This window comes from Canis lupus, chromosome 23 (genome assembly GCF_003254725.2).
Source record: "Canis lupus dingo isolate Sandy chromosome 23, ASM325472v2, whole genome shotgun sequence".
Taxonomy (NCBI): Eukaryota; Metazoa; Chordata; class Mammalia; order Carnivora; family Canidae; genus Canis; species Canis lupus.
Window position 1 is genome coordinate 47,647,394 of NC_064265.1, and position 72,089 is coordinate 47,719,482.

General features: G+C 37.7%; 1 long non-coding RNA gene across 1 annotated transcript; it reads left to right on the forward strand.

Annotated features, from left to right (window-relative positions):
- The first annotated feature begins 22,026 nt into the window (after positions 1 to 22,026).
- LOC118352089 (uncharacterized) lies at positions 22,027 to 29,874 on the forward strand. Its single transcript, XR_004808615.2, has 2 exons — positions 22,027 to 22,186; positions 27,849 to 29,874. It is a non-coding gene; the product is annotated as an uncharacterized LOC118352089 (long non-coding RNA).
- Positions 29,875 to 72,089: the final 42,215 nt, after the last annotated feature.

Here is a 72,089-nt window from a genome sequence, read left to right on the forward strand (position 1 = left end):
TAAGTTTGATTCTCAATAAATGTTGGTTGAATATTAAGTAGACGAAGGAGACCAAGCGTTTTAATAAAATGCTGGGGAGAAAGAGAAATCTTAAATGTCAGGTGGTCTTCAGTGAACTAAAACTAAAACCAGTGAACATATTGATTCCCACGGACCACCAATATGGGAAGTTCTTATTTGAGGAAAGAGGCAGATCCGATAGCGCAGGGGAGAAGTATTAAGTTTAGAAAAAACGAGGTGAATTCTTACTTATTGAGGCCCCTTCACCTATCAGTGTGGATTTATTTATTATGCTAGTTTGATGTCCCAAGTCAAGGGAGCACAGATACGATGAAGGAAGGGAGAAGCAGGACAGTAACGGAGCAGGATACTTAGCAGGCAAGAGCAAAATGTGGAGAAGAAAAATTGCTGAAAATAATTCTGCACTTGGTAAACTTGCCTGAGGGTAAAAACACTCAAATCCCAGCCATTCTGGGTCTTTGGAACATAGGAACAAAACCTTCCCTTTTTTTTTACTATCTCTTTCCTCAATGACAATAAATGCTAGTAAGCTAATAAAATTTTTGAGAACACTTCTTGCGTTATGCAGTACATTTAAAAAACTTGGGGGGAGAAAAATCCCAAACAAATTTTGATTAGTTTAAAGTTAAAATATCCGTTTAACTTCAGATTGTCTTGGTTCTCCTTTGAGTTGACTTCTCTTAAAAGCCAAACCTAGTTTGTGTCATGTTGGGTTAGAAACTGCGTTAACACCTCCTATTTAAAAGAATCCAGAGCCTGAATGAAATTAGGACTGTAATGGGATCTAGGGCATTATCAGTAACGTTTGAATAGCTTTTCTTCAGCAGACCTGCCACATAGTTTAAATAAATTCCTGCAGAAGGTATGGCAGGGTCTTTCTGGTTAAGTGCACTAAAATCCAGTTAAGTATTCCATGCTGAGCCTTTTTTTTTTTAAAAACAAATAGAAGCAGAGAGGCCAGATTCCAGCACTAGCGCCATGGCCCACTTTTGAATTCCTGGCAACTGAAGATTGTGTGATAAGCATCTTCAGCCCAAGTTACAAATTCAAAGTTTTCTTCAATGAGAGTGAAAAACAGGCACAAGGGTTTATCTTCTATCAGATGGCACAGCTGCTATCTTCAGGGCTGCTGGAGTCCATGGAGATTAGGAGAAAGGCAGGTATTTAGATAAAGAAGAGTTTATCAGAGGGGGAGCCTTACCATTGGATATTCAATCTAGCTCTTAAAAATCCCCCAAGAACCAGTTTAATCGGCCTTTCCCGGGATTACTCTGTGGTCTGGTGAGGGCGCTGCATGTGGTAATGACGTACTGCAATATTCTGTAGGTCAAGATCAAAGGGAAAACTTTGAAATTGATTAATTAAGGCAATGAAATTTCCTTTGATCGGTATCTCCCATTTTTCTGTCTATATTAAATAAATTCTTTTTCCTAATCTTTTTTTTTTTTTTTTTTTTTTTTTTTTTTAATGGTGATGGCTTCTCCTGTCATGTAACTCTACATAGGGTTTTGGTTCTCCTTCGAGTTGACTTCTCAAAAGCCAAACCTATTTGTGTCATGTTGGTTTAGAAACTGCGTTAACACCTACTATTGAAAAGAATCCAGAGCCTGAATGAAATTAGAACTGTAATGGGATCTAGGGCAAGATGACATGCCTATTTTCAGTCATATTTTTTTTTAAAAAAGGACATATTACAAGGACTATTGTAAAAAAAACTCTAGATCCCCATACCTAAAAAGACGGGTGACTTAATGCATTTCCTTTGCTCTTTCTTTTCCTTAACAATTTAATTCCTATATAATTTTTCCATTACAGTTGATATGTCAGTTTTATTTTTATTTATAGAACACTACTTCATATATCTAAAGTGTGCATATTTTAATTGTTTAAAGTTACATTGTAATCCAGAGAAATAATATGATATAATTTGTTAAGATGTTTCTAATTGCAGAAATGGGCAGATAGAACAATAAGGATAATTCTGTGTACGTTAAATTATCAAGGAGTCTGTATAACCTGACACAATCATAGGAAATATTATTTTTTTCTTTGTAAAAAAGTAACTCAGAAGCACAAGATATGGTGCAATTATGCTATTGTAGTTTCGATTAATTTTCTTCACTCCTGTGCTAATTAACCCAGCTTGTAAATTTTAAGAGTATACAAAGAAAACACAGGAAGATATAACTCATCACACATCTTTAATTTGTTAACAATTATAAGTAGGCCACTGGAGACAAGTTATGATGGAACTTCACCTCATCTTTTTCAAGAAACTGGGTTTGGCAGGATGCTCTGACCCTATGCCCACTGCCAACTTTTTTTTTTCCCTTATGACCAAAAAACAACTTATTCTGTAACAATGTTTGCTCACTCTGTATCTAAGTCAGGTGGCTGGCATCTTCTAACTACTACTATGAGGGTCATACATATTTATTAGGTTGAAAGGACTGTCTCATACAAAAAACTAATTATATATATTTGTTGTATGGGAGGAAAAAGTACTGAGACATTTCGTAGCAACTAATGGAGTTTTCTGAAGTCTTCATTTTTAAATCTCCTCTGACTATCCAGCAGTAATGATTCCTCTAGGGATCCGGGCCTGCTACTTCCTCGTTCCTGTACATACAGAATAACAAACAGTTAAATAGCAAGTTGTACAGCAAAGTGCTGTGGTAGGCACTTTATGCATATTAATAATTTAATCTTTCCAACAACACTGAGGCAAGGGTACTATGAATAGCTCCATCTTATAGTAATGAAAATGAGGTGTAGAGAGGTTAGATAACTTGGTCAAGGTTACTGCTGATCATGTTGAGTCCAGGGTTCCTGCATGGGTGGTCTTGCTCCAGAGCCCGTGGTCTGCACCATTGTGTTTTTTTCCTAGATGCCAGGCATCTTCCAGGCCAAGGAAGGAAGTGGTAATGCACAATGCAACATGCTCTCTTTCAGTATTAAGTAAGAGAGAGAAGATTAATAAAAGATTAACATTCATCATCTTGAAATGAGAAAGTGAACAAAAAATTGGGGAGACAAATTAGTCCTATGTGATCACTTACTCATTCAAGAGTCAGTAGTTGGGCTCTTTCCTCTTGCAATTACAGCTTGCGCTGGCTCTGCATGGAATCTCACTATCTCATCTTTAAAAATTTCCCTGAGAATATGCCTTCTTCCTGTTAGGGATAGTATGAATACCTTAGACTTGGACGTTTGCAGACTTGTTTACGGACTATATAGTTTTGCAATTCCTTAGACCATGTTTAGCCTTTGGAGGAGGGGGGTCATAAGTCTGAAGGTCACTTCAAAAGCAGCCAGCTGTCAAATGTTGGAATATGACAGATTAGCTACTGCAAGGAAGGGCAGATGAGGAGAGAGATCTGGAGCTAGAGGGCCCCAGGGGGCTGATATGAGCTGGAAAAAAGTTCCATCTAACCAGTAGATTCCGGGAACACAGGAGCATGCAATGTTGTGAAGTGAAGAGAGCATGGGATTCAGAGCCAGGAGGCCTGGGTCTAAGCGCTGGTATAAAAAATGCTAACTCTATGAGCTCATGTGAGTTATCTAACGTCTCAGATTTCTGGATTTTTTTGAGGCTCTTCGGATTAAATAAGAGAATAGATGTAAATATACTCTGTGAACTACTCATTACTAAATATACTTGAGCTAATTAAAAAAGAGAGAGAGAGTGACATGGATAGTGGGCACTATGTTAGGCAAACAAGCTGAGTCTGAATCCCTGATGTGGTATGGTGGTGTACTAGCTAGTGGTCAAGCTCCAGGGTGAATAACCCAGATCCAAGCAAGAGTTGGAATCTCAGGTCTCAAGAACATCTGTGAGCAGTTACGAGAACTCTAGCCACTGGGCTAGGATTCAGGCAGAAAGCCTCAGTTTTAAATGTTAAGATGCTAGGCAAAACTTTGGTTATTTACATAAGAAGAAACAAGGCCAGTGGCCAGATACTGGGTCATAATATTATCTGGGAGAACAGCAAAGATTCTTGAGTCTGCATCCCAATATTTGGGCTACAGGGTCTAAATAAACCCTTTTTGACTAAAAGGTAGAGTTGAGTCCATAGACAGGGCACTGGCCATGGGATATAACAGCTGCCAAGGCCAGGAACCTGATACTAGTCTCTGAAACTAATGGGCCACGCATGATTCTTACAAATTACATTCTCTCCATTACAAAAATGGAGATGGCTTCAAGGGGTTGGAAAATGAGGACTCAAAGGTGACTTTGTAGTTTTCAGCCAGAGTTGCTGGGGCCACAGATATCTCATTTACAAAGTTGCAAGGTAGGGGCCAAAGGTAAGAAAGAAGGGACATGGGAGAAGAGTAATATTCTGAAAAGGCAGGATCATGGTTGGGGAGTCATGAGGTGCTATTGATATGGTAGGCCTAGAACACAGAAGGAAAATTAGGACCAGAGATAGGAGTTTGAGAAACTGTTCACAGAATCCTTGTCTCTAAGCCCTTGGAAAGTGTTTAGTTTCCTGGGGCTGCTAGAACAAAGTACCACAAATTGGGTGGCTTAAACAAGAGAAATTTATTGTCTACAAGTTGTGGAGACTAGACATCTGAAATTAAGGTATCAGCAGGGTAGGTTTCTTTTTGAGAGCTTTAAGGGAGAATCTATTACATTCCTCTCTTCTGGCTTCTGGTAACTTCAGGTGTTCTTTGGCTTCTAGATTGCATTCTCTTTGTGTGTTCACATGGTATTCCCTCGTCATGTCTGTGTGTGTATCTAAATTTCTCCCTTTTATAAGGACATAGCTATACTGGATTAGGACCTGCCCAACTGACCTCACCTTAACTGGATTATTTGCAAATAAGCTCACATTCACAGATACAGGGGTTTAAGACTTTAACATGTTTTGGGAGGACACAATTCAGCCCAGAAGAGAGAAGAAAGATGGTATTCGAAGTCTGTAGAACAAGCAAAGACAGAGGCTAAAGTAATACCTTTGAAGGTGAGAGCATGAAGAGAGGCACAGAAGACTGAAGAAAGAGCTGCAACCATCTCTTGGAAATAAGAAGAGAACCAAGAAAAATGTAGTAGCCAAGGGAAGAAGAGTTTCTCAGAGAAAGAATATGAACTGAAATACTAGATAAAAAGTTAGGCAATAGAATGAGGACTGAGAAAAGATAACTGGATTTGGTAATCAGGAAGCCACAGATGTCCATGATCAGAGGTGTCCATGATATAATGTTTCTGGGACAACCCCATGGGCTCTGTCTTAGTCGTTTTAGGCTGCTGTAACAAAGCACCATAGATTGGGTGGCTTATAAACAACAGAAATTTATTTCTCAAATTCTGGAAGCTGGAAGTTCAAGATCAGTGTGCCAGCACCATAGGGTTCTGGTGAGAGCCCTATTCCAGGTCATAGATTGTTAAATTCACATTATAGCCTCGCGTTGTAGAGAGCAGAGAGATCGGGATGCAAGCTCTCTTATAACTCTTATAAGGGCATTAATCCCATTCATGAGGGCCCCACCCTCATGATTTTATCTAATCCTAACTGCTTCCCAAAGGCCCCTTTCCTAAAACCATCACAATAAGGGGTAGACTTGTAAACATATGAATTTGGTGGGGGTGGGGGGGGGGACAAAAGCATTCAGTACATCAGAGACTCAAATCTAAGCTCATTCAGGGGCGCCTGGGTGGTTCCTTTGGTTAAGCATCTGCCTTTGACTCAAATCATGATCTCAGGGTCCTGGGATGCAGCTCTACGTTGGGGTCTCCGCTTAGTGAGGAAGCCTGCTTTTCTCTCTCTCCCCCTGTGTGCGCTCTCTCTCTCTCTCTCTCTCTCTCTCTCAAATAAATAAATAAAATCTTTTAAAAAAATCTAAGCTTAGTCATTACCATGGGATGTTGGTACATTACTTAAATCTCCTATGTCTCAATATCCTTACATGCAAAATGTGGATAATAATAATAGTACCTATCTCATAGAATTATGAGGATTAAATAAGTTGTGATTAAAATAGTATCATGTTACTTTTATACACCAAAGGGCACTATCAACAGAATGAAAGGCAACCCATGGGAGAAAATATTTACAATCATATATATGCTGAGAACATTTATAAAGAACACATATATAAAGAGCTCCTACAACTCAACATCAACTTGACTAAATGACTTGATTAAATGACTCGATTAAAAAATGGGCAAAAGGCTTGAATAGACATTTCTTCAAAGAAGACAACTGAATGGCCAATAAGCACATAAAAAGATACTCAATATCATTAAATCAAAACCAGGATGAAATACCACTCATACTCATTAGGGTGGCTATTATAAAAAAAAAAAATAACAAGTGCTGGTGAGGATGTGGAGAAATTGGAATCCTTGCATAATGGTGGTGGGTATGTAAAATGAGTAGCTGCTGTAGGAAACACTAGGGTGATTACTCAAAAATGAAAAATTGAATTACCTTAATGAGCCAGCAATTCAACTTCTGACCATATACCCAAAGGAAGTGAAAACAAGGACCTGAATGGATATTTGTACACCCATGTTCATAGTAGCATTGTTTGTAATAGCCAAAAAGTAGAAGAGACAGATGAATGAATCAACAAATTACGGTACATACATACAGTAGAATATCGTTCAGCCTTAAAAAGTAAGTAGATTCTGACACATGGTGCAACATGGATAAAACTCAAAAACACTAAACCAGACACAAAAGGACACATATTGTATGATTTCACTGACGTGAAGTACCCAGATTAGTCAAATTGATAGAGCCAAATTCATAGAAAGTAGATGCGTGGATTCGAGGGGTTGGGGGTGTGTGTGGAGGGGGTGCGGGAAATAGAGAAGATGGGGAATTACCATTTCATGGGTACAAAGTTTCAGTTGAAGGAGATGAAAAAGTTCCAGGGATGGATGGTAGTGATGGTTGCACAGCAATAAGAATGTACTTAATGCCACAAAACTGTACGTGTAAAATTGTTTTCTTCTTTTAAAAGATATATTTATTTTATTATTTTTATTTTATTTCATTTTAAGATTTTTTTTATTTATCATGAGAGACACAGAGAGAGAAAGAGAGAGGCAGAGACACAGGCAGAGGGAGAAGCAGGCTCCATTCAGGGAGCCCGATGTGGGACTCGACCCTGGTATTCCAGGATCACACCCTGAGCTGGAAGGTAGATGCTTAACTGCTGCGCCACCCAGGCGTCCCAAAGATATATTTATTTTAGAGGGATGAGGGTTCCATCTCATGATCCATGAGATCACGACCTGAGCAAAACCAAAAGTTGGTCCTCAACTGACTGAGCCACCCAGGCAGCCCTAAAATTTTCATGTTATATATATTTTACCACAGTGAAAAAATATACCAAACTGATGAAAAAACAGTGTCATGGAGGTATTATCTCATGTAAAGTCTATTACAGAGGGTTTAAAGAATAAATGGGGGGTGTCTGCATGGCTCAGTTACTTAGGCGCCTGCCTTCAGCTCAGGTCATGATCCCAGGGTCCCGGGCTGGAGCCCCGGGTCGGTATCCCAGCTCAGCAGGGAGTCTGCTTCTCCCTCTCCCACCCTCCATGCTCATGCTCTCTGCCATATACATAAACAAAATCTTTTTAAAAAGAAGAAGAAGAAATGAGAGACATGGAAAATCAAGTAGCGACTGAAACTACCACTCAGCAAGTGCTTGGGGACAGAACATTGGATGTAGTCCTCTAAGAAAGGGGCTTGGAGACAGGAAGAAGGAGTTTGGGTACAGACATGTATTAACTTTTATAGTCTCTTACTACTTAGGGGATCTGAAAGACAGTTTTTGAAACTTCCAATTCTTGAAACTTTATTTCAAGGAGAGCAAATACTAAAGATATCATTAAAAAAATGCATCATTTAAGTTATTTCTCTTTTCCTGAAAGAGATAAAAGACATGAACCTAGCTTCACATGAACACTATTTTGTGCCAAGGTTTTTTTTTTTTTTTTCTTTTCCTTTTACGTGGTATACTAACAGTCTTGTCTTGCCTTGCCTTTTCTTTTCTTTTCTTTTCTTTTCTTTTCTTTTCTTTTCTTTTCTTTTCTTTCTTTTTCTTTTCTTTTCTTTTCTTTTTTAAAGATTTATTTATTTGAGAGAGAGAGAGCACAAGTGGGGACAGGGAGGGGCAGAGTGAGAGGGAGAGCCACACGGGGCTCCACCCCAGGACCCTGAGATCACCACCTGAGTCAAAGTTTGATGCTTAACTGACTGAGCCACCCAGAGGCCGCTGCATACTCACAGTCTCAACTGTAATAAAGTTAGATCATGGGTTGCCTAACTTAGGTGGTAACTCTATTCATTTATTTAGATTTTAGCAAGTTGCTTCCTTAATATTGACTTTGGAAATAACTGGAGTAGGTTTTACTAATTGCATCCAAATGAGTAGCATTAAAGGCTCTTAAACTCCAATATCAAAAATATTCCAAGTAATAAGGAAATTAATGTTTAAATTTAGAAATATTCCTGGCTGAAAACAGAAATATAAAAACAGTTATCATATGTAATTACTTCCAAATTTAAGCCTTTGACAGAGTTATTTTGAAATTGAATCTAAAGAATTAAAATAACCAAATGGGGAAAAGAAATAAAAGATCTAGAGCTTTAATTATTTGCACACTCTCATAATTTTGCTAAAATATCTTTTAATTGGAGAGTTAAAGATATATTCAGCTTCTTAGCCAACTCAAGCTAAGTAAGTACAGTCCTGCCTTTTTCATCATTTCAGTCGTATGTTTACTGAACTGTAATGTTAAGGTTAAACCCTCAAATTAGTTTTCAGAACACTTCACAGTTGTGGAAATAGGGTGAAACAATGTTAAGCATTGTATTTTTAGGTATAATGGGCCATCATGTATTTAAATGTTGATACAGGTGAAATAAATTTTATTGGTTGATTCCTATTTAAAAGAAAACATTTTACATTGATGTGTTTAAAAAATTAGTTTCCCTAAAATTTATCATCTCGTGATTTTTTTCATTTAGTAGGAAAATCATGTTCCTTACTTACTCTCTCATTCTACCCTTCCTAGGATTAAGATCCTGGACGACCATGCCAGATTTTAAGTCCTAGCTCGTATAGATGGAAATTCAGATTTTCAGATGAGATTCGCAATTAGACTTATATTTTCTTTATATAACATGCTAGTAGCTTGAATAATGGCTTCCAAAGATATCACAATCTAATCTCTGGAACTTTTTATTTAGAAAAAGGGCCTTTAAACATGTAATTATGTTAGCAATTTTGAGCCGGAGAGATTATCCTGTATCGTCTATATGAGCCCTACATGCCATCACATGTATCTTTCTAGAAAAAATTCAGAGGAAGCTGAAAAACAGAGGAGAAAAATATCAGGAGATAGAGGCAGAGATGGGATTGAAGGGGGCACAAGCCAAAGAAAGTCTGCAGGCACTGGAAGCTGAAGAGGCAAGGATTTCTCCCTAAGTTCTCCAAGGGAGGGCAGACCCTGATGACACCTTAATTTTTTTTTTTTGACACCTTAATTTTAGCTCAGTGATTTTTGCTTTGGACTTCTGGCCTTCCAGAACTGTAAGAGAATACATTTTTGTTGTTTTAAGCCACCCACGTGTGGTAATATGTTTCAGCAGCCATAGGAATCTAAAACAAATATAAGCTTTTCCAGGGACAAATTTTCACACAATCACTTTAATGTTGTAGGTAATTCTGATGCTTTCACAAAACTCTGGGGTCGGGGGGGTGGGGGTAGTCCTATGAATTAAACTCCATTGATTCCATATTTAGGGAGCCATAAAGAACATTCTAGAAAAAGAATGTTGCTGACATGCTGAATCACTGTAAATGATACTCAACTGCATAAAATATTTCATTACACTGCATAGTGTTACTATGTAAGCCTAGGAAGAAATTTCACAAATGTCAGCGAAATCAACATTATTTGAGTATTTTAATCTTTCCTCCTACTCATTTACTTAAAAAATTATTTTTCAAATTATAAAAATAGCATATTCACATTGAATAACTTTTGCAAAACAGAAGAAATTCAAAATCCTCAATATAGCTATTATATTATTTTGCTATAATCACATTCACTTTCTTTTTATAATGGAAGTAATCACTCAACACCTACACATTTGCATATTGATTTTTTCACTTAATAAACATGCAACTCTTGCTATTGTTATTTAGTCTTTATGACTATTATAGTAAAAGGTAGCTTAAATCACTATCAAGCAGGTACACTGTAATTCAAGTATTCTCTTGTCAGACGTTGTACAGACTACCTTCCATTTTTTAAGGAACCCATAGATGTCATCTTTGAAAAACCCCCTTATTTAACATTAAAGAACTCAAGACCTACTGACTAGAGTTTCTGAATCTCAGCACTATTAACATTTTGGGCCAGATAATTCTTTGTTGTTGGGGACTGTCTTATACATTGTAGAATATTTGGCAACATCTCTGGTTTCTACCCAACTAGATGGTAGTACCTTCCCTCTCGTGCAGGTGTGGCAACCAAAAATGTTTCCAGACATTGCCAAACATCACCTGGCAGGCAAAAGAGCTCCTCGTTGATAATCATTGCCATAGAAGCTAAGTTCAAGTTCAGTAAATGGACAATCCAATATTAAAATCCAATTTCAGCGCTTTTTAGTCCACCTTCAATGGTCTTACTCCACCATTTCAATAAGAACTTTAGGACTCCTGGTGGTAAGCTGGTCCCTGCATCCCAGGTACCACATATACATTCCTGGCAGGATGATGAGAGGCTGACGGGTAATGATATGCAAGAACACTATTCTTAAAGAGGTTGTCTTTCTATCGAGAAGGAATGTTGTCACCAGTAATTGTACCTACGCATTATAACCCCCAAAAGTGTGTTACATGGCTGCCTCTAGTCACAAAGGGAGGGAGGAGTTCAAATTCTTAGCTTTCACAGCCTCTATAATGAAGTCAGGGAGAAGGGTTATTCTGAATGGTTTTTGAATAGTCCATTCACTACATTGGCTAAAATTTCCCATCCTAGTTCAGCCACTTCCCTGCGGCGGATGAGATGGGCAGGAATTTGGAAGCTCCTAAAAATGTTGTCTCATATACGTGTGAAGTTTTAGTGTGCTATGATTTATTATCTACAAAGTACTTCATAAAATCCTTTCTAGCTGATGGATTTGGTGATTTCTTTATTCTGTTTTCTCTAAAGCAGGAGAGTGTATTCACGTACAAGTAGGGTCATTGAAAAGACTCAATTAATTTCAGCGAGAAAGGTCACTACTTAAACCAGCAGTGCTTTTACCAGTGGTAATAAATGTGCCTATCAATTCATATCATTCTCAGGCTAAAGTTTAGAAGACTCGAGCTTGATTTCATTTCCCACCCAGCAATATTCAGCAGCGATCCAAAGAGCTAGGAGCATCTGAAGATGTAAAGGACATGGACACATCAGACATACATTAAAGGCACGACGAGCAGCAGCATGATTCACTAGCTAAAATTCTTTGTTCCCTTATTTACTAAGTCACCGAGAAATTTTATTTAATTATGCACTTTTTTTGTTTTTCTATTCAAAGAAATGTTCCCTTCCCCAAGTGTTTGGATTAAATTGTCTCTCTCAAAAAGAAATATTGAAGTCCTAATCCTAGGTACCAGTGACCTGATCTGGAAATAGGGTCTTTGTGGATGAAACTAGTAAAAAGGAGGTCACTAGGGTGGGCTCTCCATTATGGCTGGTGCCCCCCTAAGAGACCTAGAGACATGCAAGCTGAACACCATGTGACTACAGAGGCAGGGATTGTACTGATGCATTGATAAGCCAAGAAACACCAAGGGTTTCTGCAACATGAAAAGCTAAGAGAAAAGCATGAAACTTCAGAGAGAGGACGGCTCCTTGATTCCAGACTTCTAGCCTCCAGAACTATCATAGAATAAATTTGTCATTCAACACCACTCCTTTGCAGTGCTTTGTCACACAGCCCTAGGACTCTAATACACTAAGTATGGGAAAATAACTACTTGCTGATTGGAAAAATCAGTAGTACCTTTTATTAGGCTTTTCAAGAGATAGTTTTAGACAAGTTCTTCTATTCTGCGTGTAAATCCTCTTTCCTTCTATTTGAGCAATTCCCTTTCCTTTGCATTTATCAAACAAGATCCTTTCTTTTCTTCTTTTAAAGATTGTATTTATTTATTTGAAAGATGGAGCAAAGCAAGAGAGAGAGAGAGAGCATGAGTCTGGGAGAAGGGTGGAGGGAGAGGGAGAAGCAGGCTCCCCACTGAGCAGTAAGCCTGATGAGACCGACTGGGATCGGGACCTGAGCTGCAGATAGACACTTAATTGACGCAGCTGACCAGGGACGCCAAACAAGATGTTTTCCAAATCAAGTCTCCCTCAGGAGGAAGGAAAGACTTAGCCCTGGCATTCAGTACCAAGAGAGTGGTACTGCTGGGGGATGGAGAATCTTTCCTTCATTGTGTGATTGTGGAGGGTTTGGATGCTTGTGAGAAAGACTTCACCCAGCAGCTCAATGGAATGGAATCTCAGAATGGTGTTGTAGTTGGCTGTGTTAGTTGGGGTCCTCTGAGCAGACATCAAGTCAGGACTGGATGTGCAAGAAATGTTTCAGGAGATATGCAAGAGAAAGATAAAGGGAAGGATAAAGAGAAAGATCTGGAGAAGGCAAGGAAGACCTCCAGATCACAATGCCGGTCTGACTCCTGAGAAGGAGACAGAAAAGGAAAGAAGTGGATATGAAGAGTTTCAGACTTCAGCCCACTTCCATGAAATAAACATTGAGCCAGGTCAATGATAGGATAGAGAGGAGGATCAATTGATATTTTTGAATCCAAGATTAAATTGGTATAAAATACACCATATTTGTTCGGAAAGTCTCATAAGAGTTCTAAACACCAGGCACTTTCAATAAGCAGAACCAAGTTATCCAATGTTTATGCAACAAATATTTACAAAATCCCTATGTGGCAGGCATTGTGCTAAGAGCTGGGCGTACAATAACTGATAAAAACAGAAGTGAGCCTTATTCCCATGGAATTTTCCAGTCCAGTCTAATTCATTCAATTATTTAATCAATTCCTAAATACAAAGTACACTGGCTCAGTTTTTTGCTTTGTGCTTGATATTCAAGGGAAAGAAAAAAAAGAGAGAGAGAGAGAGAGAGAGAGAGGTCACTACCTAGTAAAAAAAGAGAGAAATGCAATCATTAACAAAGATGAGATATAAATTAAGTGCTATCAAAATATTAGTGGGTGATTCATTCAGCCTAAGTCAGCCTGAAGGCTTCACAGATATTTGACCTGAGGTCAAGTATCTTAACTCCTCAGAAGCCCTGACACTAGGTGTAAAGTGTTGTGTGTATATATGCAGATATGTTCATTAGTTTCCCATGTGGGACCTGTGTTATTTTTCTAATGACGGATATGGTAAATTCTTAAATGTATGGGCCACGATATATAGACTATTCTATGCATCAAAAACATTTAGAAAATACACTGATGCTGATGATGAGTTGATATTACAGTATTCTAGATGCTAACAAGTATTCCAAATTATTTTCTCTACAAAATATGTTAGCAAATACTAGATTAAGCCATTATGATTTTTTTTCCTTTGCCGTATATTTTGGTCTTTATTTAATATGTTCCTTGGTTTTATGAATCCTGAAGAGTTAACAAGGCATGGAGCTTTTACCAAATTCCTTGACCACAGAGTTTTTGGGGTATTTTTGTCTGTTTGTTTATCATGACACATTTTGAAGGACTAGAAATATATATATATATATTAAATGAAAATATTATATATTCAATATATAAATATATTCAATATATATGAAATATAAATAATATAAATATAAATATAAATATAAATATATATATATATATATGAAATGTTGGAGAAAATATCTACTCTTCCCAGGAGTGGTTTTCATTTCTATGGGAAATTCTAGAAGACCCAAAAGGGCTTCATGACCTAAACAGGTGACACTCTAATGGTAGCTTTTCAGGCATTGAGACAGTCAATGAAGCCAGGAACAGGAGGAGAGACTATTTTGGCAGGAGTCTGATGTATCCTCCCACTGACCTCATGGAAGCTCACATGAAGAGCGCCAATTCTGCAGCACGCTGTTCTGATTTGGATTCAAACCGAATTGTCCTATTATTCATAGACTGCATGTTATCACTTGTCCCTCCTCTCCCCCTCTTCAGAACTGAGCTCCTTTCTTGTGAAACTTCTTGTTGAGCCTCGAAAAGCAGTCAGAGAAATCGCAAGCCTCCTGCATCCTCAGAAATGACATCCTTTGTTTTTAGCCTAAATTCAGGATCTTCTCTCAAGAGATGTGACATTGCCTGTCTGGTTGGGAACACTTCAAGGTTATCGAATCAATATCCATTGAGCAACCAAAATGTGCAAAGTCCTATGCTTTATATTTGCCTAATGTCCTGTTTTCTCTGCCCATTAGAGGCAGTCCAAATCAATGGAATGAAGCTAATCTTGGTAGTCTGATTATTTAACATTTAACCAAATGCCATGGAATTATTTTGAATGCAAATGGAATTATTTTGAATGCAAATAGGAAGCCAAGAAAGATCTTTGTTAAGGTTTCCACCAGAACTATTTTCTCTTTGAGTCGTGGGTATAATTGTGTCGTGATCTGTCCCTAAAACCTTTCTGCTTCAGAAGATTATTATGTAGTCAGTTATTAAAAACTCTCTTCAAAGATGTGAGAGTTTCTCATCGAACATACACACTTAACTATTAGACTGTGGTCATTAGTTTTTTATGGATTACCCACAGTCAGTAAATGTTAATAAATGTGACTGATACATTCTTTTTAAATAATCAATATTAAAGAAATTTCATGGATGGCTATTCCTTATCTCAACTTTTCTTTTGAAGACATTATTATTACTATTAATGCAATTCCCCCTTTCCCAGGGCTCAGTAATGCTGTATAGACATTATTTCACTAATATTGCTTTGTTGTACATTTTTCCAGATACAGGGCAGATGCAATTATCAATATTTAATGACAAACAGAAGAGGAATAATTAAGATTTCTTTCTATACATTCATAACAGGCAAACTTATTAATTGGGCCTTGGCAAAAAAAAGCTTATTGTCTTTTTATTTTTTCCTTAGCGTAGTAAGTTGATAGCACTGAGCTGAGATTGGACTTACCACACTGCAGTGCCTTTTAAAATTTATTTTGAGGGGGCCCCTGGGAGACTCAGTTCATTAAGCCCTGACTCTTGGTTCTGGCTCAGCTCATGATCTCATGGGTCCTGGGATGGGCTCCACATGCAGTAGGGAGTCTGCTTGTTTCTCTCTCCCTCTGCCCCACCCTCCCCAAATGCCTGGGTACTCTCTCTCTCTCTTTCTCTTTCCCCCCCCCTCTCTCAAAATAAATAAATCTTTTAAAAAAATAAAATTTATCTTGAGTATCTTGGCTTAGGTGTGTCTTGGGGAAGGAGGACCTGTGAAGTAGAGGTCAACGTGTGGGCAGCTGGAGTGGGGCTGGTGAACGTTGGAGAGGACAGTATGGTGTCATTCTCTACCGAGCTGGGGACTATGTCTGAGGCCTGTGGAAAGAAAGGAAGCAGCTGAAGCTGCTGTCCTAACCCAAGACCTGGTGAGGGACTAGGAAGCGGTTCCATGGCTTGTAAGTTCTGGGTGAAAAAGGAACCATATATCTGTTGACTCTTGGTCCTGGTTTGCCTGGGACAGGCCCAGTTTAGTCTGTCTTGGGGTAACTTATTCATTAGAGGCCCATTCCATTCTTAAAGCTATTCAAGTTAAAGTAAATGATCTATTCATCTTTAACCTACAGGGAGGTAGGAGAGATTCGCTCCTCAGTGAATGGGGAAGGTACTGAGCACCTCTGAGTTTAGAGGGCTGATCAGAAAGCAGAGACATTTGGGCACCTCATAGATGGTGCTCACTGGTGCTCAGTGTCCTCCAAATGGCTTTCTGAATGGCAGGCATCATGAAGAGACCGCCATGGAAGAAAATGAGTTGGTTTTGTATGTGTGTGTGTGTGTGTTAGGGGCGGGGGTGGGGATGGACACATGGACAGTTGCCCCGAGGACTACCCGAAATATTGGGGAGAGGCCTCTGTTAGCAGGGAATTTTTGTTATGAGACCTCACTATCTCCAGGCTGGTGGGGCAGGAGGAACTTAATACATGGGCTGGCAGGAATTATATGTGGAAAATGAGAGCACATATTAGTTCTAAGAATTTGTTTAATGGATTCAGCAAGTTTTTTGAAATGGGTGAGACTCAGTCATACAGTTCATCTTATGTAGTTTCCCCAAGTTAAATGGATCAAAATAATGCCAAACTCTTTATCAAATAGTAGAGTTTAGCCATTTATCAGTCTGAATCTTGGTATTTTGAAATCCTGTGGCTCCTGTCTTCAGTCACTCAAAGATTCTCATAGTGATGACAAGATGGGGGTGATGACTAAGTTTGCTTCCAGGTGCAGAGCCAGTTTGAAAATAACTATAGTGCATTTTTGACTGATTAGCTCATGCTCTCACTTTAATATTATCATGTCTGTCTGATTTATTTTTATTATGTTATATAACCAAAACCTTTTCCAACACAGAAATAAAAATAGAAAGAACTGCCATAAGTAGTTATGCATTATTTGTTCTATGGATGGTTTCACATTTTGTTAGTGCTCAGAGAAATGCCTTAAATTTACCTGTGCTTCATCAGAAGGGTTAAAGACAAACTACTCTCTTCATTTTTTGTTTTGATGACTTGACTTTTGGATTGAAAAGCGCCTTTGCAGGAGTGCCCTGAATAAGTTAAATTCCAGAAAAACTCAACTGATCCCAAAGAAATGATGCACCTCCCCGGGGTGAATAATGGATTCCCTTTCCTCCCCCATCCTTCAACGTTATATTGGTATGGATAGGCTGTTTCCTTATAAAACATTAAGTGTGCTTAATTCTGCCTTTTTGCATTTGTGTGTGTGTGCGCGTGTGCACATAGCGCGCTCGTATGCGTGCATAGGATTCACTCTCCTAAACAAAGGCACTGAGTTATTTTAGATGTTTTATTCTCCACAGCACAATAACAAATACAGATGACTATGAATGACCTTTGTACTGATATATTATAATTTTATATTGTAATTTTGTTTCTGGGGGCACTGACTCTGAATATTCTGAATTATTCTACTTCTGAATAATCTGCTTGTTTTATTTTCCTAATATTTTAATAGGTTTAGTTTTCCCATATATGTGCATTTTATATTTATATTACCCTTTTCATTTCATTATGTCCTAATTGGAAGGAACTATTTTTATTATTGGACTTTTCCATTGTAATCTGAGCCTACCCCCACCCCCTCAGTTTTATTGAGAAATAATTGGCATTCATCACTGTGTGAGTTTAGGGCATGCAGCATGATGGGCTGATTCACATATATTGTGAAAGGATTACCACAACAGGTTCAGCTAATATCCATCATCTCATAAAAATACAGTAAAAGGTAAAGAAATACGAAAAAAGAAGAAAAGTTTCCTTGTGACGAGAACTCTCAGGATCAGTATACTCTCTTGAAACTTTCCTACATATCCTCCAGCAGCGTTAGCTGTAGTCACCGTGCTGCACGTTATATCCTAGTACTTATTTATCTTACAACTGGAAATTTGTACCTTTTAAAAATATATTTTATTTTTAAATAATCTCTACACCCAACACAGGGCTCAAACTTACAACCCCAAGGTCAAGAGTTGCATGCTCTACCAACTGAGATAGCCAGGCACCCTGGAAGCTTGCCTCTGACCACCTTCCTCTAGCTTCCTTGCCTTCCACCCTCTACCGTTTGAAAGCATAAGTCTGATATGAGGTCTTCTGTTTTTTAGATTCCACATATAAGCGACATCATATAGAATTTGTCTTTTTCTGAGATTATTTTGCTTAGCATAATGCCTTCAAAGTCCATCTATGTTGTCACAAAAGGTGGTATTTTCTCATTTTTAATAGATGAATATTTCATCTCATATATTCATATGTATGTGTATGTGTGGGTGTGTATATATCTCACAAATTCTTTATGCATTTATCCATCAATGGACACTTAGGCTGTTTCCATATCTTGGCCATTGTAAATAATGCTGCTATGATGGGGAATGTGAGTATCTTTTCAAGTTCATGCTCTGGTTTTCTTTGAATATATTCCCAGAACTGGGATTGCTGGATTGTATGGTAGTTCTAGTTTTAAGTTTTTGAGTATCCTCCATACTGTCTTCCAGAGCGGCTGTACCAATTTACAAGCCCAACAATAGAGCACAAGGGTTCTCTTTTCTCCACGTCCTTACCAACATTTACTGTCTTTTGTCTTTTTGATCATAGCTATTCTAACAGGTATGAGGTGCTATCTCATTGTGGTTTTAACTTGATTTTCCCTAATGATTAGTGATGTTGAGCATTTGTCCATGTGTCTATTAGCCTTTTACGTATCTTTAGTTTTTTAAACATTTATTTATTTATATTAGATATAGAGAGCATGGGGGTGTGAGGGGCAGAAGGAGAAGGAGAGAGAGAATCTCCAGTAGATTCTCCACTGAACATAGAGCCCCACCTGGGGCTCCATCCCATGACCCTGAGATCACGACCTGAGCCGAAATCAAGAGTCAGTAACTTAACTGACTGAGCCCCCCAGGTGCCCCTAGCCTTTTATATATATATATATATATATATATATATATATATATATATATATATTTTTTTTTTTTTTTTTTAAGAAATGTCTATTCAGGTCCTTTGTCTATTTTAATGTTATTAAAATGTGGTATAATAAAAATGGGACAGGATTTTCTGCTTTTGAACACTTTCACTTCATAGTTCCTAAAAGTTAAGTTGAAGTCAGCAAGGTTTCTGGCTTTGCAGGTGGTACCTCGGGCCCCAAGTCCCTAACGCCTCACAGACTTGAACATTTAGTACACAGCGGCAGAGCTGTGCTATAGGGACATGGTTCATTTTAATCCTCCCCTGAGCATCCTCACTGTTATTAAAAAGAGAGATGCTAAGATTTAAATGAAGCCTCTCTATGACTGGTGTCAGCTGAGCAATAAAGCAGTGCATCCTCAGAAACATTTTCAAAGTGATTTAAAGGTTAAGAGCTACTTATTCTTAATAGTTCTGATCCTCTCCACATTGTCTGGCATCAAGCAACCCCTGCACTCGCACACGCTGATGTGCTTCAGAACTTATGTCAGCACAGCCTATCCTCTTTTCTCTTCTCTTCCTAGATGTTTATTTACATTCTTTTATTGCATATGTATTCAAGCAGCAGTTATTGAATGCCTGTTATGGGTGTACTGGTCACTGAGTATATAAAGATTAATCAGACATGATCTTTATTCTAGCATGTAGTCCATTAGGGGAGACAGACATGTAATTGAATATTCATAAAATACATACAGTGACATTTCCGTCTGAACAGTGAATGTGCCTTTGAGAAACAATTCCTCCATCGCTCCATGTTTACTTCTTGAAACTTATAGACTGATTCGAGGGTAAGAACGTGAGCTGACCCATTCCAATCAGGGCCCTTTTATAAAATTTGACATATGGATATCAGCAGATCTCTCCTTCCAAAGAAGGATTGCGAATATGGGACAACCCGCAGCCTCCCACATAGAGAGGGTCAGTCTGAGGATGAGAACAATAGACAGAAGGAACTATATAGATAACACACGGAAAGAGACTAGATTATCATGACATCATTTGATCACTTATATCCAATCATTCCTACCCTTGCTTCCTTGAGCCTCCAGGAGTGCAGGCTCACACAATAATATAATATGGGAGAGAGCACAGATGAGCATTATAGAAACACAGATGTGGAGGCCTAACCTAGAAGGATGAGGCTAGGCTGGATGGAATCAGCAAAGTTTTTTTCTGAAAGAAGTAAGTAGCATTCTTTAAATAGAATCTGAGACCCTCCGAATGCAATGTCCAGAAGCACCAACACCCCCTCCCCAATACCAGTTCCTGTTGCTACACACTCAAAAACTGCATTAACTTAATCATCACATGAAATTTAAATATTCTGATTAGTGAATAATTTGAAAAGTTTATGTCATCAGAAGTAGTGAGACTTGAAGTTTCATGAATCACAGGTACTAATGTTTACTAAATGCCTAAAACCAAGGAGATTTGTCATGGGGTTCTCTGGCCCCAAACAAATCTCCCTGTGGTCTGACACATGGCAGGGCTTACATTTTGCTTCATGCTCCCCTTTGTTTCCTGCACTTCACCTTCTCAGAACCCAACACACTGAAAATGAATCATTTCCCGAGAGAATGCACTCTCTGAGGGTAGGGATGGCATCTATCCATCTTGTGTTTCATCATATCCCACGCAAATGGCTCAGTGCCTGACACACTGTGGGCGTTCAACACATTTGCTGTATGGAATTGTCTTAAAAGGAGGGATATCACACATGGCAGGTCTGCAGTGGGGAATCTTTCTGGATACTGAGGTAGATGGCAGAAGGAGAGAACAAAAATGCGGGAAGAAGAAATGTCCCTTCCTGGTTGGTGGCAGAGAGGACAGACAGCAGTTCTGCTGGACTGTCTGAAAACATCTTCCTACTTTTTCTCCCATACACAACATATACTGTTTGTAAGACCAGCTTAGACGGAGGAGTTAGCTACCGCAGTGGAAGTGTAACCAATAGAAGTCCTGTATTGTAATAGTCATTGTATCACTATTTTTGTGAAATTTACTTGTATGACTTACGGTTTTATTCAGTAACTGGACTTTGCTAATAAAGTTAATTTTTCATTTAGAATAGTAGATCTTGATTGGTCTTGTTTTCATAAAGGGATGGATCACTTGAAATTGGTAATTTGTTACATCATTCAGGACAAACAAATGATAAAAATTGATTCCTCTAAGAAGAAACAGGGCTTCAAGGATCTCTTTAATGGCATTAATTTGTTCAGGACATCCTTACCTGTTATTAATGGGAAAAAAAAGGACAGCCATCCTGAATTTCTCAAGTCTGATGGGGAGAGAATTCATGTCAGTAGTATCATATGATAATGTTCATTCATTCTAGAGCTTTTGGGTTTTTTTTTTGTATTTTGCAATCTAAAATATTTTTAAATGATTATTTTATTCTTTAAAGTAATCCTATAAATTGGTTATTAGATTTGTCTCCATTTTAAAGAAGAGGAACCAAAGCTCAGAGAAGGGAAAGAAATTGTGAGGTCTGAATCATTCACCAAAAACCCTGGTTCCATTTCACCTAATCACCTTGGTTTCCTATGAAACCTTCCACTATTCCTGTCTGCAAAGATGTCCACATTTTACATTACTAGCTTGTAGTGCCAGCCTAGTAATATTACCAGGGTCAGAAGGTGGATCAAATAAACACCTTTCCTCTCTGCATCTTGTTCAATATAAAATTACCTTCCTTCAACTTTGACTAATATATTTCTAAGTATCTATAGGAGATAAAATTTGCTAAAACAAAGTAACTTGATTTTTTAGAAAATTGTAACCTTTCCTGCTGCTTATTTTTCTCTTTCTACCATACTGATAAAGCGTATTCCTGTGAGAATTTATTTTCAGCATTTCTGCTTTTAATGACAGTTCTGTATTGTATTATTGTTGATGAATATAAGGAGACTTGATTCACATTATGAATTCAGAATTGATTAGTGGAACACTTAGAAACAGTGCAAATTGAGATTATGACATTTCTCAAAAGCAGTATTGCTCTTAATCAAATTAGCACTTGGAACATGGTTGTTACAAGAAGAAAACATAATTTTTTAACATTGAAGAAGGGGACAATTGACCATCTGAGAGCAGCTTGAAATTAATATGCTAAGTATTGCAATTTAGTGATCATTATCATTACTTGTTTTGTCTGGCTCTTCTTTTGGGAAGAGTATTGCTATCTCCTCCTCCAGTGTGGCCCAAGCCCATGGAATTGTAATGAGAACCTCATTCTAATCATCTCCTTGACTACAGTGATGGGCCTGGCTCAGGCTGGTCGAATCACAGCACCTCCACATGCCCCAGCACACACAGTGACTGTCTAGGGGTGGGCCTGTGACTCAATCCCGCCAGGAAAATCCTTCCAGGAAATGTCTGTAGCTGGGATTGTGGACAAGTATTTCCTCTTTGGACACAGGCAGGTAAAGTATAAATCAGGAGCCTCTGGGAGCCAGATCTATTTCTCAGAAAAGTCTGTCTGAGCAAATACAGCCCGCTTGCAGAGAGAGGTGAAAAAGGAACCTAAAGAGGGGAATGCCCAGCAGCGTAAGAGCCCCCAGTACTGCTGACCCTGCAACTCTCCCCGTTCCTTTCCCACATTTTGAATATGTAGCTAGTAATCACTTCCCTCCTGCTCTTTTTGCTTATGCTGGTTCAGGTTTTTGCAAAATCTCATTGGCAGATTAGACAACTGTGTCTTTAGTACCATAGACCATACTTTATTTCTAACACAGACACAGATTAGAATTCCTGTCATGTCACTTACTAGCAATCTATCCTTGGCTAAATTACTTAAACTCTCTAAACTGGTTTGTCATGTATCGCAATGTGAAGATTTATTCACAATTATTCGTTTATGGGACGGTTGCATGAGTTAAATAAGATGCGGTACGTAAAATGCATTACTCTGAGTCTCTAAATTGTATCTGCTCTTATTGTTATCTGTGGCATACTTTGTTGACTCTAATTGCAGCTCTAACTCACAATTAGAGTTAGAAAGTGAGGTAAATTAAGTTATTGGGCTCAATTCTAAACCGTTTCCTGTATTCTTCTCCTTAGTCTATAGCTTTGCAGTTTTTCTCTCTCTTTCTCTGTCCCCGCCCCTGACCTCCTCTGACTTTGAACTTGGCCACATGACTTATTTTGGCCATGGGTTGTTAATAGACTCGACACAAGCAGAGGCTTGAATAGGACTTGCATGAGGGTTTTCTCTCTTAAACTCTGCCGTTGCCCCAAGAAGAGCACATCCTAGCTAGTCCCAGGAGGATATGAGACATGCAGAGCTGAACTGCCCCAGGGGACTCACAGGCTCTTGAGTAAAATATATACTCCCTGTTATTCTGAGCCTTTGAGATTTTGTGGTTATTATATAGCAATGACTGAGCGATATAGTAGTTAATAGCCATGTTTCAATAGGTTTTAATTCAAACTGATTTAATTAGAACAGAAAAAAATCGATACAAGTGCATACAGTCTCCCACAGAAAAAAAATATTCATTAAAAATAGCTAGGATGAATAGGTTTGATGCTCATAAATGTGATAGAAAATGACCAATGATACTGGTTCTTAATCTACTGGGGTCATGGACTCTTAAGAATATGAGCAGAGCCCTGAACTCTCTCAAGTATATTACAAACACAATATTTTGCATACAGTTACATGGAGCTTACAGATGCCTAATGCCAATTGAGTTTGGAGTCAATTCAGTTGGGATTTAGCATATATCATCTTGTATATAAGATTTTTTTCCCATTTTATATGTATATAATATGTGTCTATACATCAATGCTAAAAGAATTCACTAGAAAAAAGAATGAGCAAAGGTTGGGTTGGGTGTGGCCAAGATTTTCAAGAAATATGGAGTCATAAGCTTCACTTTGAAAGAAGTATGACTCTGAAGTAAAAATAGTGGAAAACACCATTTCATGTGTATATGAATTTGAGTCATTATCATGATGGCTAATTTTATGTGTCAACTTGACTGGGCTACAAGATGCCCTGATTTTTGGTCACACGTTATTCTAGGTGTGTCTGTGAGGGTGTTTCTTGATGAGATTAGCATACACATTGGTAGAATGAATAGAGCAGATTGCCCTCCCCAATGTAGATAGGCTTCATTCATTGAAGGCCTGAATAGAACAAAAAGACTGAGTACGAAGAAATTGCTCTGTCCTTGATCTAGGACATCTGTCTCAGCGTTAGACTTGGGCTGGGATTTACATGACTGGTTCCCCTGGTCGTCAGGGCTTTCAGAATCCCCATGTCTCTGTCTTGCTAACTTCAGCATCTATAACTGGCTTGTGAGTCAATTCCTTATAATAGATTTCTCTATATACACAAGCATATGCATAAATAAAAATTATATTACACATTGCATATATTACATGTTATATATAAGGGCAAATATATATATTATCTATCATCTATCTATCTATCTATCTATCTATCTATCTATCTATCTAATTTTTTCCTATTGATTTTGTTTCTATGGAAAACCCAGACTTACACATGCATTCATGGGATCTTATCATAATATGAATCTATTGCATAAGGTGAGATGAAAGATGTCCAGTTTAGCTAGTAGAGATAGAGAAGTTAATAGATTTAGAAAAAAAACTGCCCAGAGGTCAGACAGACTTTGTGAGAAGGGAGAGACCAAACAATGGAATAAACATGTAGAACTCCATTCTATTTGCGTTTTTTTAACTGGAAGAGTGAGTATAGCCTATAGACAGTGGGCTTTGTATGTGGTCTAGTTAAATCTTTGTCAGAACTGCTTTGTATGTTCTCCTTTTTGCCCCACCAATAGGATCTCTGCCATATGCCATGTCATTAAAAGAAAATAAGTAAATAAGACATGAGGCAAAGAAGAGAGAACTTCCAGGCATTGTTGACCCTATGTTTCTGTTGCTGACTTTAGCTGGTGTCATTGTTGGGTAAAGAAAATTGGAATATTTTATCTATATTGTCTTGTCTACTCTTCTCTGGTTTTGATATTTATATAGAAGTCCTAGAATTCCAAAACTCAGGACTGGGCAAAGGTGAAAAGCTACTTTCCTTGTGCCTGCTGGTGGGATTGTTCATCTGTATAGAGATATATAGAGATGAGATCAGAGAAATCCACAAGGGACTGATTCTGGAGAACCTTGATTTTAAGAAAAATCACCCCCAAAAAATTTGTGTTTGGGTGTGTGTGTTGTTTCATATTGGAGGAGTTGTATGTAAAATAAGATTTAATGATAATCACATGAGAACATGGATTGATGCATTAGAGGCCAAAAATCACATGAATTAGCAGTAGCAGGTGCGCACCACACTATCACTCAACATAAGTTTATTATGTTCAGAATCACTATTTTGGGGGATTTGGAAGATATAAAATCAACAGTTCTTTCCTAGCATGGTATTGACAGACAGAACATTACCTCTACTATAACCGCATCAGTATATTTAATACAGTATTAAGACATCTCTAATACACTCAGAATAAAGTGACAAAGATAGAGAAACAAATGAGCATTTTCATTGTCAGTATTGTGTTTCCAGAAAGTGACAATAAGAAGCAGTCTGAGACTAAATGACAAAGAGTTAGTGCTACCGATTCTCAGGGAAGAGTAAATACTGTAAAAAGTCAACTGAGTCTGAATACACTGAGGGGCTATGGTTTTGCTTCTTATTCGCTGAGGAACATTAATATGAAAATGTAGTATTTTTTTTCAAAAATATAAAAAGTGAAAGTATTCATAATTTTAGTTTTCTTTGAGAAATTACAGTGGTGCATCCCTATTGAGCAGGGGGAGGGCAACTGTGTGGGAGTGGGCAGTGTGTGTGAAAAGAATTCACCCAGGGCAGAACAAAGGAGATGGAAGTTTCCTGAATCTACAGCAAGGGAGCAACAGGATAGCAAAGAATAGACTGTCTTGCCAGGAGGCGGTGGTGAGGGGCTATAGTAACAGGATGGGGTGAGGAGGTATGGGAATGTTTGGGATTTTCCCTTTTCTGGTACCAGTGTCTAGTTGTAAGTAGCCCATTGGTTAGTTAGGCTTATGGCCATTTCGAGGTGGGTTGCTTAGTGAGCCTGTTTGCATTCAGCTCAGTGGTCACTGTGGGCCCTTTCGCCTTACTCAGGTTGCCACTGCGCAAGCCTGTTGCCTGCAATTATGTTTTGATTTAACATTGGACAAGAACATCTGGTCGAGCATACTTTCATTATCTAGCAACTCACAAGGCAGTTCTTAACTTGTGCCCTCCTGAACTTCATTTTGGGTTGCTTCACCCCTGCTGGTTTCTGAGAAGGGTAGTGCAACTAACAGTTAAAAATGTTGTTTCTCTAGTTGTTCCTCCATTCGGAGAGCTGAGTATTCACTCTTTGTGGCAGTGCATATGAGTTTACCATTATCAGCAACCGGTATCTCATGTTTTGCTTTGGTTCCCAGTGTGATCTGAGAATATGTAGAGGACCATGGGGGAGAGGAAATACTGCTGATGAGACAGCAATGAAGCCTTGGTCCCTTCTGTATGCGGGCCTGTGTCTGCCTCACACTGTAACCCATGGGCCCCTGATGGCCAGCCTCCTGTTTGAGAGACTGGAGTAGCAGAACTTCCATTGGAGAAGCAGGGTGAGAGGACGCACTGGTGGATGGGAAGAATGGAAGATCTTAAGTGAGGCCTATGGATCTGGTTTACTGGAAAACCGAAGGGAAATGAGGTTTCGTTTGCAGAGTGGGGGGCTAATGCTTGCAGGACTACTGCAGACAGCAGGGGATGGCTGAGCGGGTGAGGCACGGGGCTGAGAGGACATGGAGTGTGTGGGTAAGGATTTCTGATTTGGCTTCTTGAAAACGGAGTCATTTCAGGGACTACTGCAAATGTCATGTGAGGATGACTGCATGGGAGAAGGGTGACTGGCCGAGGAAGTGCAGCACACTCATTTAGTTTGAATAGAGTTGGTGGTGGAAGAAGAGTTAGCTGCAGATTGCTGTGATGTGTTCTCTTGCTTGGAGATGAGCAAAGAGGGAGAGAGGAGATCCATTTTAAATTGTAGAGATCAAAGCATTTCCACCCCCCCCCCCCTTTGGAGATGGTGTTAACCGACAAGCGTTTGGGGTACTTCATTATAAAAGATTTATTCAGATAGAGACATAATAAGACAAGTTTCCTGCTCTGAGGAGAAACACAATGGAAAGGAAGAGTAGTACAAGAGATCATTTTTTTTTATTATTTAAAAATTGAAAAGCCTATATTATGCTATAAACATCAGGTGCTGAATAAGCCAAGGCAACAACGTTCTATGACAACTTTTAAGTACAGCGTTCTTTCCAGAATATTTAAAAGATTTTGAAGGTCTCTTATCAATATTGACAATATAATGAATGCATCCAAAGGGTGCAGTATTTTATTGATCCACATTTAAAGTCTCAACCTGTATCACCCTTAAGGTGATATAGTATGATGGCGTTTTGAATTAATAAATAATTCACAAAATTAATGTGCACATAAATGTTGTATAACCAACTTATTCGTTACTATGTGAAAAACTGAGTTTGTGAAATCTGCACCTTTCAGTTATAAATGTTTTTTTTTTCCTCCTTAGGTTATTTTTAAAGTCGGATTTATGATCTACTATTACAGATTAATTTGTGAGCAGGCTAGGAAGTCACAGAAATTTTAAAAAACCTTCATTTGGCTTCACCTCTTAAAGACTACTGACATCTAGGAAAGCGTGAAGAAACATTCTATCACGTGAAATACCTTTTAGCTGGAAGAAAGTTTCATGTAGGAGGCAACTCCCCCTGCTGTGATGTCTAGGAACAAGGAAAACACAGCCTATGGTTGAGAGATGTTAAAATGTGGAGGTTTTCATAGAATTAATGGTGCTGAGATTACTTTCTTTTTATATCCAGGACCAGATGAATAAACACTTTCATTGTCAAATCGTGTGGCTCAAAAGAAAAGAGAAGCAATCTTTCAGTCTATGAATATGCAGTTTTTTCCCGTTACTTTCAAGAGTTCCTTGCATAGAATATTGCTTTTTATTTTATCCAGCCACATAATCCTTTTTTTCTTCTTTTCTTCACCTTTAGGCACGTTTAATTGTACGAAAACTCTCCCACCTGGCTGGCAGTACTTCAGGATAAACCACATTTTCAAAAGAACATCTGCTTTTGACTACCGAGGAGATTGAATTGTTTCAAAGTGTCACCTGTTCTGTGGCAAGCAAGTGGACCTGTTTTAATGATTTTAAGGAGATATTGTTTACGGACCATATAAACAGTCACTAAAGCCCCCATAACGTACTCAGAGTAAAATGATGCAGAGAAATAATGGGCTGGAGAGGACTGAATGGGCCCAGTGTCTCTGGTGTTCAGCTTATAGGAATGTTTGGTTTCTAAACCATAGGCAATGCAGACATCTGTGTTCTTCAAATGCCTTAAACATGTTTACCTTGGGTAACACCACACTTGGATAACATACAGAAAAAAATTCCTTCTTTTGATTTTTCTTCCTAATTACACGGGGCTGATGAATCTAATCTGGTTTCTTTGTTGGCCCCCTTTTCGAGTCAGTAGAGGGAGCCAGAGTGACCGAGCCGGCCGTCCTGACCTGGCAGGCTTCAATCAGGCAATCAGGCCAGAAAATTGTAGCCGGAGAGTTTCCCTTGGGCTCCAAACAAGCAGAAAAGGGGCAGTGAGGGGAGCAGGAGCTTTCTGAATCAGGTAGGGCAAGGCTCTCATGAAGTGTTGCAGTGTTGCATCAAGAAAAGACCATTTACAAAGGGGATCTTTGTGATGCCCCATGATAAAGAGCAAAATTCGTTTTATGCAAATTAGGCATTACGTAATCTCCTTCTACACAGTTGGCCTTGGAAATACACTGCAAGTTTGTGGAGACGGTCCTTGCCGTATGAGGCCCTGGTGTGTGTTAGCACAGAATTAGCAAATTGCTAGATTCTTGTCATAGTTCTCATTAAATTTCCTATCCACCACTATTTTCTCTTTTCCGGGTGCCTGCATTGGTCTCCTGACAGGTCTCTATGCTTTCACTTTTACTCGTCTATACCCTGTTTGTGATGTGGGAGCCAGAGTGATCCTTTACAAATAAGTCACTCTGTTCAATGACCCTCTGAAGCCTTCCCAACGTAGAGGAAAAGCCGGGGCCCTTGCAACGGCCTCCAAAGTCCCCCACCCTTTGGTGCTTCATCATTCTCTGTCTTCATCCCCCACTGTTCTCCCTCTGCTCCAGGTGGCTGGCCCCTTGCAGCTCCTGGACACTCAAGTTCATCCCTACCTTAGAAGGCTTTGCAGTGGCTGTTCCTCCACTGAACGCTTTTCCCACAGGCAAACTCCAAGCTCTTCAGCCTTTACTCAAATATCATCTTCACAATCCACCTAGGATACTGCTGGTTCCCCGTCTCTTGACATATATTTGGTAACATTTAATAACTTTCTAACCTACTACACAATTCACTTATTTACTATATTTGCTACTTTTTGTCTGTCTTCAGCTACTAGAATTTAAGCTCTGAGGGTAAGAAATTTTTTTTTTTAATTTTCATTTTCAGAGGATTGTGGATTCACATGCAAATTGGAAGAAATGGTACAAACAGATCTTGTATACCAGTTACTCAGTTTCCTCCAGTGGGAACGTCTTCCAAAACAACAGTACAACATCACAGTCAGAAAATTGACATTGATACACTTTATCCACCTTATTCAGATTTTATTATTTTATGTGAATTGATTTCTGTGTGTATTTAGTTCCAACCAATTGTATCGCGCATTTAGATCTGTGTGACCATCATGTGTGTGACAATCAAGATACTGAACAGTTAGCTCCCTTACAAGGTTCAGGGTAAGAATTTTTATTTAATTCATTGATATATTCCGAGGATCTGGCACATAGGAAGTGCTCTATGCATATTTATTTAATAAATCAAGTTATTTTTTGTAATGGAACTTATGTAAAAATATTATCAGCATCGGGTTACCAAATATTTTTTTTGGGGGGGGGGGTAACCAAATAATTTAAAGCCATATTCAGGTTGGGTTTTCTCTTTTGGTTATTGTTCATTTAAAATGTATCTAATAAATGTAATTCTTTTAGAGTACATACATATTCATCTCTTGTTTCTGAAGTGCTGGTGGTTACGATATAGTCACTGGAAATGTGATTTACTATAAATCCTAGGAAGTATTGTTGTTCGAGGGCTCAGAAAAGTTCCTTAGTGTCCTTGATTTTCAAACTCTCATTTTAATGGGGTAGTTTTTAAAGTAAAACAGTCATTCTACGGATGAGCTAACCGTATTTCAAATACATGCCACAAAAGCGGTCTGAGACTGAATCGTGGTAGAACTGCGAGCTCGCTTATCGCCTTAGTATCCTACCCTGAGGGGATTCATCAACAGAGCAAAACTAGAATCAGACCAAGGCTTCTTCCCAGGGACAATATTCCAATCATTATTATCTGCCTATTTGTTGTTGTTGTTGTTGTTATTAGGTGGATTCACTTTATAGCAATTTCATTTTATTGTGAGTTTATGAAATGTCTGACTTGGTTGCTTAGTCTGGGTATAAGGAAAATTTTCCTTTCTGTCAAGTTTCTTGGCTCAGTTAGCCACCAAACTAAAATGTTTTGCTGTATTAACACCACAACATGATCACAGTCGGTGGCTGGAGTAAATAATCCTGAAGAGGCCTTCTGAGTTCAAGGATTCCTATCAAGATGATTGTCCTACCAATGGAATAAATGAACCTTATTGCTTATCAAATTTTTTTTTTAAATAAACCAGCCCTCTTCTCATTTCTTATATCTAAGAGTCAAAGATTAATAATCTAAAAACAGCCTAACTTCTCCCTGTTTTCCCAGGATTTCATGTCGGTTGTAGTTTTGGGAGACTTTAGTTGATCAGGAAAAAATAAACAAAGCAAACAAAAAACACAGCCAAACTAATCTTGAAATGCAGCTAAATTACTTCTGAAGTATTTTTTGTTTTGAGCTAGACACACAGCAAATTTTGATTAGGTCTAAACTAATCTTAATAACTTTGATTTTCATCCAGATCATAAGATTCATTAGCATACGTAGAATGTTAAAGAAAAATGTTGTTAAATCATGTGGGATTATAAATAACTTCAAGTCTATGGTTTAAGCTATTAAATGGGGAAATCGAAGAAAAAATTAATTATCTATCTGGGGGAGGATTTCATTAGATGAAAAGTATTAAAGGAAATTATAAACAAAAGGATCAATAGATGTGATTAAAATGTAAAGTTTTACATTTAAAAAGAGACCACAGGGCAGCCCTGGTGGCTCAGCAGTTTAGCGCTGACTTCAGCCCAGGGCCTGATCCTGGAGACCCCGGATCGAGTCCCACGTCCGGCTCCCTGTATGGAGCCTGCTTCTCCCTCTGCCTGTGTCTCTGCCTCTCTCTGTCTCTCTCTGTCTCTCATGAATAAATAAAATAAAATCTTTAAAAAGAAAAAAAGAGAGAGACCATATATATATATATATAATTATATATATATATTTAAAAGACAAACCATCAGCAGGAAAATGTTTAAAACAAATAAATAGATAAAAATATCCTTACCACATGAAGCATTCTTCTATCCCGTCAGCTCTATTTCAAATACTTTAAATGGCTTATCACATGGCAATTTGCAAATATATATCAAAACCCTTAAAACATCAAATCGTTTTTAACCAAGTAATTGTGTTTGTGGGGCTCTAAATAAATAATTACAAATGAAGAAAAGGATTTACGCTAAAAAGATATCACACAGAAAGAGGAATAGTTAGATATGAGAGCATATTTAAAGAATGAGATTTTATATAGCTATTAAAATCATATTTAAGATATTGAATAGTGTGGAAAATTTACATAATGTAATGTAAAACATCATATCATTTGATCACAACTATGAAAAATAAAGCATAGAAAGGCTTTGGAAAGAAAAATACAATCTTAAAAATAGCTACCTTGAAGTTGTTTTGGGGGGACATTCTTGGAAAACTATATAATTTAGCTAATTACATAAACTATAATTATATAGTTTCCCTAAGTTATACAATGTCTGCATTCTTTTTATAACAAAAATCCACAAAAAATACTTTGTTAGCTCAATGACTTCACTTAAAGCCTTTAATTCAATCTTTGTGGGACTATGAACACAAAATTCCATTTTCAAATGTTTCCTAACTTGTTATAAAAAAGGAACAGCAGGGATCCCTGGGTGGCGCAGCGGTTTGGCGCCTGCCTTTGGCCCAGGGCGCGATCCTGGAGACCCGGGATCGAATCCCACGTCGGGCTCTCGGTGCATGGGGCCTGCTTCTCTCTGCCTGTGTCTCTGCCTCTCTCTCTCCCTCTGTTACTATCATAAATAAATAAATTAAAAAAAAAAAAAAAAAGGAACAGCAGCTGTAACAAAAAAAATCCATGACACTGGGGCGTTTTAATCCTCATTTGATAGAAGAATAAATGATGAAGCTAAGTCACAGGTTAAGCAACTCTTCCGAGGTCACACAGGCAGTAAATGGTAGCGTTGGGATCCCCACTAACGCCTGTGTTCTCTCCATCGTGCTATGTACTGTAAAAACTGGGTTGAAAAATATCAAAACCTGGAAAGTAAACAGGATTTGGCTATTAGAGGACTTGTCTTCATACACCAGCTCGTATGCTACTTAACTGCTTGACCCCGGTTAACTTACTTATGTAAAATATCAATTTCCCAATCTAAACGATAGGCATAATGATGCTTATTGCAGAGAAATCTGGTCAATATTATAGGTGAAGGATCCTAATTATGATGGAAATCTGCTAAATAGTAGTCGAATATAATTCTACTTGACCATTTCACTGAAGGAGATATAAAATTATTTTTTAAGCTGGATATTTGATATTTGTGTTTCCCCTGGTGATAAATGTCTACGATAGAACTTAATCACCTTTACGTGATATTTTGGATGAGGGACTCAGATAGGTTTACTCTCTCTCCCCTTTCCCCTCTTACTTTCAGCTATTACTGTTTGATAATTTCTGTATTTAATTCTATCTTATATCCTCTAATCCCCTTGTTTTGGTGTTTATTTTGGTTTATCGATTGATAAAAGGAATTAATGTTCATTTCCAGTCAGTTCGCCACAGGTGTTTCCAGCCATCTCTTCACTGGTGTGAATTAGTCCTCTGTCAGCTTTTTTAAAAACTGTTTTCATTTTATTGAGATATAATAGATATATGACTTTATGTAAGTTCAGGGTGTACAATGTGATGATCTAATGCACATATCTTGTGATCTAACAGTCTTGAAGAAGGATAGACAGCTTCTCACATACTCAGAATTTTTTTTTTTTTTTTTTTTTTTTTTACTCAAATTTTTTCAGTGACCTTTACCCTTGCACAATGGTTTGGCTAAGAATGCAGTGTGTGGATCACACTCTCTTTGTGGCCTTTCAGGGCGCGGCTCCAGTGTTATTTAGAGTTGTCTGCAAAGGATTCTTCATATTAGAATCCCAAACCACTAGAATGTATCTCAAAGTTTACTATTATCTATTTTGGGTTTTTGTTTGTTTGGGCTGCAATATATTCTTTTCAACAATAGATTCAATTCTTTTCCTCCTAGAAAATTTTCTTGAGGTTCGCTCTCATGTTTTGGTGTCTTCATTATTTTAGTTCTCTTTATTATGGGCACCCATTATATACATATTGCCTGTCTTTTGCCTACCTCAAAGATCCATTATTTTTCTTTCAAAAATCGTTTAAAAGATGTTTTGTTCATTCACATTTCATGTTATTTGCCTTTCTTGGTTCTATTCTTTATATGACTTGCTGCATTTTCTTTTACCTGATTTCTAGATCTTCTTGGCCTTCGTTTATATATAATGTTTAATGATTTCTTTTTTGAGCTCGGCCAGCTCATGTTTTATCTCATTTTGTTGTCTCACCATCCCGAGCTCTGATAAATCACTTACTACTCTTTTTCACTTTTTACAAAAGATTGCACCAATGAGTTTGATTGTATTTTAATCTGTTTCCTGGCAACTATTTTCTAGCTTCCTTTACCACCTATTTTTTGCAATTCTTGCTCTCCCTTCTTTTCTTTTCACATTATCCTGTGTAATGTCTGTGTTGGTTCCTTTTTTATTTTTATTCATCTTTAAATTAGCTATGTTCTCTCTAGATCAGCTACTTGCGGATCTAGACGTTCAGTACAGGAGGGGCCAAGCCATTATTTTATAGCAGTAGAAATTTGTTGTATGCCTCAAGATTGGCTCATGTGAATTCTTTCCCCCCACCCTAAAGATTTTATCTATTTATTTGATGAGAGAGAGAGAGAGAGACTGAGAGAGAGACTGAGAGAGAGACTGAAAGAGAGAGAGAGTAAGCACATGCAGGGGAAGTGGCAGGCAGAGGGAGGGGGAGAAGCAGGCTCCCTGCTGAGCAGAAACTGTGATGCATGACTCAATCCCAGGACCCTGAGATTATGACCTGAGCTGGAGGCAGATGCTTAACCCACAGGAGCCACCCAGGTGCTCTGGCACAGGTAAATTCTTTTAGCCACCCTCCCCACCCCCCGCCCAGAAGACCAACTGGGACTAGCACTGCAGGGCTGATAATGAGGAAGAGCATCCCTGCTCCCCTTGTCTCATCTTTCCTGCACATCTGGTGTTAAGCGGCTTCTTATCTAGCCCTGCCGCCTCCACTCCTACACCGAGGGGACACATGCTCCCACCACCAGAGTTCTCAACATTTTCCTGATGTCATGATCAAGAAGTTGCTTGTTTTGAAATCTTTTTGTCCTGTCCTTTCCCTTCTTTCCCCCCCTCCCCCTTTTCTTGGAAGAGTGAGCTCTGTCCTTATTTTCTGAGAATGTGTAGCTGTAGAAATGTCCTTTCACATTCTTTCTACATGCCTACCTCTTTGACCTTTGTTGTTTTTAGTAGCTCTTTTGCTTATGTCCCTGATGGAGAGTTTATTTTCTAGAACCACCAAGCACGAGTTTGTGTTTTGTGTCTTGTTCTCCTTGTGGGTTTTGGGTGATTTCTGAGAGGGAAATGGGAAAAATCCAAATTTACTGAAATCAGAAGTCTGGCTATAAACACAAATGATTGCTTTTTGTTTGCATTCAGAAAACCATTGGGGTCAATTATAAAATATCCTGAAGATTTTTTTTTTTTTTTTGAGTTTTGGCTTATTCTTGAACTGCCTCAAAAAGAACTAGCTATACTTAGCATCTATCTGCTTTTCACTTTTCACTAGTCCCTTCTACTTGTTCTTCGGATAGCAATTTCCTGGTTTGCTATTCATTTATTTTCTGTCTTCTCTCATTTTGCCCCATTCTATAGTAAGTTTAGATATAGTGCTGATTTTATAATAGTGAACCCAAGGGGAACAATTTAGAATGAAGATAAAATGGATTGGGGAAAGCTATTGAGAATGAGGCACAAAGGAAGCAGGTGGCCTTGATCTTCCAAACAAAGGCAGAAGAAAAAAGAAGTGTGATAAACAAACCTGAATTGTTTTCAATGAGAGCCTTGGAGATTTGTGCTCAGGTAAACTGTATGTGAATGTTCACGACCCAATTCCAAACTGGCAAGCACGGAAACAAAACCTCAACATGGAGATTTTATTTTTACAAAACTGTTAAACTAGTCACTGGACATCGGACTTTGAAATATTTCACATACACCTGCTATCTGGATACTTTTGGATGGGCACTACATAATGTGATCTTATCCGAATGATTGGCCTAAATCAAAACCCCCCAAAATGAAGGTATTTATCTGAGTGAACATGTTTTTAATATAAAATAAAAATCACACCTTTTTTTTTTTTTTTTTTGAAATAATTATCTGAACTCCTTTATTCATCTTGAAGTTAACTGTTAGGCTCCCCTAGGACGGAGGTGATTTAGGGAAGGTCATCCTTTGAAGCTGGGGCAAACCCAGAGGAGCCTAAAGGCTGCTGCTGATCTCCCCCTGCTGGGCAGCAAGCTCTTCCACGGGAGCACCTCTGGGCAGCACACCTCTGTGGCTACCACAGGAAGAAACCTGAACCAGCCTCTCTGTCTTCTCGCAAGGACCCTGGCAAAGTGGCAGGCTCTTAGCTGACCTTTGAAACCTTGTGATTTATCTTGGGTATAGCTTGTTGCATAATCACACTCTGGCCACTTGCTTGACTCATTCAGAGCTCACTGAGCTCCATTCCACCAGCATGGAATAAGGCCCTGGCTGCCTTTTCTAAATTGTATGCATTCTTTGGCAAGGAGTCACATTTCCTTACAGGTCCAGTTGTTCTTGCTGTTACTGATGGCTCCTGATACACCCAGTACCGTAATTCTTATCTCATGTTGTTACTGCTTACTTAATTCTTGCTGGGATTAGGTATGGGGCCTTCCTTGTCCCCCGAAATCCCTAACACCTCAGAGAGTGAAACAGAATAACCATTGATGGCGTGAGTAAATTATAGTCTTGGCTAATAAAAACTCCTTAACTTCCTAGAGTCATGATCAAGAGGCAATATGGACTCATGTTTAAGAACATAGCTGTGTAACTGGGTGACAGGCATTGAGGAGGGCACTTGATGGGATGAGCACTGGGTATTAAACTATATGTTGGCAAATTGAATTTAAATGTTTTTTAAATGGAAAAGAAAGAAAGAAAAGAAAAGAAAGAAAAGAAAGAAAAGAAAAGAAAAGAAAAGAAAAGAAAAGAAAAGAAGAAAAGAAAAGAAAAGAAAGAAAAGAAAAGAAAGAAAAGAAAAAAAAGAAAAGAAATGAAAAGAAAAGAAGAAAAGAAAAAAGAAAAGAAAAGAAAAGAAAAGAAAAGAAGAAAAAAAAGAAAAGAAAAGAAAAGAAAAGAAAAGAAAAGAAAAGAAAAGAAAAGAAAAGAAAAAAGAATGTAACTATGATCCGGGGCAAATTTCTTATCTCTCTGCAAGTCAATTCCCTGACCTATAAAAATAGAATACTAAACAGTATCCACTTCACAAATCTGATGTGAGGATTAAATAAATTAAATATGATGTCTTTAGGACAGTACTTGGCATGATATGTGCTGCTGCTGCTCTTTTTATTATTGATGTTGTTGCTCTTATCATTATTTTGGCAGAATGGAAGGAGAAATGGAAAAGGCAAGTTTGGCAAGTCTTATGGATGTAAAATACAAATTAATATACTACTGGTTCCTAGAAAATAAGAGATGGGTGGCCCTAAGTATGTGGCAGCCAGTAACATTGAAGAATTGGTTTGGTCATAGATGAGTGAAAAAGCTTTATAAATGAGTGAAAATAATTTTGTAGGCTATGTGATAAACTTTTCCCCAATCATCTATTAACTAACACAACTAACAAGTCAATATGACAAGTTCCAATAACTGGAACTTAGCTTTCAAGCTCTTTAATCCTACAATTTACTGTCTCCTTCAATCTACCTCATGATTTCTCTTTTAACCTTAAAAATTATTTTAATTATGAAATATTTCAAAAGTACATAAATTAGCAAAAATAACATAACTCCCCTCTTTTAATATCTACTATTCTTGGGGCACCTGGCTTAGTTGGTTTAGTGTCTGCCTTCAGCTCAGGTCATGATCCCAGGGTTTTGGGATTGAGCCCTGAGTCCGGTCCAACTCCCTACTCAGTGGGGAGGCTGCTTCTCCCTCTGCCTCTTCCCCCCTGCCCCCCACCCTGCTCATGCTCTCTTTTTCAAATAAATAAATAAAATCTTTAAAAAATAAATCTGTCATTCTCATATTAACTTTTGCCATATTGTCTTTAGGTCTCTATCTCTGTCATTCTCTCTCTCTTTCTTGTAATTCTGCCAAATAAAGAACTTTGGTCTTATTTCAATTGGCTGAACTTTTTAGGACTTGTATGGATCCATTGGTAATCTTCCACTTTCCTAAGGTTTTATGGCATCATTTTAGAGGTTAAGATTGAATATCATAATTGCTTTTCTTCCCAAGCTAGTTGAAAGTTTTAATTGGCAAGCAATATTTTAAGTCTTGTTTATAACCCTTTTGCCTCTAGTAGAGCTATTAATTCCTTCATTTGGGGGAAGGGAAGAGTCCTGTGTGGGGGTCTAATGGTAGTTGTGTCTACTTCTGCCTTAAATATCTTCACTTTACCTGAATGCTAGTACATGCTTTTTACTTCTGTGATACACTGAAATAATACTATAGCGAAATGTTAATCACCTTTGGTCACTTGAAAGTTGGAAAGAAGAACTTCATGTTACTATGGATACCAAAGTCTTGCTGGCTTTCTCTCATCATTAAAACACCAATATTATAACATTCTAGTCTAAACTTCCCATGCTACAATAAATTAATTAAAGATATAATTATTTTAAAGCTTTGAGACAGGAAAATGTCACGGTTTCTGCAAATCATCACATATTTGATATAAAAGCTCCATCGTCAAAGTGAAAATATTAACTTTGGATTCAATAATTTGCAAATATGCTTACAGCTGCCTTGAAGATAAACACAAAGAATTTACTAATCTATCTTTCTGAAAGTTAAATGTGCCTCTCCCAAAATACTCTTCATGTGGAAGAAATGGATTAGACGTTCACAGGTTGAGTCAATGAAATGTTGCATAAATTATGAGCACCTATGTTTTATTTATTCGTTCAGCAAATATTAAGTACTTACTGCATTCAAAGCACTTTTCTAGGTTCTAGGGATGTATTAGTGAACCAAACAGGAAATAAAATAAAACAAAACACCAAACCTGTGCACATGGAGCTTACATTCTCATAGGGAAGGTCAATGATTAATATATTAGATAACTGTATGCTTTCCACTAGCTCCCATTAACTGCATCAAAGCAGCTGTGAGTCAGGCAACACATTAAATGTAACCACAGTAGGAGTTTTGCACTGTGAGTACAAAGAAGAGAAAGGTAAGAGAGTTCAGGGTGCATGCAAGGGAGTACCATGAGACTTGATCATAGAATTGAATCTTCTCAAGTAAGAAGTAAATAATTTTAAAAGGGAAGAATGCCAGGGGGGAAAAAAAATGTTTGGATCAATGGGTTGTAGATCCCAGTGCAGTTGAAGAACTGAGGGAGTAAGATGCTTGAATGGGTACTTGGAATTAGGATTTTAGGGGGATTGCTTTATTTGTAGTGACAAGGTCTACAATTCAACAATGGGAGCAAGTGGCTGAGGTATTATAGAGGACATGATCACTGGAGCAGAGGAATTCTGAGAATTAAGTGATAAAGATGTTGGAAAGGTAATACAAACAGGGTGAAGCACTAAGGATAGTATTTATTTGAGTGCCATTGAGCTGGGACCTAAAATCTTCTAAGAATGAAGGGAAATAATATAAAGTCAGTGAAAGAAGGCAACAAAGAAGTATAGGATTAGCTAATATTTTATACATGAGGGAACTGAAGTCCAGAATTGTGAATTGACCTACACAGGGTTATATTAAGCCATACAACTCAAACTCAAGCAACCTGTCTCCAAGCTAAATGTTTTTACCACAGCATTACACCATCAAACACTATCATTTCTGTGAATTGAACACTGAATGAAGAAAAGGAAATGCCAGGAAATTTGTTGAGTGATGGGCAGAGAAGTGATGAATTAAATTAAATTTTCTGCAATCTGAGTTCGAAGTGCTTATGGACACCATGGTGAAGAGGGCTACTGACTAATTGGAGGTCACACCTTCAAGTGGAGAGGTTTTGTGGCAATCAGAGATCTACAAGATCTTTGAGATAAAGCTTTGTAAGCCATTAGACTATCATGGCATTTGGAACAAGAAGTATGGATGAGGTACGATAAAGAGAGAGTGTAAAGAGAGAAAAGGAAGCTAGCAAAAAATTGAGAACAACGTATAAGGAATAAACAGAAAATGGAATCATGCAGAAAATTGAGAGAGGACAAAGAGGTAGAAGAACTAAGAATTCAAGAATTTCAAGTAATAGTGAGTGATCGATTACATCACGTGTCCCAAAGATATTAAATGCGGTAAGGGATGGAAAGAGTCCTTTGGATTTCTCACTAAGAAGGCTAAAAGACTATGGTGTTGAATAATCATTCAGTAATGAATAATATTTAATAATTAATAATAAACACTCAGCATTGGAATTTCAAGGATCAAGCAGAAAGGAGAGGTTATGATTACTACCGTTCTGCTGAAATCTCTGGCCACGAAATCAATGGGAAAGCTCTCCAAGCCTTACCCTCAGAGAAGGGTCACAATAAAGTGTTTAATGTTTGCTGAAAATGAAGTACAGAAGTATTTTCTAGATTATATGCCCAAAACACATGCCTTAAAATAATGGTCAGATAACTTAGAAAACTGATATTTTATTTCTTTGGAAATTTAAAGTTCATTTTAGCATAGTCAAGGCTCTGAGGGCAGCCCAGGTGGCTCAGCAGGTTAGCGCCACCTTCAGCCCAGGGCGTGATCCTGGAGACCCCGGATTGAGTCCCACATTGGGCTCCCTGCATGGAGCCTGCTTCTCCCTCTGCCTGTGTTCCTGCCTCTCTCTGTGTCTCTCATGAATAAATTAAAAAAAAAAAATCTTAAAAAAAAAGGCTCTGAGGAGTCCTGCCCCAAAGACACTAAATTTTGATTAGCTCAATCTTTCCCAAACTTATTGACTAAAGAGCCTTATTAATTATTACTATCATCATAGTCATTATTTGCAAAGTACCTTTTCACCTTCTAAGATTAGTGTTTGTAGAACACACTTGGGGGAATACTGATTTATAGCAGTAAGGCCAGATGCTCTGGTGAATAGAAAATACTTCAAGTCAGGTCACTAAGATATCAGGGGGTGAAAGCTACAACTAAGGGACACAGAAGTATTACAGCAACCACTACAGATAGTATTTTTTCTTCTTAATTATTCCCAAGACCCAAACCTATTATTATTTTCACTTATCACCATTATTATTACCACAACTTAAATTCTTACTAAACCAGAGCTTTGGGTCAAGAAGATTATATATACTTTAGTTATCACCACCTCAGATCCTTTTCTGTGTATTAAGTTTACAATAATGATCGTGTTGGAAAACTCATGAAAAGTGCCTTGATTTAAGTTCACAATAACAGACTGATGGATTCAGATAATGGATAACTAAGCTTCAATCTGCCTAGACTTTCTATCAGCTCTTTTGCATAAGGGGGGAGTATATTAGTCATCTGGGAATGTCTGAGCCTTTCTCCAGGATTTATAGGGGGTCCCCTGTGGACTATAGTAAAGAGGAAATGACATCAGAATTATTTGTGATGGACATTCTTCAGTTTTTAGATTGGCATATTACTAATAGGATATTTCACTATGAACATTCTGGATAATGACAAATGATGTAATTATTGAGTTTAAACTGCCAAAGAGAGAAATGGCCTTGCAGCCAATATCAAAGGGAGAGGTTTTTGAACACTTTTTAAGTGAATAATTCTGAGATTAAGACTTCTTGAATGATGGAAATTAACCTATTAACATGAGAAATTTTGTGATTGTTTTATGATTGTATATTACTTTGTTGCACACGACAGGTTAGGCAGGATTCTCTGACCCCTGGTACCTCTCTCCTCCTTACCAATTCTGAAGAGATATTCTAAGGAAAATCAGTGTAATTTTTGTTTGTTTGTTTCTAAGAGACATAGGGTAAATAAGGAAGACATAGTAAAATCATAAGTGAGGGGGATTTTAAAGGTGGAACCCAACTTTGAAAGAGGATGTTCTCATTTTTTTATTCAGTCAACAAATACCGAATGCTTGGTGTGTAACACACACTGTTTGAGACCTGGAAGATCTAGCAGTGACATATACAAACTCCACGTGCTCATGAGACTTCTTGGAAGTAGACAATGAGGGGGGGAAAAAAGATAATATCTATAGTAATATGTGCAAGAATTTAAGTGAGGTGAAGAAAGGTAGAGAAAATGGTCAGGGACATCCTTTCTGAGGAGGTAATATTTGGGCAGAGACCTGAATAATGAGATACAGCGATAAGAAATGGTCAGGAAAGAGTCTTCGTGGCAGAAAGAAGAGCGGGGGAAAAGACTCAGAGACCATTATCTTAGAGTATGTGAAAAAAAATAATAAGAAACCACTGTGGCTGAGGTTAAGTGAGCACACAGAGGTGTGGCAGGGGTGAGGCTGGGGAGGTGGGCAGGACCAGGTCATGACGGCCACGGCCAAGAATTTGGAATTTATTTTTCAAGCTTGATTGGAAGCCATTAGTCAGTCTTCAGCAGAGAAAAAGCCAAGATCTGATTTATGTTTTTAAGAAATCCCTTTGGGTGCCAAGTAGAGACTGGAGCTGAGGAAAGGCCAGAGAGAGAGAGGATGTTGGCATGGCCCAGTACCTTAAGGGTGAGGGTGATGGTGGGGAGAGGTGATCAGATCTGGGATCTGTCTGGGAGGACCACAGGGAACAAGCCTCACAGGTGGATTCTAATAGGAGGCCTGAGGGAAGAAGAGTGAACCAGGATCATGGGTCTGTTTGGGTCTGCACAACTTGGTCAATGAGGCAGAAATGGGGAGGACAAAGATAAAAGGTTGACGCCAAACATTAAAAGAAAAATGATATCATTTGCTAGGGAGTCCCTAAAAATTCCTTAAGCACGCTTTCTTAAGTTAATTCATTTTGATAAAGGAACCCCACTAGAATCTCAATCTTTCATGACGATAAACGTTTTCACCGGAGTAACAGGTGGCAACAATGCACATGCAGGCTAGAAGCTGCTATTTGCAAAAAGATTTTTATTACTTTGGGAATATAAGCAACAAGGACTAAATAGCTCATAACAAGATAGAGATTTATTTCTTAACGCCAGAAAGACTTCAAGGTCTTTTGTGTATATTCTTCTCAACAAGCTAAATTAGATAGGGCTTTTCAAGAATTACAAAAGAGTTTACTTATACTTTAAAAAAAAAAATCTATTTTCCTCCAAGGATGCACAATGGAAAAAAATAAATCAGCCGCCAGGGAGTATTCCTTTCCTTTAAAAATAAAAGTAGCCTTTTTCACACTGAGTTGTATACGAGGAAGAATAACTTGCTGACCTCTCCTTTCACTGAAACGTAACAAGACCAAATGATCAAAGCACTGATTGGGGTTGGGCACCGAGTGTCTTTAGCAGTAGATCCGTTGTAAGACGGCAGATGCTAGCCAAGAGCCACCTCAACTGGGTTATAATGAAACGTTTTTATATGGGAGGCTGATGAAGAAACAATACACTTGATGTGATCTAAGGGCTTTGCTCCTGCAATCACTTTTACATAAGAAAAGAACGGGGAACAGTTCTATTTTACCTGAAGGTACAACGAACTTTCTTCAGTAATGCTGACAGCTTCATGACAATGAAGGCCATTATGTCTGAGGGCCCTTGTACCTGTTGAAACAATTTCTAAGGTGCTATGTGAAGATTGCTGAGTGTCTGAGCAAATTTTAGCTATTCTATGATAAGCTTTGAATGCCCCTCCCATGACCAAACCAATAAATTGAAGCGTTTTGACTTTGACATGGACTAGACAAACTTGGGTAGTAGAATTGCAGGTCCATGTAAATTTTTTTTTTTTTCCAGTTTCATAATGTTTTGATATAGGACTACCTCTGATAGGTCATCATGCAATAAAAAATAACATTTCAGGGGCACCTGAGTAGTTCAGTTGGTTAAGTGTCTGCCTTCAGCTCAGGTCATGATCCCGGGGTCCTGGGATCGAGCCCCCGTGTCTGGCTCCCTGCTCAGTGGGAAGCCTGCTTCTCCCTCTCCCTCTGCTGCTCCCCTGCTTGTGCTTGCTCTCTCTCTCTCTCTCAAATAAATATTTTTAAAAGAAATACCACATTTCATGGGCTTATGGCTTTAAAAACAAGGGAATAAATCCTGAATTCGTAGTATGTGAGTGGTTTTCACGATGTCTTTGCAAGTGCAGCTGAATTATGAAGTACTCAACTATCTGAAGATTAAGACACTATTGGAAAGCAGAATTGCAAAACTTTCCAGAATGACTACCTCAGGGACTGAAGAGAGAAGGTCTGCTGCTTTTCTCTAAATTTATTGCAGGCAGTAAACATCGATCAGATCACCTTTGCTTAGCTTTGGTCAAAAATGTGTAGTGTATACATATTTTGAAGGGAGAGAAATATAATGAAGAGAGAAAGTAGTTTTTCACTAAGAAATGTTCCCAGCAACGGGGAACATTGTGGATATTGCCACAAATTGTGATTTCAGTTTTCCTAAATGCCTACTGGCCAAGTCAGTTTGGAAACTTGATTTTCTCTGATGTGTGAATTCATAACTCCCATTAAACTAGAAGAGGTAATCTCAGCTCTACTTCAACGGCGCACGATTCCCAAAATAGACGCTCCAAACTGAATATTCCCAAAAGTGTTCCCATTCATCTCCATATAGATGTGATTTATTAGCTTATAGCAATTTTGTGTTTGTTGCCTTGCTTTTATAGTCACTGTAAATGTATAATAGCAAATTCTTGGTTTAATTCAGCATAAATTACTGGATAAAAATCTAATTCAGTTTGCTTACATAGAGGAGGAAGGCAGCTCAAGATTATGTTTCTTTATATTCCACCATCTTTAGTGTGGTGTTAAATGCTGAATCAATTCATACATTTTATGCAATCACAGTAAATAACCTTAGTTATTTCTGCGTCTTATCACGTCAAGTGCATTTGATGACCAGAACTAGAATTTCAAAGGACTGCTGTCAAATGCTCATGACAAAAATTTGTCCCCACGTGATTCTTTTCACCAAAGTTAGCGTGACTTTCTACAGATCTGAAGAGCCAGGTAATACCATCTGGGCAACTTCGACAAGGTTCGTAATAATTTAGATTGACCTTGTTTGGCAGGCAGTGCTGTGTGGCAGTGCTATTTGGTTGAAAAGGTGGGCCAGAGGTGATCTTCTCTTCTGGAAATATAAGCGAAGAATGACCTATTCTCTGTGTTTCACAAAACATCATATGAAGTGGCTTATTTGGCTTAAAACATGAACATTAAGTCAATTGGAGAAGGACAAACATTATATGGTTTCACTCATACAGAGAATATAAAAAATAGCAAAAGGGATGATAGGAGAAAGGAGAGAAAATGAGTGGGAAATATCAGAGAGGGTAACAGAACACGAGAGACTCCTAACACTGGGAAATGAACAAGGGGTAGTGGAAGGGGAGGGGTGGATGGGGTGACAGGGTGATGGGCACTGAGGGGGACACTTGGCGGGGTGAGCACTGGGTGTTATACTTTATGTTGGCAAATCCAACTCCAATAAAAAATATACAAAAAAAACCCACGAATATTCTGATTTTCTTTTGAGGACCCGAAGTTGAAAACATGACAACCTGGATAATTCCTGCCAACCAAGGAACCCTGCCAAGCTTTCGAAGATGCCAAAGGGCAGGGCAGCCAAAAGACGAAAAAAGCAAATCTTCCAGGCAGAGTCAACCGAGAGGAGGAAAGTATGAGCATGGGCTGTAGAACAATCTGGTGGGGCTTTCTAGTGTTAAGAAAAGGGACCCCGGCAAGAAGGGAGCACAGAGGATGTGCATGGGAAATCACCCTGTGAGAACCTACAAACACAATTCAGAGTGAGCCAATTCCCAATTATGGTTCGAAGAATATCTGACTGCTCGTAAAAGACTTAACGTGACTAAACTAATTGAGGGATGTGATAGAATTAGATTGGGAAGCTGTGAGTTATCCTATCTTTGGGAGTTGCCAAGGCAACTCAGAAGGGCTGAATTGGATGTCTATGGGGTAGGTTTTTAAAATGAGACCTGGAGGAGGTGGGGAGGGGGGGAACCAGAGAGAACAAATAGCTGGTATGAAACAGTAGCTGAAGGCAGGAGGACTGGGAGGCTCAGCTCGGGAACAAAGTGGATTGGGCGTGCTGCTCATGCTGGGTCTTTGGACTTTATACATGAGAGGAGTTTGGCAAGTCACTGGTTGGTCTTGAATATATTTTCGGACTAAATAATGTGCAAAAAAGAGGCTAATTATTAAATGTGATAAGGTAGTTGCACTCTATTATTATTGTTGATTGTACAGGTCTCCATTTTTTAAACTATTTTTTCATGTGCGTTCATAAGAATACTATGTTTGGAACAGACAAAAAGAGAATTCCTAGAACCTTGTGACATTTTAAGCAACCAAGATAATGAAAGATAATCTGATAAATCTACTATGCTTTATTGATCTCCACCCCCACCCTAAATTTTAAATCAAAATGTTTTACTGGACCAGAGCGCATCTCTGGCCCTCAACAAATTCCTTTCCTTGAATTTGTGCAGCAAAAGCCCAACATGTTCTCCCCTCTGGCTCTCCCAGGACCAGGGTGTTTTACCCGCCAAAGTGTGTATGTGTTGAATTTTCCTTTTCTTCAATTCAATCCTGAGTCGATTAAAAATAAAGTTCACTTCTTTTGACATTTGTGATTATCTAAAAAAGAAAACCAATCCATTTTTCCTCAGGCTTATTTTCCAAACAGCTGTTTGTAGGTGTGTATGAAATTTTTAATTAGCTACTGTACATGGATGCCTATTCCTGGTCTGTGTAAAAGCATTTAATTTTAAGTAGCTCATCCTAAACAGAAACGTTGAAGCTGGGCTTAAAATGTAGGCTTTGCCATCATCTCTTGGGGTTGAACTTACCTATGTCAATTTGGTTATACATAATGCACGAGTTCTTTTGAACAGATACATCAATAGTACCTGTTGACGAAGTTTCGAGCTGGGTGAGCATTACTACGCTATTATAACTCAGCCGTGTGTTGACAGACATAAATAACCAGCTCTCTGAAAAGACTTTGTGTATGTGGTATCAAAGATGTGAAACATACTATTTAAAAACAATAAAATATATAATATTCATTAGAATATGTTCCATGCAGCCAACTGATTCGCATGGAATGCCTCATTGATTTTGGCCAACCTCACATCTCAAGTTATGGTTGCAGTTGAGGAATGTGTAGGTCCCTACATGAATATCAGTTACTATTTTCGCTTTTTTTTTTTTTCACTTTTGTTAATGAGTAAGACAGAGGTGATACATTGAAGACTTCTGTTGGAACTGCATTTGGCCACCGAGGACATATGCGACCTTGCCGAACCAGATGAGTCTTTAAATACTGAAAGAATAATTCAATTTTTTGAACTACTAACCGTGCAATGGCTATAGATATAAGGAACATGTAAGTTTGATCTGCACTATTTTCTCCACTATTTTCTTAAGATAATAAAACAATAAATCAAGCCCAGACTTGTAGGAAGTTAGTGATAGAGATATGGATAAAAGAAACACTAGTAGTAAGCACCTTTGAGGAAGAGTCTTCCCGACTAGAAGGCCAGTGGACCAGGGTCTCTGAGTGGCTCAGTTTGTTAAATGGCGGACTCTTGATTTCTGCTGGGGTCATGATGTCAGGGTTGTAGGATGGAGCCCTGTGTGGAGCCCGAGCCCACGTGGGATTCTGTGCTCAGTGGGGAGTCTGCTTAAAATTCTCTCTCTCCCTCTGCCCCTCCCCCCCACTTTCTCTTTCTCTGAAATAATACATCAATAAATCTTAAAAAAAAGAAAAAAAGAAAAAGAAAAGGCTAGTAGACCAAGCCTAGAGACCATTTGTTCTTGAGTAGTTTGCAACCTCAGGATTATCACATGAGCCAAACAATATATACATAATATGACACTGTAGGTGTGAAAGTGTTTTAATGTACATATGGCTATTGCACTTCTACTTAATATCACTGAAATTTGAAGCTTGTTAGGTTTCAACATGTCTGTAATATTTTTCTGCCCACACATATTTTAATAAGATTGTAATACAGCATATTTATTTTTAATGAGATGCTATATTATTTTTAACTTTGAAGGGACACATTTGTATATATTGTTATGTAATGTGTAGGTTTTTTTTTTTTCCCTGTTCGTATTATATTCTGTTTGGTCAGTACATATGGGCCTGCTTCATGTTCTGCAAGAGCAGTATTCTAAAGCTATAGCGATTACCCTACAAATAGAAGTATAATCATCATAAGCCTTTTCCTACTAATACAAGTTTAGTTTTTTTTCAAGGTTTTCACTTTTTTTATATGCCTTTTGCTTTTGCAAAAAAAAAATGCATGTAAATATCTTTGCACGTATATTTTTGTGCAGTATGTGAATTTCTATAGGGGACAGAATCCTAAAAATAAAATTTACGGGCTTCTTCAACCTTTTATCACTTATTTCTTTATTGCTGAAGTATCCTGGCTTCAATTCTAGTTCTGTACACAAATATTTGCCAACCCACCTTTCCCAGGTAGTCACTAAATGAAGTCCCAGGGCATCCCATCTTTCAAATTCATGAAGTTCTCTATAATTTTGCTTTTGAATATTTTGTAATTCAAAAGCTTTGGTTTGAAGCCCCCATTTGCTACAAGTGCTTTCATTAACGAATTGTCTGGCCATTAATTTTAAGAAACAAGTGCAACGATTTTAGAAACCAGGTTTATTGTGAACAAATTGGAGTCAATTGAATTCTCATATTTCAGGGCCCATTAGCACATCTTGAGAATGGGACAGATAGTGTCCCACTAATTTGGGGAAAAGAGTGTGTGTCTTTAAGGTACACTTTTAATTGAAGTGGGGAAAGACATTTAAAATTGCTCAAATAGCAGACATTATTGTTCATGGACTAGAAACTGTAAAAGTAAGTTGCTTATATAAATAGGTAGGAATCTTTCTTTTTTTAAGCTTTATTTATTTATTTGAGAGACATAGAGCAGGGGGAGGGACAGTGGAAAGGGGGGGCAGAGAGAGAAAGAGAGAGAGAGAGAGAGAATCTCTCTGCTAAGCATGGGGGCTGACTCAGGGCTCTATCCCACCACCCTGAGATCACGACCTGGGCTGAAATCAGGAGTCAGACATTTAACCGACTTAGCCACCCAGGTATCCCTGGGATGGGAGAATCTTGAGTCTTAGTGAATTTTATAAGATTGAAATGCATGGATATCTGGCTCAGTTTACACCTATAAAACATGTACATCATAAATATATGGCATAGTTCTTTTTAGTAGACATGTCAGCATTCTTATTTGCAATTAAACTAAATGATTTACAACATAAACTGGTATGTTCAGTGGTGTCATTCAAAGATTATCTATTTTAATTTTTCTGATGTGACCTCTGTTGGGTGACCAAGGAGCAGGTGGGGTGTGCATGTGTGTGTATGTGTGTGTGTATGAAGTTACTGTATATCTACTCAAATTGGTGACTTGGAAATCTAACAAGATATACGTGTTATAATCTGTAAAATGTAAATAAAACCCATTAATTGTACTCTCTTGAGAAACAGGCTGAGGTATGAGAAATGGGTACTTGGGACTGGATGAAATCTCCACTGTGGGGAGGGACTGATAAGGAGAACAGAAAAAAAAAAAAACTTCAAGAATTCTAGAAATAAAATTCACAGGCTCTTTCAATCACTGATAATGTGTTTGTTTTGCAATCACTGAAATCATCCTGGTTTCAGTTTTAGTGGAAAATTTATTTCTTGTTAGAAGACAAAGAGTGGTCGTGGGATCTGAATAGAGCCTAACTGACCTCATAGACTTTTCTGTCAGTTTGTAGTTTAGAGGGACAGTCAAAGAGCTAAATTCTTAAGCAGCTTTTCTTTCCACAGCTGGATGAGCTCAATTTCTGCTCTGCAGACCTTACATTGTATTGTCAGTACAGAAATTAAAATAAATCACCCAGGCTCTCACTGAGCTAGGAAGTCTGGAGAGCCAACTATAGGGCTACAACACAATTATGACCTAGGAAGACCAGGATGATTCTTCATATTTCACCCAAAGGTCATCAGTATTTGATTTATAAGCACAACAGTTAAGAACAAGCAGTGCGCCAGAGGCTCTTTGCTGTTTAAAACATTTTACTCTTCTTGATCAAAACGTAGGTATTTAATTTTGAGGATGCTGGATGGTAGGTTTTAAAAAAGACCGTGAGGATATCTGTTTTGCTCCCCAGATTTCCAAGGCTTGGCACAAAACAGATACTCAGTGAATACTGATGGGTGAGTGAATGAAAAAAGAGACTGTGCTTTTTCAAGAGTAAAATGTTGAGTGAGTGACATTGCGGTAGGCAGTCTCTAGCCTGGCCCCAATGGCCTCTGCCTCCTTGCATTCATGCCTTTTGTAATCTTTCCTATTTGAGTGTGGGCTGGATCTAGTGACTTGCTTTCAGTGAGTAGAATATAAGAAAGGGGATGGAATATTACTTCTGAGATTAGCTTACAAAAAGACTGTGGCTTGTGTCTTGTTTGCCCTCAGAACCCTCCTTCTGGGGGAGGCAAATTGCCGTGTCACGAGTAGCCCAACGGAGAGGCCCGTGCAGCTACGAGGTGATGCTCTTCACCACCCAACAGCCACATTAGTGACCTGAGAAGCAGACCCTCCCCAGCTCAGCCTACAGGTGACTGCAGCTCTGGCCAACACCTTGACTGTAGCATCATGAGAGACTGTGGGTCAGAGATACCCTATTAAGCTGCATTTTAATTCCTGACTCACAAGAAAATTACGAGATAATGTTTGTCGTTTTAAGCCATTACATTTGGGGGTAATTTGTTAGACAGCAATAGAAAGTCAATACAATTTAATTAATTTGTTGAATTGAATTCACTGGTTATAGAGACTCCATCTAACTGCATAACCCCTGAGAGATATTGATGGGTTGTTGAGAAATGCAATCCTTCTATTTCAAGCTTAGTTCAGTGGCGATATAGTCTAAAACCAAATGACTTCACTCAGAGGCACAGATTACTTCAAAAAGGTAAAATGGGGGATACTTATTCTGCATCACTCCATCAAAAAGATGTAGAACCATCTTGACGCTCTTTTCACCACCATGTGGGTAGGCATTATACTAAGATCGTGAGGAGTGGAATACTTTAGACATTGATCATCTTCAACAAACTCTACCCACACATTCAGATGGAGTCTGATGGTGAATAAAGAACCCACAATTTCACTTTTTTCAAGAAGTTTTCTAAGGAAGTTCCATTTTTCCTGGTCTTTTCCATCATTCCGTGCCCTGTTTTGATGGTATTAGTGCACTCCTACATTCACAAAGCGGGCAAATTGTCTGTGCCAGTGCTCCTTTACAATTTTTTAAAATAATTTATCGAAGTTACACATGCATTTAGTTTCCAGGCTCACTGTCAAATGAGGTAGTCCTGAGCACTTGTAACGTGGCCCGGCCTACTTGAGATGTACCGCAAGCATAAAGCACACCCTGAGTTTCATACTTGGTATGGGGAAAAAAAAAAAAGAAAGAAAAATCTCTCTTTAATAATTTTTTATAATGATTACCAGTAGAAATATTTGGGATATATTGCTTTAAACAAAATATGTTACTAGAATTAATTTCACTTGTTTCTTTTTACTTCTGCTTAAATGTGGCTCTTAGAAGACACATATTTCATAAAAAACACTATCATACTGAGTCTTAAGAAAAAAATAGCAGTACGCCCCCCTCTTCTCTGTTGTCTCCACCCCTCCACTGCCTGTCTGCATTTTCACCTCTTTCAATCAATCAGGTGACTGATTTAGGTGATTTGGTGATGATCATTTCATCTCTCAATAACACATTTTGTTGCTACTCTTTGATTTTCAGCCACAGTCTGTCCCCTGCCTGTCCTCCCGCAAGTCCCCAAGGTTTACTTCCCTTCCCAATAGCAGCTGAGACAGGTGGAGGACCATGACTGACCACCTCTTCTGTACAGTATTTTGTTTCCCCAATAGGCGCCTTCCCCCTTCTCATTTGCTGCATTTTCTGTGCATTTATAATTAATACAGCCTCAAACCATTTGCCAGATTCCTAGATCTCTTAAAGAGTCAGATATATCTGGTATTCTTTCAATTTCATCTTTATGCAGAAGTCCCTTTGAGAGCCATCAAAGCCACCCCAAACCACACTGGGTTTTCTATCAGGTGCACAGCCATCACCTGGAATCCCTTTTCTGCATCATCCTTGGAATTCCCCTTATTGTGCTTCTCTGTTGAATTAACACTTTCTATCCCAGAATTTTTTATATATATATTTTTTAACTCTTGGTTTATTTCCTCATTCTGCTGGATTACATTTTTCAAAGGTTTTTAAGGAAAGGGAGCAAGGAAGGTAAATTTTTGAGACTGGTGTGTCTGAAAATGTTTTAAACTGATGGGGATAGTTTGGTTGTGTAGAATTCCATAGAATTTCCCTTGTGAATTTTGAAAAGCTTCCTTAGAGTTTTCTCACGTTCAGTGCCACTATCGAGAAGTCTGAAGTCATTACGATTCTAGGGATTTTTGTCTGTGACAATATTTTTTTCTCTCTTTGGAAGCTTATGGGATCTTTATGTTATCCCTCAAATTCACTAATTTCACCTTGATTTGGCTCTACTTTCAACTCATTGCTGTTCCTTGCATCTGGAACACCGATACCTCCAATGGCCATCTGGTTACCTCTCTCGCCTCTCTCTCTGTGACACCTACTCTGACTGCTCTCTTTAAACTGCACCCAACTACTGTCTGTCCACCTGCACTGCTGATCCCCCTGGTCCTGTATTGTTGGTTTGTTTTTTTATAGCACATACCACATTATGTCATCAGGTCTATTTTCCACTTCATTAATTCTCTTTTTAGTTTGACCTAATCTGCTGTTTACGCCATCTTATTTATTTATTTCAATTATATATTTATTTCTAGGAGCTCTATTTTTTTTTTTTTCAAACACGTTTGGTCATTTTGATGGTCTCTCCTACCTCATTTTTTCATTCCATCTTTTATATTTTTAAACACAGTAAATATATTTTACTTTATATTCAGTATCTAATAATTCCTGCATCAGAAGTCTTTGGTTTTGTTGTTTGTTGTTACTGGTGGCACCTATTTCTTTGTATGTGTGTGTGTGTGGGGGGGGTGGGCATGCACATATTAATAATTATAAGTTCCTAATTTTTCAAATTCTGGGCAGGAATTCCATGAGGACTAAGGGAGAATCGTTACTTCTGCTAGAGTACTGAGGGCACTATATCATCCGCTCTTTTTTAATAAGGTTCTTCATGGAGTACTCTGGGACCACAATGATTGTGATTCCAGGTTTGTGTGGCCCAGTTTATCCTGGCTAAATACCATAAATCTATTGTTCTTTTTTTTCCATATTGACTACTAAAACAGATTAGACAGTTTTCTTTTTAGTCTAGCATTACTAAAAGGATTTTCTTATGGATCATCCTGCTTCTATATGCTTCTATGATTACTACCAGAATCCCAATGTTATGTGGGATGAGTGCGATCTCTATTGCTCTGCACAGGTGTCTCAGGCTCCAGGCTACCTGCATGAATCCCACAAATGCCTCTGGGTATGCTGCACATTCAATTTCTCATACCTGCTGGGATTTTCTGCTTCTATTTTGCTCCTGGCTGTGAAGAGCCCAAATTGTTTTAACTACTACTCCATTAATTTAAAAATATTCTGCATATCATTTTTAACTATTTATACAGGGGGAATGTTAGGACTGTCAGCATACCGTAACAATGAAAAACAGAAATACAAAGCAGTTCTGAAACTATGAATGATCTTTTAATACATACATAATGTGAAGCCTAATGTATATAATATCCCTGCTCCCACCAACCAGCTTAAGAACATTCTAGAATATTTTCAAATATTTGAAGCTTCCTGTTTGTCTTCCATGATTACATAGCCCTCCTCCCTAATAGAGATGTAATTTATCTTGAATTTTGTGATGCATTTCCTTGCCTTTCTCAATAATTTTACTACCTATGCAAATGTCCCTTTTAAAATAATGTTTACTTTTGCATGTCTTCAAACTTTATATGAAAACCATACTGATGCAATTTATCTGCAACCTGCTTTTTTTTTTTAACTTGTTGAAGATTGTGAGATTCTATAAAATTTTCTTCATTCCTCAAAAATAAACTAACCATTATTCACAGAATTGTGGTGTCAATGAATAAGCACCCTAAACAAATAAGTACTAGAGGGCTTGGGAACTTCTGTGTTTTACTTTTATTGAAAATAAAAGTTTAGTTGAAAAGCTTAATATTACTCACTGTCCCCAAAATTAGAAAAAAAGAATGTATCATGATTACATATTCTACATTATCATGAAAAGAAATGCCACATTTTCTGTTATGGCAGTGGTTTTATGCTGTTATTTTTCTTCCTACAAACCCAGTGACAACCACTCTTGAGTTAAATGATGTTTAAATTAGTTTTTAAAGATTGTAAAACTAAGCAGGGATTGAAGTAATGAATAACACTATCAAGCTTCCTGCTATATCTATACACATACACACACGAAATTTTAAATGAAAAATTTTGAATATGATGAAATACTTTTACTTTTTATTTATCCATTCAATTTCAAATAGTCTTGTCACCCAAACATTTCCTTCCTTCTTTGTTTATTTCTGCTTTTGGGAGAAGTCTGAAAAAAATTCCAAAGGAATTATACATCTCAAAATTCTCCCCTTCTTCCCCTTCTGTTTTCAGGTATCTATGAGTCAATTTCTGGGATGATAAGAGCTAAATGTAGAGAACACAATAGAAAGGGAGATACAAGTGGGGAAAAATGTCATATTTCCTGAGAGAGAGAGAGAGAGAGAGAGTATAAATTCTCAACCTTCTGAGGAATTTCTATCATAATTTCCATACACTATTGAGTTAATAAGACTCAGACAAAATAAAAGAAAGAAGAAAAAAAGTGCTAACACCCTTATAGTTCCACTCTAGGAATGTGCCATGCCTTATCAAATATATAAATGACTAAGGTCTATCTGTCACCTATCAAGCTAGGAGAAAGAAGTTTTCATGAAAAACAGAGGCCAGATGTCATCACCTACCATGAAATATAGTCTGCCTTGAACAAAGTAGGTCCTTAATCATTTTTGCTTTAAGTAAATTTCAAATTCCCATTCAGATTTACACTTAACAATTGCCTCTTAAAATACACATATACATCATAATACAATTCAGTAACATAAACATTGAAACAAATTTTATACTTCTCCCTAACTGCCATTGAAAAGGGGCTTATCATTACAGAACTTCTTTAGCATCAAATTTAGCCATAAATATTTCTGACATATTTGTCATATTTTCAACATTTGAAAGTTATAATATTTTCCTGTGGATGTGACCATCTTGGCAGTCCTTCTGACACACTTAGTATGTTTTCTCAGCACTATTATATGTTGCCTTTTATTTTTCTGTTCGTTTGTATATGTTTTATTTTTTAACCAGATACCCAGTTTCGTTGCTTTCTTATTTCTATGCATTTGCCACTTTCACTAAGATGTTATTGAGCACCATATTATAAAACAAATATTTATTGAGCACCTACTATATGTCACACATTATTTGGAAGGCTCAAGGTACAGGATAGAAAGACAGATACTATACTCTTAGGTCTCATGTTATAGTGGAGAGACAGGTAATAAATCCAACAAAAAAGAAAGGTGATGGTTTTATATAGTAATGAGTGCAATGGAAAATAAATAGAGGAGTGATGTAAAGAAGAATGGACAGAAAGTAAGAGCTTTCCTTACCTTTCTTAAGGAAAAAATATAGAAATTATATTACATGTGTTTAGATGTAGACTGCTGCCTTTTAGAGCTACCAAAGAGTTAAGTTCATTCTCTATGAGACAGCTTTGTTTGACTTAGTATTTGGTAGTGATTAGGGTTCAGACTCTGTGAAGTCACATGTTGACATGAAGACTAGTATATAATTGAGATACCCACGGATTTCATCTGGCAGAGAAGATAACCCTACATTTCATGGTTGTATTGCCCTGCAGGATATAACCAGTCTTTCTCTAACATAGCAAATTTGTTTCAGTACTTCTTTCCTATATGATATATAAACATTTATCCCTCAAATTCTCCTTGGAAAAAGATTTATCATCTTTATTTTTCTTTTATTAATGAGTTAAAATTTGATATTCATTCAGCATTAATATGAGAATCTTTATTTTCACTTTTTGAAAATTGTAATTTGACCAGAGGATGAAAGGGAAAACTCTTCTGAAAAGGGAACATTTGGGTTCAAATCTAAATGACAAGACAGAGACAGTCATGTAAGCTGGAGACAGCATCCTCCAGGCAGATAGAAAAGGACCTTTAAAATCCTGAAGCAGGAGTGAGCTTTGATTGTCTAAGCATCAAAGATCTTAAGGAGCAGAAGAGCAAAAAAGTAGGAGGAGATCAGTCCAAAGAACTAGTCAAAATAAATAAATAAATAAAAATGAAAAAAAAAACAAAAACAAAGAACTAGTCAAGGGAAGGTTACACAGGCCTTTGTAGATTATGAATAATGACTTCAAATCATATTTAAAAATATTTTCTATGGAATCTCACCACATATGTGCTTGTTTCTACACTCAAGTTAAATTTATTAAAACAATAAGTTAGAGTCAGAGGGACGAGGTAGATTTACACAAACAAAGGAAAGAGAAAACTATAAAAGAAATTTCCAATTAAGAAAATATAAATTAACATATTATATATCAGTTCTACTTCGTTGACAAACAAAGAAAAGAAAATATACTGAATCACATCCTCTGGGGTTCTGGTTTCATCTAAATTGAAGACTCAGGTAGGTGCAAATATTCTTAACAGGTCCCCTTTCTTTCCTTCTTCTTCCCAGTAAAGAAGAGAAACCCAACTCCAAGTTATCAGAAAACTGTGGAGCAGAAAATTAGAGCAACGCTCTGCAGCCAATTCTGCCTCTGATTGATTGTGTTTTTTCATAGTGTTTTAGCTTCCCCATCTCGATAGCGAGCATGAAATTGCCCAGAGAGCTCTGTTGTTCTTCTGTGGAAAGGTTTTAAGACAGATAAAATTAGCTGTACATCATCTTGAATTTCTAACAGAAAGATTCCAGACTCTAGCTGAGGGTTTGTCTTTTCCCACCTCACTTTGCCCACCATGTTCTCTCACATGGTAGAAGGAATAATAAAGACCAGAAAGGGCAACTCTGGTTCCTTCTTTTTCCTTCTTTGTGACCAGGCTGTTCTGTGCTGTTTCACTTCTTAATTTATAAAAGGTCATGATACTGCTCTTTGTTCTATGTGGTCTTATTTTAGGGATTTTTCTTATTTTGTTAAGAAAGAAAATGCACAGAACTAACGTAAGATTAAGGATATATTTTATCTTTACTGGTTTCTTAACTTGTCTGCTTGTCCTAGTTTCTTTATTATTGCTGGCTGACCTTTTGGCAAAGTTCATTTGCAGTTTCTATTTTGTTTTTCCAGTGCTGTGGAAAGGTCTCACCCATCACCCAGATGGCAGAAATCCACCAGAAAATCCAAACTGGGGAAGTCCCAGAGTTGAAAATAAGAAACTTCTCAAAAAAAAGAGAAAATCTTACCAAAATAAGCATGCTCAGGAATACCCTTGTTTGCCAGGAAGGTGATCTATAGAAAATTCTGAGACATGAGATGATTAAAATAGGAAAATGCAGGCATAATTATCAGAATATCAACTGATATAATGGATGTTTCAAAGCCCAGCTTCCACATGAAATACATACTAGCAAACTATTCTATGCCTTTGCCCCTTTAAAGTTTCTTTTCAAAAATTCCCATGACAATATTCAGGTATCCGTGCCACGTGAGGATACATTCCATGCCAAAACTGGTTTAGAAATTCTGGAGATCAAAGAAGGAAGGTATGCTGCAGCTGAGACCAGACCCTTCTAAGACATCTTGCAAGGGAAGTTCAGAGCCGCGTGCTCTTTTGAATACTGTCTGGATATTGACAAGAGGATTCAAATAGACTCTGCAAACAATGGAGCTTTGGGAATAGTGTACATCTTGAGAAGTAATTTGAGTGGCATATATTTAAGACAATCTATTCATATTTGAGCAAATCCAAGCAATTTATATGTCCTGGGTGTCAGCTTGAATGGGAGGTTGGAAGAATGGTGTTGTTTCACTTTCATTTTAGATAAAAATCATGGATAATCACATATTTACACATTAATTTATGTCACAAAAGTATGCCAAGTAAGAAAATAGGACCTTCATACACTGCCATTGAGGGTATCAATTGTTATAAACTTCCATGGAGGACAATTTAGAATTTATATCCTAAAGCTTAATAATATTCATGATCTTTGACTCATCAATTTTTCAAGGAAAGAGGAAGATAGATATTCAGGATTATATAATTTATTTATTATGTTGTCACTGTGTTTACAATAATGAAAATACGGAAAGAGCCTATAGAGTCAGAAAGAGAGGAATGTTAAATACGGTTCATTCACACAATAGAATACCTTGCAACATATATAAATGATAATAAAGATTTATGATTAATGGTGTAATGTTTTTACATTACAAAATCAGGCTACAAAGTGGTATTTAAAGAATGATCCCATTTTGGTAACAATACATTTTTATTCATTTGCTGGTATATAGGAATGAAAACTCTTGCAATTCACTGAATAATGTTTTAGGTTTTGTTCCTGGCTTAAACTTATATATTTCCTACTCTTCTTGCCAGAACATTTTTGGATTATCATGTCATATAAGATTCTATTATAGATTATGATTCATAAATTGTAAAGCATATGTTTTAGCAATCTATTGCTACATAAATAAATGTAGCTGAAAAATAACAATTTATAATTTTTCAGGATTCTGTGAAATTCTGCTTGGTATATCGTTGATGGGGAGCTGGGATGGTTGGAAAATCTAAAATGTACATATTATGTGAATGGCTGTTGGTGCTGCCCACGAGATGTGAGCTGAGATGCTGCTGTCTGCCAGTAGCAGTTCTATATATGGAACGCTCCACATGGACGCTTGGGCTTCCTTTTAGCATGGCAACTTCAAGAAGAAACATCCCAAGAGCCGAAAAAGTAGAGGCTACCAATACTCTCAAGACCTGGATTCAAAAGTCCCAGAAAGTCACTTCTGCTATTTATTTGTCAAAATCTGTCATAAGACCAGCTTTGATTCAAGGGGAGAGGAGTGAAGTGGTGTGCATACAGGAAGACAGCAATCGTTGGGGCCACGTTTGGGATCTAAGGAGCATATTAAATTATCTCATTTGTCAAAAGAGACTTCTATACTCCAGATTCTGGCTGGGCAGAGGAGAGGAGAAAGTGACTGAAAGAATTTCCTCTATAAACGATATTATTTGGACAACTGGAATTGATTTGAATGTGAATGGAATATTAAATAATACTCTAATTTAAAGGTTGAATTTAATAAGTTTTATACAGGTATTTTGTCATGTAGAAGAATGCCAATATTCCTAGGAGATGTGTGTCTAGGTATTACAGAATTAAGTGTTAGGGGGATCTGGGTGGCTCATTCAGCAGAGCATGAATCTTGATCTTGGGGCTGTGAGTTTGAGCCCCACGTTGGGTATAGAGGTTACTTAAAAAAAATCTTTAAAAAAATTGTTTAAAAAATTGTTATGAGGGCAGCCCAGGTGGCTCAGCAATTTAGCACCTGCCTTCCACCCAGGGCGTGATCCTGGAGACCCAGGATCGAGTCCCATGTTGGGCTCCCTGCATGGAGCCTGCTTCTCCCTCTGCCTGTGTCTCTGCCTCTCTCTCTCTCTCTCTCTCTCTGTGTGTCTCTCATGAATAAATAAATAAAATCTTGATAAAAAAATAAATAAAAATAAAAAATCGTTATGACTAATCTGTCTACTTTTAATGGCTTAGCAAAAAATTTAGAAGATAAAGTGTATATGTTAATAATTTGTGAATCTAGATAAAAGAAATTCAGCTATATGCAGTTTTCCTTTCTTAATCATGATCCTGTGATTGAAAAGGAAGTGGATTAAGGGAGATCTCTAGTGCAGGGATAGGAAGCCCTGGTAGGAAGCTCAGATACAGAACAGACTGAGTCTACCCCGAACAGAGATGGATTTCACTAAAAATAAACTCTAAAACTGGAAAAAAGTGGCATGACTTTTAGAGGCAATTTGAAATTTGAAGTTTATTTCAATTATAAAGAAAAAATATTTATTTTTGGCATATCTAAGTTTAGAGTTTAAATTTGGCTGTCATACCACCCTCTTCAAGAGAATGGGAAGAGACAATTCAGAGTTTATAACTATTATATATTCCTCTTAAACAACACATTCTATGTTAAATTGGATAAAAATAGTTAATGGGGGGGGGGGATTCACAGACTTCTGCCTTTCCTTTTGCCCAAATAGGTTTTTTTTCTTTCCTCTCTCACCCTCTGAAGAAAGAACAAACTTCCCGAATGGATTCCAAGGAGAAAGGCATTCAAAACCTAAGGAACTTCCCTTAGGGACTGAACATCAGGGAGTCGGGAAGTGTTCTGAGTATATTGTGAGAAACCATGTATTTTTCAGATGAGGTTGGAAGGTGTAAGAACAGGTGGCGTGAGTGAGAAAATTCTGCTTAATAGAAAAGATTACTACTACAGAGAATTTGGAATGCCAGATGTTAATAACAGTTGCTGTGGTCCTGGTATTTAGTATCTCCTTAAAAGTAGAGAGAGACATGAATGACGATTATATTCACTTCTGGGTTCAGAGTCTGTGGGAGGGACACTGCTCCTGGATTTGATTTCAGGGTTATAGCTTAATAAGCATTACATACATATCAAGGAAATTCTTACACATAGTCCCATTAGACCAATTCTAGTTTTTATGCCTTGTTCACTTCTTTCAATCCTATTTATATTAAGAGGGACAAGAATATGTCTCCTCCTAATCAGTCCCCTAGGAAGACAGAACTAGGCCTTCACAACCAATTGTAGAACATGTTTTTTTTTTTTCTTCCTTAACTTGTACCAAAAATTTGTCTGCAGTTATTTAATTACAGTTTTTAGTGGCCAAGATATGCCTTCACTGAAATAAATGCTAAGTAAAATGGTAGAGTTTAAAAATAAAGTCTCAGAAGAATATATGAAACTTAGGAAAACTAAGGATGAATGTAAAGACATAAAAGGAACAAAATACTCCCTTCCTGCTGACAAAGATCCTTAGTTATCCCATAGATTGCATGTGCAGTCTCAGGAAATATTAAAGCCCATTTTTACGTCGATAAGTCATCATATGGCTTTTGTAAATATAAAGCCCAAATATCACAGTGCTTTGTTCCAGTTGAATTCTAATTTGTATGAAAATTAAGCTCTGATACAACACATGAAGATTTCATAAAATATTTATGACCAGCTCAGTCTTTGTTGAGAATAACAAGACATGTGAAGTGTGCAAATTAGTTATCATGTGGTTAAAAATTGTGTGTGTGTACTTTTAAATTTATTAGAGAATCTAAGCTACAAATAAATGTAGGTTCCCCACAAACCTGATCCGTGGTAAAGTCCAATATTTTTGTTTGCTCTATTTCCATAGATCACTGGGTTCAAGGTTATTGTGCGTATGTTTAACAAATTATGAAATATGATTATTGACTCTTCCTTGGTTTCAAACTGTATTGAGTTTGGAGTGGAATGGTGGTATGCTTTGCTGCTAAACAAGCTCAAGTAATTCCCTGACTTCTTTATTTTCAAGCCATATGCTTTGAGGCCTCTTCCTTATAAATAAAGTGTTACAATACCTCTATTTTAGGGTTACTGTTGGGATTAAACAGTATAATATAGGCACCGTGTCTAGTACAGTGCTTGACATAGTAAATTCTCGGTAAGGGCTAATATCGTTTCATTTTTGTATTATTTTATCACTGAATAGTTAAATTACTCCAATATGGTCACTTAAAATATATGCAGAAAAGAAAAACTCATTTGGATGAGTTTGAAGATTTAAGCCTCAAGTATAGGCATATATCAAAGCTTGAGATGGTAAGTCAGGATTCTGGCAATTTCATGGATCTCCAGGGGCAACAGATTCCATAAATGCGGGGCCCATCATACCGAGTGTGTGCTCTCCCTGTTGGGCCCCTTGTACAGTGAGAGAAAAGGTCTGTGTACCTGGGAGATGAATCAGGTTTTCCATGCTATCCTCACAATTTTTACATAAATCTAAATCTATTCTAAAACAAAGGCTTATTCTTAAAAAAAATACCTATAAGAATATAAGCCAAATTGAGAATATGCAACACACACACACACACACACACACACACACACACGCACACATTTTTAAAGGTAGAAAAGTTTAACAGTGAAAATTTGAAAAATCACTCCAATCTAAAGAATTACAAACTGGTTACATAAACTGAGTGGTCCATAAATTACAGTGGATATTACATTGTCACTAAGCATTTTAAAAGGTGTGATGTCTTGACATACAGAAAATCATTAATGAAATTTTAAGAAGGAAAACACAGAAAATCATGTTTACTCTGGTGATAAAAATTTCCAGAGATAGCCATATTCACCTTTAGAAATGATTTTTTAAAAGACATGTGCAAAGAGGTCATGACGTTTCGTATATGTGGATGTTTTCCATGGATAAATGAAATGAAATACTCTTAAGAAATATTCCCTTATTAAGATGGAAGCAATCCTCTCCTCAAACTAGTTATTCTGAACGTTTTTGTTTTTCACAACCAAATTACTCAGTTCTTGAGAAAAAGTATCCTATTCCATAATGCAGTGTCACCCAGCATGCTTACTAGCTCAAGGTCTAGTACAAAGTAAGAATTCAATAAAAGTTTATCAAATGAAAATTTTAAGAACCTATTTGCTTAAACTTTGCAACTTTTAGACTTACTCAATATCATCAGAATTTATACATTTTTGTAGTTTTTCATTTTTATGTTATAATATATGAACAGAAAAAAGTACCAAAGGTATTCAACTTGATAAATGTGGTAAATATAATTATTGCTTAGAAAATAGTCACTCATTCTCTCCTTTTCCTCTACCACCTTCATGGGAGAACACCTCTCCTAACAGATTTCCTGCATGCTAATCTTCATCTCAAGATCTACTTCCAAGGGCAGTCAGCCAGTGGCAGATCATGAATAAATAAAGAATACTCACTATTTCCACTTCTATTAAACATTCTGCTGAAGGTCCTCATCAATGCAAAAAAAAAAAAAAAAAGTGAAAGCTATAGCTCTATACAAGCCATCCCAAAAGTCAGTGTCATATGTCAATAATCCTCTATTCCTCTCTTATGGATCTATGGATTGGTGTTTGATCTGGCTGAGGATTCAAGCTGGCTCTGAGAAGAGGGTTGATCCTGGTCTGCTTTGTGCATCTTGCATTACTAGTGAAAGACCAGTGGCTACCCATGTACCCATGTTACTTTTTTCTCATGTAGTGGGGAGAAAAAATATGCATGTCGAACTCAATTGTGCAAGCCATTACAAGCCTCTTACATCTATAAATGTCTCATTATCCAAAGCCAGTCGCATGGCCAAGTCCAACATCAAAGAGGGGAGAAGTGTTCCTAGAGAGTGAACAAACAAGGACTCTGTGCTGAGGTACTCTCAGACGCTGGGGGGATAAGTCCTTTGGTTCTGAAGGGCCATCTGGACAGCACCCACTGAGCCAGCTTTCATGGGCAAATATTTTAATTTTACAATATTTGTGCCTTCGTGTTCTGTAAGCAATAAGCATGACAATTATGCTGGTAAGAAATTATGATGGTAAGAAAAGAAAACAACAAATAAGGATAACTCTCATTTCTGTAACAGAATGTAAAATGGTGCTTTTCCTGTGGTCTCGGAATTTCAGCTGAAGCCCCCAATTGAGCCTGACAGATGGCCAATCACATATTTTAAAGAGTGATATTTCCATGCAGGACCCCCTAAAAGATATGTGGCTCTGTGTCCATTATTTCAAAGAGCCTATGTAAAGGAACACAAAAAATTTAAAGAGAAGACATTTTCTATGTCATACTCTTCCCTCCCTAAGACAAAAGGAGACATTGCCTAAAGAGATTCCTATTTTATTATTGATGTGGTTTTGTCTGTTTGTGCTTGGGTTTGTTTCTTCAAGAGAAGAGACTGCAATGCTATTCCCCAGCTGGATACCTATTAAACTGCAGAAATGCACTGTCCTGTGGTATAGTAGCCTTGGCAAACTTTAGAGCATTTGCAAAGGTATATGAACATACAGACTAAGTCCTGCATCTGGCCTGGGGAATTTCAAAGTTTGAGGCGGGATTTGGTTGTCCATCACAGGAGGAGGAGCAAAGAAGGCAGTCTGGGTATCAGCAGCATGGATATAAATTTCCACGGGTCTAAATGAATCTGTTGAGAAATATCCTGACAGAGCCCTGATGAAGGTTGTTTAGGGACTGTGAAGATCTTAGCTGAAAGAGTCTGTAGGTCACTGTTAGGATGAGAGTGGAGGGTACAGAGCTGAGAGATCAGCAGGGAGGGTCATCACCTGTGTCCGGGAATGGTGCCCCACACGGGTCCTAGAAGTAGTCTCCAGACAACTCTCAAAGGTTCTCTAGGAAAGAGCCAGAATTTAGAAACTGCCCTAATGCGAGGATATCACAGATTATAACAGCACCCGACAAGTAAGACTTCGATCTTCCTCAACTCCCTTGCCACCATCTATCATCATCCACCCTCATGACCCTGGTGGTGCCTGGACTATGTCAAACAGGAGAGGCAGGATCAAGATCCACAACCTTTCTTGAGCCACGGACCTGGCCCAAGCTGATGGGAGTGGGAGCAGAAGAGAGAAGGAATGGTGTTGTGGGGGTAGGTACTGAACTAGTTATGCTTATTAAAGTTTTAATTTAGTCTGGATTTTTGGAAGTGCAAATAGTCTTAAAACTGTAATTCTCCAAAACAACTACCATATCTGCTCACTATGTTGCCAAAAAGTAGAAAAGCGTGATCTAATTTATTGCTTAAAAGCAGTATAGTAAAATATAGCTCTGATTTTCCACCAAGATCAGATAATAATAATCATAATAACCGGTAAAACTAATCACTAACCTTAGTTCAAGGTTTTACCTTTTATGAAGCATTTTCACATGGTGCAACATGTAGACATTATTTTCTTGATCTTCCCTAGTATAACAATAATCAATATTGTTTTTCTTTCCACTTAAGGACTTTGGAGCAATCTATTGCCTTTTCCCAGAATGTTTCTCCTCTTATTTTAGCTTGGTTAATTCTCGGTGCTATTTTGGAGTCCAAATCAAATGCCTTTGCCTCAGAGAAGCCATCTCTGACCCTCTAGTCAGATTTACCTATTCTGTGCTTTCATAGCACTCACTATTTACACTTCACATTAATTTTCAAAATTTTATTTTTAAAAGTATGGAATTAATTGCAGTATTCTTTATAATAGCCAAGATAAGGGAACAACCTAAGTGTCCATCAACAGACGAATGGATAAAGAAGACGTGGATATTTCTCAGAAAAAAAAAAAAAAAAAAAAGAGATCTTGGCATTGCAACAACATGGATGGACCGAGAGGGCTAAGTGAAATAAGTCAGAGAAAGAAATACCATATGATTTCATCTACGTGTGAAATCTAAAAAACAAAGCAAACAAATGAAAAAACAAACAAACAGAAATAGACTCACAGAGAACAAAGTGGTGGTTGCCAGAGGGAGGAGAGTGGGGGGGTGCGTGACATAGGTGAAAGGGATAGAGATATATAAACTTCCGGTTATAAAACAAATCAGTCATGGAGATAAAAAGTGCAGCATAAGGAATATAGTCAACAATACTGTCATAACTTTGTTTAGTGACAGATGGTAGCTACACTTACCATGCTGAGCATTTTGCAATATATATAATTTTGAATCATTTTGTTGTGTAGCTGAAACTAATACAATATTTTATGTCAATGAAACTTCAATAAACTTCCTTTTTTTAAATTATGTAATTATTTAGTTAATACCTATCTTCCTAGCTTAGAATGTCAGCTTCATGAGGGCAGGACCCGAGTGCATCTTGCTCAGTACTGATCTGTGGCAGTTAATCACAGAGCCTTACACATAGTAGGGGATCAACTGAATAAAGAAACGATGGAAGAAAGAGCTGATGTGCTTTGAGATTCCTTGTTCCTAAGAATAGTTTGTTTGGATTCCATGGCCAGAAAATTTTCGGGCCAAAATGCTTTACTGATAATGGCCACTCGTGGCTGGATTCAATATTTTACTACAGTCTGTTAAGAGACACTGAACTGGGTAGGGAGGACCATCGCTCACCATGATGTGGGCGTGGAGAGGAAAGAGAATGTAGATAGCTGAGTGGGCGGGGGGGGGGGGGCACAGGTGGACGAGTTAATTTTTTTCAAACAGCCACTCTATTCATTAGCAAGAATGAAGTTTTTCTACCTTCATCCCTATAAAGATAATGGGAGATTGATAATTCCTTTTTTTTTTTAAGGGCAAGTTCTTCAGTCCCTTTGAAGGAAAGTGCTATATAAGATCATGACGTTATTTTTGACTAATCAAAGGGAAAAATGTCAGGCTAACATCAAGGACAATGCTTTTGATAATTTTTTAAAAGGTTATGCATGCTATCCTTTATTCTGCAGTCAATTAGACTCCTTCATTTTTAACATAAAACTGAGCAGCTGATACTTCTCTTTGTAATGGCATTTTCTTACCAGGAAAAATTGAGGTTATTTTTCTAATGAATTATTAGAAAGGACCAACCACCCATCCATAAAAACTCATAAGACCACTATATCCCCTCTTTGGCATTTTAAAACATTTTAATTAGCTTAGTAATGTTTTTGAGATCTACTCAGTTTAGGGTATTTCCAAAAATACATAAATAAAGGTTTACCCTGAGGCTTCCAATTAAGCTAAAGCAAGTTTCATTTCCCTGAAATGTTATTTCTTCTTTGACTTTTGAATACGATGATCATTAAAAATCCTTTCCAGACTCAGAATATTATCCATTCATTTTCCTTTCTAGACATTAAATGGCTTTTAATCTTCATTTGTTGTGGGCTATCTTTGAACTGATCAGCCAAGAAGCACCACAGAAAACCAGAAGGAAGCAAGTAAATTAAATAAAATCCACGATACATATATCAAATTATCATGTTGTACCGCTAAAGCCAATACACTGTTACGCATCAATTATATCATTAAGTAATTTATTAATCTCAGGAAGCTTCCCAAAGGGTCGTTTGTTAAAATATATGTGGTCAATGTCATGTGTGTAAACTAAAAGCAGCACCTTAAAGAAAATAATGGAATTATTTACCCTTATTGATAATGACAGAGTTCTTAGTGGCCGATAATTATAAAATTATGATATAATATTCATTTATTTAATCAGAAATAAATTTGTGAGCCAAAGCAGATGAAAAGTAAGTTCATGAATAAACAGAATTTCTCTCTCCTTTAATCTGGCTTAACTATGATTGCAGGCCTTTTTTGGGGAGGTAATCAGAGCACACGCCAGGCCTCTCAGAATTCCAGAGGTATACCTGGCGTACACTCACGCTAATAAGCTTGGTCTCCACTGTGATATTTCGTGATTAGCAGAACAGGGATTAGAAGCATATCAACTTAAATATTAAAAGTGCTGTGACTTTGTTTTGTTGTCCCTAAGCTGGTGACACTTGACCGATTGGTTAAAGCCATTGCTTAATTTAGAAAAGAAAATGATCTTGTAAATAATATTTAGTTTTCCACTCAAGGATATGGCATTACCCCTTATTTATTCAAGTTGTTTGGCTCTCGTGGAGGTTTTGGCTGGAGCCTAAGCCAGGCACACCTTTGGAATCCTGACAGGTCTGGGAGCATCTGAGAAAATGATGGGTTAGTCTCCCTGAGGCTTGACTTGCACGAGAGAATGAGGCATCTACTGGAATAGAATGGCTTCTCAGGGAAGAGTGTCAGGCAACAAGTTAAATCAATAACAAACCCTTGGACACAGATGGAGAACAGGCAACCCTGAGAGGTCTGAACAGAGCACAAGATTTATCTCCTGTTACAGTCATGTTCCCTCCTCTGCATTTTTTATTCATATTTCAACTTTTTTAGGGGAGAAACGGAGATCCAAAGGAGAAAACACTATGTTCCTACAAACTGCTCAGGTCATCAGGTCACAAGCATATTTCCCTGGTACTCATCTAACCGATTACAATCCCAAGCGAGTGGGGTGGAGGGTCCTCTCTAGTCATCACCACAGAACGCAGTCCGACACTGAACACAGAAGACGTAGCAGCTGAGCAAGACTTGAACCACTGGGCACAGGAAGTGGCTGGTCAGCCCAGTGGAGGTGGCGGCTGAGCCTTGCAGTGCGAGGGACAGGGACATTGCCTGGGAAAGTGGTTTGCCCACCAAAGGAAGCTGGAGTGCCTCGGGGGGAAGAGTGGAATTTTGAGAGAAGTGCAATAACAGAGGAATGAGCACCTGGTGGAAATGGAAGTGGTGCTGTCGTGTGCTCATCTCTGGAAGTTGTGAATGGAGGAACACGACTCAGCTGCAGGTCCTGGGAAGTGTTGAGGGGCTTCTAGTTAGTTCTAGGTAGAGGGAAGAACACTGCCAAAGGGAAGCAGAGCAGGAAGGGAAATTGCTGTATGGGTCCTGGCTTCTCAGCTCATGTGAGACATTCCCTGGGGACGTCCGGATGAAGTGGGGTGGATGGAAGGAGAAATTTTGTAGAAGAAATTCTCAAAGAGCAGGTGGGACAAGTGTCTATGAATGTGGCTTATTGATATTGTGAAATGTAATTTTATTTTATTTATTTTTATTTATTTTTTGTGTGTGTGTGTGAAATGTAATTTTAATTTCTGAGTTGGAGTCCTCTGGAGAAACAAGGCCATAGGACTGTATGCAGCTTTCATAAAGCCTCAAATATCATCGAGGTTGGTTGGATTTTTGACCTACAGTGAGTTGGATTTCTTTTTCCTGGTTTTTTTTTTTTTTTTTTTTTTTAATTTTCATTTATTTATATTAGTCACAGAGAGAGAGAGAGAGGCAGAGACACAGGCAGAGGGAGAAGCAGGCTCCATGCACCGGGAGCCTGATGTGGGATTCGATCCCGGGTCTCCAGGATCATGCCCTGGGCCAAAGGCAGGCGCCAAACCGCTGCGCCACCCAGGGATCCCTTTTTCCTGGTTTGTACTTTATGTTCCATCTATTTCTTAGAGCAAACAAAAATTTGGAAAAAAAAAACCCATGAAATTATTAGAATAAAATACAACAAAAGAATAAATATAAGAAGTGTCAAAAACTAAGGTAAGAGTGACAGTGGAGCAGGAAATAAAAAAAGAATATATGTATTTTTAAGAACTACAAAGTTTCAGTGTACTTTAAATGCTACAATTGGGTGTAAAAATAAGTTTTGAACCTTCTAGTAGTCAAAAGGACAAACAAGTATGGTAGGTTTAACACTTTTATGTTTTCAGGTGATAGTACCCTCATTTTAAGTTACCGTTGAACGCTTTTTGTTTTCTCTTACAAACCACACACAAACCCGTCTCATTTAAATGACTCAAGCTGTACAAAATATATACAACGAGACAAGGATTCTATTTCCTTCTGTCAGAAATACTCTAACAGATGATATATGGCCTTGCTTTTTTTTTCCTATGTACTTTTGTCTGTCAAACTAAAGGGTGAGGCCTTAGAAGATATCTGTTTGAGAAGGCTTCCCTACAGGGTTTCTGACTTGAGCAAGCCTTAATCTTGAGGGTTGCAGTTTCAATATATTGAAACAAAAGTTGAAAGCTTATAGTTAAAATGCTAATATTTTCCTTGAGTGTAGAAGAATGAAGATAATTTAGAATTTTTTCTCGAAGATTCCTGTATATTTCAAATGTTCTACATTAACAACGTATTATATTTTAATTTTTTTTTAAATTGTCAATTTCAGTAAGTCATACCAGTTTTCAAGGACACAAATGGGGAAAAAAAAAGACTTTAAGGAAGAGGTTTAAATTTTAGGCCAGTTGGTAATGTTTGGAGAGTAAAAAAATCTATTAGAGGTTTATATAAATTATTAATCCATATTAACATGCTGCATACAGCTTATTTTTTTGTTTTATGAATAATTTCTGATTTTTTAATAGTCAATTCACAGCCCCAGTTTGAGACTTATTTTGTTCTCCATACTCAGATTTAGTTTCTGCATAAATGTATTATTTAAGCATTTAGGGCCCACAAAACAACTTAGAAGTCATAGCATTAGGGATATTCTTTTGTATTACTCCATGAACTCTGTACAGATCATATCATATCACTTATCCATTTATTGAAATTAAATTCTTTACAACTAATGTTTACTGAGCATCTACTATATGCCAAACATTTTGCTAGATACCAATAATATCTAGCAAAGATAAATATAGATCCTGCCTTCAAGCCCAGTGATAAAAATCAATTACTCAGATGACTGAAGGTTAATACGTTGAGTGGCTCTGGTATAGACAGATGCAAAATCAATCAATCAATCAATCAATCAACAACAACAACAACAAAACACTGAAGAAAGACAACATAAATTCTAGTTAAGGTAAAATTGTCTGTGGCCTGGCTTATTTTTCTTCCTTAGTAATATTATATAGATTCTTCATTACAGGATAGGTTAAAAATACATGAAAATGAACAAGGGATGCTTTATAATTTTCCTTTTGTGTTTGGAGCCCTAAATAGTATGTACTATAGTGAGGCTTTGCCTGTAGAGTTTTCCCCTGCTAGTAACAGTTCTCTAGACTTTGAATCAAAATTTAACAGTTTCCTTTTTATTTATTTTTTTAACAGATCAGCCCAAATCTGAATTCACCAGCGTGGTTCCACCGAAGCCTTCTGGGCTCCATTCCACAGTGCAGTACGAGTTAAGGTCTTTCTGATCGCAGCATATTGTGGACTGGTATTTGTATAGCTTCATTTTGCTGCGTAGGTTCACAACCAAGCTGTGATCTGCATGAGATCCAAGTAGGGAGCTAGTTCATTTGAAAAGAATTAAGATCCAGTGGAGAATTAGCGGATGAAAACAAAAGGTTTGCTTAACCAAGTGAAGTGCTTATAGAGCAACAATTACGTGTACAAGTTTTATCCTTCATGTTTCTTAGTCACGAGTGCTGATCCATGCAGCAGTTCTCTTATGAGGCTCCAAAAAATACTAATTACAGGAGGAGGGTTATTCGATCTGCTATAACTATATTCTGACAGATTACACCATAAAGAAGTTTACCAGGGTGAATGGTCCAACGCCTACTCAGCACACTAGCAAGAGCAGTTCTCTTCTAGAAACCTGAGCTCCGATGAAAGCGTCTTCCAAGGTTCCAAAGCACAGCACCTTGGATAAATCCAGCGAAGCCCACTTTTTTTTGGGAAATATTGGCTGAGTTGCATTGCATTGGTACCATAAGACTTATCTGAGTTACAACAAGCCTTGAATGTCTGAAGAAGTCCTTAGAGTAGATCTGACTTCTATTTGCAGTTCTAAGAAATGAGGGTTTTTTATTATTATTATTCTTTTTTTATTATTTTTATTATTATTTTATTATTTTTTAAATTATTCTTTTATTCTTCTTATTATTATTCTTTTAATCTCATTAATTGTACGATGTACGTGTTCTGATTCACTTCTATCTTGGCGAGGGTTTGATGAAATATGTTATTAGTGTCATTTAAAATAGTGAACTTGTTTAGCACCTGCATAATTTTAATCTTTGCATGCAAGTAATCTTTGAAAAGTTGAGGTGGGAATGAAAATTAATATCTCATGGTCTCTTGTTCTGGTCTGAGGTTTAAAAACAAAGAGTGATAAGAATTTAATTGTTATAGTGATTGACTCTTCTCAATCACTATCACTAGTAAGGCATGTAGAAAGAGATGGAGGAAATAAACTCTTAAATAAGAGCAAATGGGGACTATGGAGATTGGCAGGTTCCAGAATGTTAACTGAGGTTCACTGGTTTCAAAATAATTCCTTCCCCCAGAAGTCGAAGGTGATTTTATACTTATGGGTAAATACCAAGAAGAGTTCAGATACTACAAAAGAAGATTGTATGAAGATTTCCTAGATGAACATGGCTGTCGTCTGAACCATGCTGACCATGGGCCTGGGGGTATGGCAAATTCCTTTCAGCAAAATAGTAGGATCTCTGGCCCAGAGTGAGCCAGCAACTTTAGGGGCATGTCATGAAAAGACAAGAGGCTCTTCAAAATTAAAATTTAGGCTCAAGGATACAATTTAATCACCAATCTGGCTTGGCAATCTGTTAATGGGCTCAGTAGGAATGTTCTAAGAATATGGATGAGAAAAAGGAAATGCCAAGGGAACAGAGAGAAAATACCAGATGGAGAACAAGGAACCCAGGACTCATATCGGTAATAGCAGCTTAGTCCTAAAAACTCGTTAAGAATCTTTTCAAGGTTCCTATTAACAGGTTTTGGAGACTCTGCCCAAACTCTTACATGGAAAGGAACCGGCTTGAAATGAGG